Source organism: Alexandromys fortis, unplaced genomic scaffold (assembly GCF_014885135.2).
Source record: "Alexandromys fortis isolate MF-2015 unplaced genomic scaffold, M_Fortis_MF-2015_v1.1 scaffold_156, whole genome shotgun sequence".
NCBI lineage: Eukaryota > Metazoa > Chordata > Mammalia > Rodentia > Cricetidae > Alexandromys > Alexandromys fortis.
The window spans coordinates 2,821,862-2,891,438 of record NW_026068028.1 but is presented as its reverse complement, the minus strand read 5'-3'; the positions used below and the strand labels follow the sequence as shown (position 1 = coordinate 2,891,438).

At 50.7% G+C, this 69,577-nt stretch overlaps 1 protein-coding gene across 4 annotated transcripts; it reads right to left on the bottom strand.

Moving 5' to 3' along the window:
* Positions 1-20,525: 20,525 nt before the first annotated feature.
* Positions 20,526-50,346, bottom strand: Axin2 (axin 2). 4 transcript variants are annotated; one of them, XM_050164289.1, is made up of 11 exons: positions 50,173-50,346; positions 46,637-47,581; positions 39,165-39,305; positions 31,475-31,577; positions 28,941-29,081; positions 28,294-28,793; positions 27,867-28,061; positions 27,371-27,601; positions 26,571-26,666; positions 25,231-25,398; positions 20,526-22,011 (listed from the first exon to the last, which is right to left on the bottom strand). In XM_050164289.1, the coding sequence occupies exons 2-11, from the start codon at positions 47,449-47,451 to the stop codon at positions 21,885-21,887; spliced, it is 2,517 nt and encodes an 838-aa protein (XP_050020246.1). In that variant the 5' UTR covers positions 47,452-47,581; positions 50,173-50,346; the 3' UTR covers positions 20,526-21,884. The 4 variants fall into 4 exon arrangements, with proteins under 4 accessions (XP_050020246.1, XP_050020245.1, XP_050020247.1 ...); XM_050164288.1 differs by lacking the exon at positions 50,173-50,346 and adding an exon at positions 49,531-49,969; XM_050164290.1 differs by lacking the exon at positions 50,173-50,346 and adding an exon at positions 49,182-49,429.
* Between the last annotated feature and the right edge of the window lie 19,231 nt (positions 50,347-69,577).

Genomic DNA, 69,577 nt, shown 5'->3' with positions numbered 1-69,577 from the left:
AGGTTTGATGTGTGAATTCTCTTCGTCGTCTGCCCCCACCCCCCACCCAGCGGCTGCTGCTCTGGAAAGACCTTGGAGCCCCACTCTCCAGAGTTTATCAGTGACTGTAAAGGAAAGAGGAAGGAAGGGAATGAAGGGTCTGGTTTGAGGTCTGGCAGAGGTGGCCATCCCTGGGATGCTTAAACTGCCCTCCTTGAGGGTCGTCGTTTCTTAGGTGGGGAGAGATGGTGATGCTTCCTCTTCTCTCTCTTTCCATGGGAAATGACCAGGAGTGGGGATGTGTGAGTCCCAAGATGGAAGCAGCCTGTGATACCCACCTTCCTCTGTGCTAATGAGCAGACGACCATTCCTTCCTCTTTCTTTTAAAGGTTTTGGTTTAATTTGCCAAGAAACTTGTACCCAACTGTTATTTCAAGACTTTTGTTTTTCGAGACAAGGTTTCTCTATGTAACAGTCCTGGCTGCCAGGAACGTTTATCATGAGCTATCGTGGGCCATGACACCATTACAGCTTATAGCAATGGATAAATCAAATGTCAACCCCGTCAATGGGTACCCCGTTGGCAAGGTGTACAGACCACCGACTCTGAAAACTGTTGCTTTTGTCTATAACTTCACTTGTGCAATAACAGCTATGATATCTGCTCATTACCATACATTTTTGTGTAATATGCATATGTAATCTCATGACTGCATCTCAGTCTTATGGGCACATTTGTCTGTGGGTGGGCAGGAAAATAACTTTTCATTTAGCTATCTAGTTTTGACATATAGGACATATACTGGAGCATGCTTCCTAACTAGATCTATTTGTCCCACAGGGACTGTGGACACTTAAAAGCCGGCTTTGTTCCTTTTTGCCAAGACTAACTGCACACAATGAGCTCACTTTTACCTCAAAGCAAATTTAAACTAGACTAAAGGCTTTTGGTAAATAGATCATAAGTTTAAACCTTACAGCTACGCAGAAGGTCAGAGTCGCAGGTGTCTAACGAGATTGCTACACAAAGGAGAATATGCCAGTTCTTCCCTTGCCAGTCTGCTAACAATAGGCCTATGTCTCAAAGTTTGTCGCTGGGCATTGAGTTCCCCAGTCTGGTCACAGCCTTAATCCTGTAACCTTGGAACCTTGTGTTGCCGTGGCAAAGGCTCGGCTCCTATCACTTACCCTAGAAATGTGCTTTTGACCAATGAGAGGTGACTCTTATAATTTTTTCATTGCTTCGAGACTCCTGTAAGAAGAAGAGTTTGTAGTCTAGGGCAGAGGAAGCTAGGAGAAGAAGCTGGGAGGAATCAGAATAAGGACAGGAGAGTTAGAATAACAGAAGAAAGCAATGACTAAATACATAGTTTTGATTATGAGAAACAATAAAAAATATTGAATAGTTATGAACTCCTAGTAGGATGTATTTCTAAGCACACACACACAGACACACTATAAATTATTCAAATAAATATTTTTAAAGTACAATGTCTCTGTGTTAAGAAAAACCAAGGGACTGGAGAGACAGCTCAGTGGTTAAGAGTACTTGTTGCTCTTGCAGAGGACCTGGGTTCGGTTTCCAGCACCCACATGGTGGCTCACAACCATTTATAATTCCAGTTCCAGGGGACCCTACACCCTCTTCTGACCTCCACGGCACAACACTGGGCTCACATGTGGTGCACAAATATACAGGAAAAACACGCATATACATAAAGAAATTCAATAAATAAATAAATCCTGATAACTAAAAAAGGAAAATATACATAATTATAAAGGCTCAATACTAAAATATTTTAAATATATAACATAAATTAATTTTCATGTTTAAAGACCTGTTATATGCAGACAGAACACTGTATACATAATAAATAAATAAATCTTTTAGAAAAAAAAAGATCTGTTATAAATCAATCAGAAAATGATTAAAAATTCCAGTTTTAAGAAAAATAGTAACTACGAATATATAATTTATGAATGAGACTTGTAAATAAATGTGTGCACCTTAATATTTTTTGAGTAGTAAATTCAAACTAAAGAAACAGTAAAATTCCTTTTTAAAGTCAGGCGGTGGTGGTGCAGGTCTTTAATCCCAGCACTCGGGAGGCAAAGGCAGGTGAATCCCTGTGAGTTCGAGGCCAGTCTGGTCTATAGCAGGAGTTCCAAGACAGGCTCCAAGGCTACACAGAGAAACCCTGCCTTGAAAGACAAAACAAAATCCTTTTTAAAAAAAAATAGCGTATTATCAACTATTAGAAATAAACACTAGTGTCAGTGAGATGGCTCTGTGGGTACCAGTGTTTGTGACACAACCCTCACAACCCAAGATCCACTCCAGAACCCACATCAAAAACCATCTGGAATCCCAGTAATTCCTATTGTGAGATGGGGGGTTGATCATCACTGGGAAACAATACCTGAAAGTGTCTGCTGATCTCCACACTTGTTACACCACACATGAACCTACACACACACTCAGTAATAACAATAATAATAATCATCATCATCATCAATAAATTGTAATTTTAAAAGGGGGCTGGTATATGCTCAGCAGGTAAACGTGAACTGGGTGTCTGGCCCCTGGTATCCTCCTCTCCTTCTTTTCTTGCTCCTCCCCTCTTTACTCTTCTCTTGAACCTAGATTTCTCCTCCTATTTATTCTCTCTGCATGCCGACCCTGCCTATTTCTCCCTCCTGCCTTGCTATTGGCTGTTCAGCTCTTTATTAGACCGATCAAGTGTTTTAGGCAGGCAAAGTAACACAGCTTCACAGAGCTAAACAGACACAACATGAAGGCAAAACATCTCTGCAACGTTAAATATTCCACTGCAAAAAAAAAAGGGAACACATCTTAAACTAATATTCTACAACATACTCTAAATAAATAATTGCAATTAAAAATTTAATTGAAATAACTTTTTTGAGACATTCATTTTTTTTATTTTGTGTGGGGGGGTTATTTTGCTGCAGGGATGTTTGTGTACCATGCATGTACAGTGCCTGCAGAACCAGAAAAGGACATAGAATTCCCCTGGAACCGGAGTTACAGACAGTTGTGAGCATCCATGTAGGGGCTGGGAATCGAACCTGTGTCCTCTGCAAGAGCAGCAGCCAGTGCTCTTAACCTCTATGATATCCCTTTAGCCCCTTAAATATTTCAAAATTTTAAATAATTGAAAAAAATGCTAAATGTTGTTAAGATTTGGAAGAAGCAAATCCTGACTTGAAACGTGTGAAAATATAAAAAATGAGGGAGTAGGGATCTGACTCAGTGGGTGTGAAGGTCCTGTGTAAGGGACATCAGTTAAGAAAATAATTGAAATGATATATAACTATTTGGAGGTAAAGATATTCATCACTGAGTTTTTCATAGTGATTTTTAAATTAAGAACAGCCCAAACATTTGAAAATAGGAAATAAATTTAATATAGCTTGGCATGAATACATTGGATGGAATACTCTATAGCCAATAAAAATGATCATTTCAAAGAATATGTAATAACACAAAGAAATGCTCACCTTGTAATATTAAGTGAGAGAAGCAAAATAAAACGAAACTCTTTGACACATTGGAAATTCACTTTTTTATTATATAAACAAAGCTAAAGAAGCTTGGCAAACTGTGCCGGTTCTGGAGCCAAGTGCATGGGGAGAGCCATACAGTGCTTGAGCTCACTGCTTTGATCACTTGCCCACACTCTGGTGGGAGAGGGAGGGCTCAGGACTACAGCTCACAGGAGTCACCTGGAGTGAGACAGCAAAGCTTCCCAAGGGAGGGGCCAGGAAAGATCAACACCATCAACCACCTGTACAACTGATGGGATTCGTTAGACGATGTAGGTAGGGGTGGTAGCGGGTGTAGGTATTGGTGGTTTTGGGGTAAAGGTGGTAACAGGAACCAGGCAGGATGTACAAAAACTTACGTGACCTACATCAGGGTGTGTGGGCACTCAGATCTGAACCATGGCTTTCTACCTGGGGACTCATTTTGTCTTCAAAACTTTCCCCTGTAGTTAGGGTTATCCTTCACTTCCTTGGGAGCTGGGGCACAGCTGGAGAGATGCCTTAGAGGTTAAGAGCACTGTGTGCTCTTCCAGAGGACCTGGGTTTGATTTTCAGCACCCACATGGCAGCTCACAACTGTCTATAACTGAAGTCCCAGGGTGGGTCCAACACCCTCTTCCAGCCTCTGCAGGCACTGTATGCATGTGGTGCACAGACTTACAAGCATGTGTGTGTGTGTGGTGTGTGTGTAGGATATGTGCATGTGTGTGGTATATGGTGTGTGTGTGGTGTGTGTATGATATGTGTATGTGTGTGGTATATGGTATTTGTGTATAATATGTGTATGTGTGTGGTGTATGGTGTGTGTGTGTGGTGTGTGTACGTGTGTGGTGTGTGTGTGTATGGTGTGTGTACGTATGTGGTGTATGGTGTGTGTGTGTGTTGATGGTGGAAGTCACAAAATAATCCCACACTAGTTCAGAATTATGAATAATAAAGGGTTATTTATTTAGTGACTTACAGATCACGGTCCTAGTTAACAGTCCTCTGCACCAACAGGGAACAGGAACAGAGTCTAGCAGCTGGAAGCAAGAGCCGCAAGCAAGAGAGTGAGCACAGGCTTTACAGCCGTATTTATAGTATAAGAGACCACGCCCAAATGAGCTGGTATCTTAAAGACTATTGGCTGAAGGAGCGGAAGGAGCTCCCACAGCAGTGTGTGGTGTGTGTGTGGTGTGTATATGTGTGGTTTATGGTATTTGCGTGTGTGGTGTGTGTGTGTGTGTGATGTGTGTGTGGTGTATGGTGTGGGTGTGTGGTGTATGGTGTGGGTGTGGTATATGATGTGTGTGTATGGTGTATGGCGTGTGTGCTCATACACATATAAGTGCATATATACACACACAAACAGACAAATAAGTGTAATAGAAAAAATTAACTTGAAAGTTAAATTTTCACCCACATTTTACCTAGGCCAGGAAACCACACCAGCAAGTTCTGTGTAGCACTTAAGGGGATATAGCGTTAGTCTTCCATGATTTCATTCAGAAGAAAACACTCGTTCACAGGACAAAATGGGTGAAATTTTCCATATCAAAATCTTAGCAAATGAACCTCATAATAATTTAAATAGATCAAGACAGGAAGGACTACTAAGGTAATTTATTCTTAATCAATCAGGGGCCAGGAATGATGATGCACACATTTTTGCTTTATTTTGTTTTGTTTTGTTTTTTTTTCCAAAGACAAGGTTCCTTTAAATAATAGTCCTGGCTGTCCTGGAACTCACTCTATAGACCAATCTGGCCTCGAACTCACAGAGATCCACCTGTCTCTGTCTCCCAAGTAGTGGGTTTAAAGGCGTGCTGTTACCACCTTAGCAAGTAAGTGGTACACACCTCTAATAACAGCACTTAGGGGACAGAAGCAGGGGCAAACAGATCTCTGAGCTCAAGGCCATCCTGATTTACCAAGATAGCTCTAGGTCAGCCAGGAACACAAAAGAAACGAAAGAAAAATAAATAAAAAATAATTATAAAAGAATCAATAAATATATACCATCATATTACAAATAAAAAGAGATAAAAACATGTGGTCAACTTGATAGTTACAGAAAAAGGACTTGACAAAGAACAATTTTTCTTTCATGGTAAAACCTCTCAGGAAGCCAGAGATGGCCAGGCGTATCTTTAAACAGATAAAGGATGCCTGCGGTTTCTTACCTGAAGCTACAAACTTTTATGACGGAGGAAGGAACTTTTTTTTTTTTAAACCAAAGATTGGGAATGGGCAATGAAATCTAAGCTTTCATCTTACGGCACGTCCCAGTCAATGAAACACATAAATAATTTAGTCAAAGAAAATTTTCATGGGGGCCAGTGAGACAGCTCACTGTGGGTCAAAGCAGTTGCCAAACTGGTCTAATGATCTGAATTCAAACTGCAGAACCAACTGCAGAATTCAACGGGAAGATGGGATCAACTCCCCAAAAGTTGACCCGTCAGGAAAGGACCAAGTAAATCAATCACGGTATATCCTTACAATGGACTAATACTTGATAATCAAAAGGGAAAATATGTATATGCGAGGAACTAGATGTATGCTGAGCGAAACAAGCCGGGAAGAAAACACACATATCCTATGATTCATGTATTGGAAATTCTACAGTTCTCATCAGCAGATGGTTTGTCCCTCCTTGGGGGTAGTATTTGGAAAAGTCTGGAACTTTTTTTGGTTCACATGGGTGGGGACAGGTTACTCCTTGCGGGAGTAGAGGCCAGAGAGGCTGTTACCCATCCACCATACAAGGAGTCAACCATAGACTAGAAACCCAGTGATAAATGACGCTAGTCACCGGGCCACTTGGTGACCGCTTCTGGCTTCGGATGGGATGGGAAAGTGAGGGTGGATTGCCACGGAGCATGAGTGAAAAGAGAGCATTATGCCTGGATTGTGGTGGAAGGAAACACCATTTTAAAACGTGTTTAATATGTGGAGAGTGCGTGCTTGGGCTCACAGGTGCCCCCGTGCCTCAGTTACAGCGTGTGTGGAGTCTGCAGGGTAACTCTCAGGACTCGGTCAGTTCCTGTGTGTTGAGGCAAGGTCTCTCTGCTTCTACTCCTGAGTGGCTACTACCCCTGGGTACTACAGCTTCCAAGCAATTCCCCTGTTGCCACCTCCCATCTGGGATTACAGACACACCACCAGGGACAGAATCTGGGCTGCCAGGCTTACAGGGGCTGCATGGCTAATGCTTTTACCCCCGAAGCCATTTCCCCACCCCTAAAGGAAGCTTTGTATTTCATGCAAATTATATCTCAATAAAACCAATGCTTAGAAAAAAAAAACAACTCTGGGTGCTGATTTAAAATATATTCTTTGCTACTCCCATCCAGCTGGTAACAAAAAGGCCATGATTATAAATTATCTTAAGGCAAAGTCTATTTTTTAGACAGGGTCCCGGGATCCCAGGTTATGTCATCTGTAGTAACTGAATTTCTGACCCTCTTGCCTCCACTTCTCAAGTGCTAGGACCATGGGAATGCTGGGATCACCTCCATAGCTGGTTCATGCAGTGGTGGGGATCAAACCCAGAGTTTCGTGTATGCAAGGCAAACATCCTACCAACCAAGCCTGTCCCTGAGCCCCTTGAATTCTAAGGAGGAAAACTGTGTCTTTCACTCGGCTGGGAACTTGGTTACAGTGGGAGAAGCCTGCAGGTCACATAGGATTGAATCCATGTTTCCTAATTGGAATCAGAGGAAGATGGAACTAGAAGCAAGAAGCAAATACTCCTGGTCAAGCAATATCAGTACACATGTCCATGTATGAGCGCACAGCGATTTGATGCCATACGTGGAGCCAAGAAAGCGCCAGGGTAAACAACCACTGACCGCCCTCCACATCCTCTGCCTCTGTGTCTTCATTCACTGGTCCTCCAGCAGAGCCCAGAGACTCTTTGCCTTCCCGAAGACACAGCAAAGTTTGTGGACAGAGGTATCGAGAAGACAGGACTGGGAAATGAGAGTTTTATAATCCTGTTCTATCGTGCGCCAGAACAAGTCATTCCCAAGGAAAGGTCTTGGTGAACATCTCATCCAAACTGCCTGAGGTCGGTAGCCTGAAATTGATGATGGTGGGAATGTTTACACTGTGGAGATCAGGAGATGCTCCCAAGACAGGAGAGTTCCTTGGAGACCAGCTTGGTCAAGGTCGCCAGCATCCAGCCACTCTGACTCAGAGGGAAAGGAAACTCATACCCCAAAAAGAGCAGGCATGGGTGTGAACAGAGACAGTGTGGTTTGGAATTTATGAGTTTTCCTCTTAGATCATAAAGACAGTTGCCACTACCCTGAAGATCCATCTTCCTATTGAAAAAAAGAAACAGGGCCAGGCCAAGGGAGAAGGGGAGCAGGGGCGTGATGGTAGCTTGGCGGAACTCCATGGAGCAGCTTAAAAGAAAATAGTAATTGGTAATCCTGGGCCTTCAGTTTAAATAAAAGAAAAATATTTACTTTAGAAACCTGCTCTCAGAGGAAGGCAGATGTGGTTAAGGGAGAGAACCCTGAAAGCTTAAGGGTCTGAGTTTGATCCCCCCGACCCACATACAAAGTTGGAGACGGTCATATGCGCTTGTGATATCAGCACTCCTGGTGTGAGACAGGCGGACACTGGGCAACCACCCAGAAGCCTGGCGGTCAGCTGGCCTGGAGTCCACAGTGTACAGCATCTCAGCAAGGCAGAGGCCAGGAGCAGCTCCCAGAAGTGGTCCTCTGCCCACACACAAGAGGTGGCACCTCTTAATCAATGAATTGATGGCTCGTTTGGTGATGTGACTCAGTGGGTAGAGTGCTTACACACAGACAGTCCTGGGCTAGATCCCCAACGTCAACTGGGACTGGGGGCACAGACCTAGAATCCTAGCATCCAGGAAGTAGAGACAGAGGGCGTTCAAGTTATCCTTAGCTACACGGAAAGTTAGGGGTAGCCTGGACTACATGAGACCCTGTCACAAAAAATGTGAGAGAGAAAAAAAAAAAACCTGTTCTTTGTCCTCGGTAAAACCCAGTGGAAGGAAAGAAGTGGGTTTGATCTTAGCCGTGTTCTCAAAGGAAGGAGGCCAGGCCTGGTGTATAAGCCAGCCTGGCACCACTTCTGTGGGACATGCAGAGACATCTCAGGACCTTACCTAAAGTCCTCCATGGCAGCCTCAGCAAAGCTCCAACTCCCACTCCCCAGCGTGACTTGTTGCAGCATATTCTCTGGCTTTGTTTTTAGGGGACCAAGGCAAGGGCTCGGGGCTCCCCTGTGAGTACTGGCGCTACCCTGGCATCTCCTGTTCTCTGGCAACCAGCTTAGCCTGCACTAAGGGCAAACTGTACTCCGACCATGGAATTAAGACTATACACACCAAGTGTGGCTCCATCAGTACCAGCAAAACCGAGGCTTTAGATGAAGATGAAAGTCATGACCCATTCTAGGGCTTAAGGGCTCTTCTAGAATGATCTAACACATCTTTCAAATGTGATCCCCCCCCCCATCAGGGCAGTGTTGAACTGAGTGTGGTAGTAGTGGTGTAGACCTATAATTCTAGTACCTGGGAACTAGTACTGGTATCTAATGCAAGAGGATTCCAGCCTGGGCTAGACAGTGAGTTCAAGGCTAGCCTTGGATACATAGGAATAACCTGTCTCAAAAAAAAAAAAAAAAAAAAAAAAAAAGCCATGTTGGATCACCACAAAAGTCTGCCCCCATGTCCTTGAACACATTTGGATAGCTGAAGGGACATTCTGAGCCCACACAGGCCTTCTCCATGAACCCCAGGAAACAAGAAAGAACAGCCAGCTACAGAGGCCCACAGCCAGCAGTCCGGCTGGGTCAGCCTGAGCAAGGCCTCGGATCCAGACTCCAGGCTCCGGCCCCAAGAACTCCTGTGGGACCTGGGGGAGGGAGGATGACCATCGGCATAGCCTGGTTACCCCAGAAAAAAAGGGCAGGGGCATCTGTCATCTCTCTCTCTCTCTCTCTCTCTCTCTCTCTCTCTCTCTCTCTCTCTCTCTCTTTCTCCGACTCCCTCTCCCCCCTTCCTCTGCTGTCTCCCTCTGCTAGTGGGATTTCTAAAAACTTGATCCAAAAAGAAAAAGAAAAAAGAAAGAAAGAAGACACAAAAGAACAGGAGGGGCAAACCCCAGGTAGAAATCAATGCTGTCTTTAAACCTTCCCCGCTGAAAGGCTCTGCCTCGCTCTGCCGTCTCTGGGAAGCCACTGAATGGCTGGGAAACTGTTTTTAATAAACAAGAGTTCAAACGCTGAGTCTCCGTAGCCAACAGTCACGCCTTAAACTCTAAACTTTACATGAAAACTCTCGCAGTCCCTTTGAACTCTCCTTCCCTCTCCGGCACGGCATTCCTGTGTTTATGCATTTTTCGAGATTGCTGGCAGGATCGTGGGCTTTGAATACTTCCCGGCTGTTTAGCAGCCTCCTGCCTTCAGAACCCATTAATGCCCCTCTCAGCAACATCAAGGTATTGCTTTGAAGTCCCTTCTGGCTACAGGCCTCTCACACTCTCTGGTTACTGTGCAATCAAATAATTAAATGGATTCTCAGAGAAAAAAAAATCATTCTTTTCCTTGGTAATTAATCACCCCAGGTTGGACGGGAGCGCTGGGTTGCCAGGGGAGCGAGAATCTATAAGGCTCTGAGCCCAGAAGTCTTTGCTTGTGGCCCCCAAGGGAGAAAAATAATAGCAGGAAAGTCAGCTGGTCCCACTCTCCAGTTCTGATGTGCCGCTGCCCTTCCTTCTGGACTTTCGGGTCTCAGGGTCCCCACCTTGGGCTGCAGGGGAGGCCTCTCTGCCATGAGGGTCCTTCTGGAGCTGTGAGGTGAATGAGGTTGTGTGGCTCAGGCACCTCGCCAGAGCGGTGCCCTCTCCCTCGGCACCCACCCTGAGCAAGGCAGAAGGAAATGTGGAGGGAGGGGAGAATGGGGATGAACAGGAGAGAGGAGGGAGGAAAGAGGAGGAAATGGGGGGAAGGGTGGGGAGCATGGGTGAAGGAGAGGTAGGGGGAGTGGGGAGCAGAAGAGAGGAGAAGGAAGTGGAGATAGAGAAATTGAGAGGAAGTGAGGGGAGAGGTGGAGAGGAAGGCAAACAGGAAAGGAGAAGGAAGAAGCCGAGAGGGAGGAGGGAGGACTGAGGGCAAAGGGTAAGATGTGGAGTCAGGTAGAGTGGAAGGCGGTTGAGGGGCAGTTGGCAGCCACTGGTTTCTCCTCTCTCCCTCTGCCAAGCCTTCTCCAGGACTGAGCACCTCCTGAACAAAGCTGAGGGCTCCTTCGGGTGGGGGTGGGGGTGGGGGTCCTAGCCTGGTAGAGCCTAGGAGTCAGAGCCTTGACGACCACTGGTGTTTCCCACTCTCTTGGCTCTGTCCAGGCCAGCTTCTCCTGACCACTTCCAGAATGCTCAAGACTTAAAAGTCCCTTCTCCTGAGGAGCCCAGGCAGAGGCACAGGCCTTGGAATCTTCATCGTGTAGCTTTGCCCACGTGATCAGGATCTCTCTCTGGTTTCCCGCTAGTCAGGGGTTGTGTCTCCACCCTACCCTCCAGGTACACGGTCGCTCTCAGAAGGTGAGGTTGATGCTGGATATTAGTATGGTACCCAGAGAACCATGCATGGGCCTGGCTCCCAAGACTTCTTTTTTTTTTTTTTTTTTTTCCTCTTTTAAAATTAAATGCTCTGGTGTTTGGCCTGCATGTATGTCTATATGACAGTGTGGGGTCCACTGGAACTTGAGTTACAGACAGTTGTGAGCTGCCACGTGGGTGCTGGGAATTGAACCCAGGTTCCTAGGAAGAGCAACCAGTGCTCTTAACCGCTGAGCCATCTCTCCAGCCCAGCTCCCAAGACTCTTTAAATATAGTCTAAGATGCGTCCTAGGCTTTGGTTGTCTACCTCTGAGTAAACATGGCCCCCTCGACTCAAACTTGAGGTGTCTGACCCTTTATCATTCCCATCTTATCTTCCAAAGTGGCTAGTGTTCCCTCTTCCTCTCCACTTTTGGAGCACTCCATAAGCAACCCTGAACCCCCAGGGGCAGGGCTCTGTGACATTCAAAGTAGCTGTGAAAACAGAGCCCACCTGAGGGACTGGAGTCATAGTGTTAGAATTCTTTTTGGTTGGGGCTGGAGAGATGGCTCAGAGGTTAAGAGCATTGCCTGCTCTGCCAAAGGTCCTGAGTTCAATTCTCAGCACCACATGGTGGCTCACAACCATCTGTAATGGGGTCTGGTGCCCTCTTCTGGCCAGCAGGCATACACGCAGACAGAATATTGTATACATAATAAATAAATAAATAAATAAATAAATAAATATTTAAAAAAAAGAATTCTTTTTGGTTGAGCAATGATAAAACAATATGGCAGTTTGAATGAGAATGGCTCCATAGGCTTGTATATTTGAATGCTTGGTCGTCAGGGAGCAGCACTACTTGAGAAGGATTAAGGAGTGTGACCTCATTGGAGGAAGTGTGCCACTGGGGTAGGCTTTGAGGTTTCAAAGTATCAGGCCCAGGGTCTCTCTCTCTTCCTGCTGCCTGTAGATCTGTATGCAGAGCCGGGCGGTGGTGGCGCACGCCTTTAATCCCAGCACTCGGGAGGCAGAGGCAGACGGATCTCTGTGAGTTCGAGACCAGCCTGGTCTACAGGCTCCAAAGCCACAGAGAAACCCTGTCTCAAAAAAATAAAAAAAAAAAAAAAAGGATAGATCTGTATGCAGAACTTTCACCCACTTCTCCAGCACCATGTCTGCCTTTGTTCCACCATGCTCCCTGCCATGATGATAATGGACTAAGCCTCTGAAACCGTAAGCGAGCCCCAATTAAATGCTTTCCTTTATAGGAGTTGCTGTGGTCATGGTGTCTCTTCACAGCAAGAGAACAGTGGCTAAGACACACAACAACAAACCCACACCAAGTTGACTTAGAAGAAGTTAAGATTCATTGGCTCCCAAGACTGGGCTCTCAGAACAGTTGAAACCAAGGATTCAAATGCCTTGGGGAAGGGGTCATTCATCTCCTCTGCCCCATCTACCTTCTTTGTGGGCCTCTGTTCATGTCACCCTCAAGGGGCTGCCCCAGGAACTCCAGACTCTATTCCACACTTTAGGAACCCCAGGAGAAAGGCCACTTCAGGAGCCAGGTGCTGTGGCGCAGCACTGTAGACCAGCATTTTGGAGGCTGAGGCAGGAGGATTGCGTGAGTTTGAATTTGAGTCCAGCCTGGACTATAGAATAAGATTCTGTCTCAAAAATTAAAAAGTGGGGGGGGGGGGCTGACTCACTGGGTAAAGAATTTTTGTGGCCAAACCCGATGGCTTGAGTTTGATCCTTGTGAATCATACAGTGGAATGAGAGAAAAGGAGGTCTATAAGTTGTCCTCTGGTCTCCCGGGGCACACCCATCCACAGGCATGTGCGCGCACGCACACACCACGCACAGCTCCACATGCACAAACAAATAAATATAATAAAAAAAATTACGACTTCATTCTTGGAATTCCTACAAAAATCTCAGGGCTGACTCTCATTGGACCAGCTTAAGTCACACGTCCATCTATGAGCCAATAGCAGGAGACAAAATGACGCTCTGTACTAACTGGTCATGTGTCCATCTTTGCCGTTATCCCACACTGAGAACTGCGTGTTGGAGTCCTGAAACACTGGGTAACAATGGTATCACTTACGACGTCTCTCAGGAGAGAGTGACTGGAAAGACTGCCTCCTAGAGATAACCGAGGGGTCGGAAACGAGACCTTGGCCAGTCTTGTACACAGCTGGGAGGCCATGGCTCAGCAGAGCCAGCTGTGCTAGCCAATGCTAACTGTCCGCTTGGCAGAGCCTAGACTCACCTGAGAAGGGAGTCTTGACGGAGGGATTACCCAGATTGGATTGGCCCGTGGTCATGTCTGAGGGGATTGTCGTGATTGCTGGCTGATTGACATAGGAGGGCCAGGGGTGGGCGTGGGGGGGATTGTCTTGATTGCTGGCTGATTGACATAGGAGGGCCAGGGGTGGGCGTGGGGACACCATCCTGGGATGCACAGCCAGAGAAGCATAAGCCTGGGACTGAGCAGGCGCACATCATTCCTCCACAGATGCTACTCCAAGTCCCTGCCTTGACTTCCCCCAATGGTGGGCGGACCCTTCTCTCCCAAGGCTGCTTTTAGCCATGGTGTTTGTCACAGCAACAGAGAGAAAACTAGAACATCAGGAAGGTAGCAAACAATCCAAAAGGTGACCAGGCGGTGGGGCATCCTAGCCAGAAGGAGCGGGCAAGGCAGGCAGAATTCCCAAGCTGGTTCCTTCTCTGTCCTTCTCCGTCCAGAGGTTTGGTCCATAGCCTCTACAGAACCTGGAGTGCACTGTGGTCTAACCTGCCTTTTGCCTCTGAGTAGGAGGGGCTTTGTTCTGCCTCTTACTTGAAAAGGAGGGAGGGATCCAGGCAGGTCTGGACCATGATAAAGACTGTGCCCAGGAATAGCCACAAGGAGGGTTGGGAACTTAGCTCAGTGGTAAAGCACTTGCCTCGTGTGCACAGGCTCTGTGTTTGGTCCCAGCTCTGGAATGGTGGCGGGGGAATCACAAAAGACCAACGGCAACAATACAAGGCCACAATGCAAAGGCCACAACGCCCACTTACCTTAAGCAGAATCTTTTCCCATGGGACAGAGTGGTCCTGGAAATTTGTGAATATCTTAATAGACTTTTCTGAGCAATCAAGTAAGCCACACACTGGGAGGAAATGAGAACATCATTACCATTTGGTCACAGGTAGAGTCCTTTGACCTAAAAAACAAAACAAAAAAATTTAAAAAAAAAAAACTAATTCTGTGTGCTTTTTCTAAGTCTCTACCATAGCCATGCATTTGGGGGTAGTCAAGGAAAAATAAAAACCACAGAATCAAAATCCCCAAATGCCCTGTGTAGAACACACTTGGGACGAACTTTCTAATGTAATTGGTTTACCATTTATTTTGTTGTCTTACCAATTCTCTGGGTGGGGGTGGGGAGGACCTGGCTGTCCCTCAGTCGGGACAATCGGCCCCTGGCCAGTTGGAAGCAGGTGGCTGTGCAGCCCTGCAGCTACAGACAGCTTGGGCAAGGCAGTGGCTCCAATTTTGTATCCCATTGGGCCTGGCCAGGGCTCAGGTGCTTGACAGCTGTGGCCTTCTCCCAGCCCAGACCCCTCCCCTTCCCTCACCTCCCGGGCATTCCAGGCTGGATGAATAAACAACAAAGGCCTTGTGGCCATCTCAGCCATGCCAAGAAATGGGTGTCATCTGGAGGCTGCACCAGCCCCCTACCCCCCAACCTTTCATGTTGACAAACTAGGTCGAGGGGAAGACTAATTGCTTCTCACTGTCTGCAGTCCACCGAGTGCTCGGGAAGGACTCACAGAACACTTCCACCAGGGACTCCCTCAAAAGGACTTGGCACCGGTGGAAACAATGCCACACGCCCATTGCCTGGCTGGAGGAAGCTGAAAATTGAGACTCCATTGACAGGGAAAGGTCCCGGTCCTGGGAGAAATCCCAGAACTGACTGTGTATCCCATGCCGACCCTGAACTCACAGCAATCCTTCTGCCTCAGCCTTGTGAGTACGAGTACAGAACGACAGGCATGTGGGATCACAGTGGACTTTTTGTAATGTTTTCCCCCCTCTGAGGACAAAACAGCAAGGGGACAAACAACACTGTGGCTACTTGTCACCATGGAAACTGTCTACTGGAAGGATACAGGGAGGTCTAACTCCTTCCCTCTCACAATGTGACCTCATTTGGAAGTCAAGTCTTTATGAACTCAGGTTGAGACGGGTCATCAGGATGGACTGTGGTTCAATGACTTGTCTTCTTCTACGAGGGGAACTGCCAGGCTGCAGAGATGGCTCAGCGGCTAAGTGCACTGGCTGCCCTTGCAGAGGGCCTGGGTTCAGTTCCCAGAGCCTTCACGGAGGCTCACAGACCTCTGGAACTCCGTTTCTAGGTGGATCTGGGACTCCCTCCTCTGACTTCAGAGGGCTCCTGCACAGAGGGAAGATGGGAAGAAACATGGGGCAGTCACACAAGGGTGAGCTGCTTCGCCACAAATCAAGGTGCTGGGAGAAGCTAGACGAAACAAAGAGGGTCATTCCAGAAGGTCCTTCCTCCGAACTTTTCTGGGAACAAAATCCTGTTTACACTTTGACCTTGGTTGTTGTTGTTGTTGTTGTTGTTGTTGTTGTTGTTGTTGTTGTTCTTCTTCTTCTTCTTCTTCTTCTTCTTCTTCTTCTTCTTCTTCTTCTTCTTCTTCTTCTTCTTCTTCTTCTTCTTCTTCTTCTTCTTCTTCTTCTTCTTCTTCTTTTTCTGACATGTCTTGCCATACAGCCCAGGCTTGTCTTAAGCTTGCTGATTCACTTTAGCAGGCTATGGATGTGGTCCACACTCAGTAAAATACTTCATATTTCTGACTTGTATTTTCGGGGGCTGGTGAGATGAACTCAGAATTCTCAACTGGGAGCCACGCAAGCACAAAGGGACCGGACCCCTGCAGAGCACCTGGTCAGCCAATGGGGTCCCTTAACCATATTCTTGACTGAAACATCTTAAGGGGATGAGAGGGTCCTCAGAATAGAAATCCACTGTCAGTCTATGTCCCAGAGAGGAGCTTGGCCCAGACTACAGAGCCTGGACTATCAGGCTGGACACTCTAACTGATGGGAGAGACTAGATCAAGGGTCACCCATGCGTAAGGCACCGGCGATTCAGAGTTACCACCTCAGCCTGGCAGGATGCAGCCAAAGTCCTCAAAAAGACCTTTGATTTGACAATGCTCTGTGGCAAACCTTCATGCCAGCAGTTAGAGACTACTTAGCATGAATATGCCAGGAGCTATGGTGACATTTATGAAGATCTAGCCTTGGCAATTTAGTTATACTCATAGGAAAAAAACAACTAGAAACTATGCGAATGTCAAGTTAGAAATGATTAAATTAATACATTTAATGTTTCATGTGAAGAATCCAGAAAAATCCCTCTTGCTATGGGAATGTGCCCAACGACTTTATTGAATGAAAATGCCACACTACAAGATAATACAAACATACGGTATATGTTTACCCCAAAAGGGAGGTGCCAAGGTACTAGCACTATAGACAATTTGTTTGGTTTCTGTTTCCTCAGTATTAACTGAAGGAGTGCCTATGATGAGGTGGCAGGTGTCATGTTGAGAATTCTATGTACAATCGTGAACAAGACATTTATTTCAGGCTATGTAGATGCATTAACGAGCAACTAAGGAATTACAATAAATCACACATTAAAATATGCAGGGTGGAAATGAGGAAAGCTGCTCCCCTCCTCCTCCCGCTTACTTCACGGCATCCGTGTCCTACCACCTGTCTCTCCACGGCCCTGTCTCTCTGCCACTATGGTCCCTTTCTGATTTCCTAGCTTTTGCTGTTCCTCCAGGTCCTATAATTATATATAATGGTTCAGAATTGGGACCCACAAATGAGAGGACATGCGGCATTTGTCTTTCTGGGTCTGGGTCAGCTCACTCAGCATAATACTTTCTAGTTGTTCCCATTTATCTGCAAACTTTTCTACATTCTATTTCTGTATTCTATGATGTATGTGTCCCACGTTTGCCCTGGGTTGCTTGTTCCGTCTCCTAGCTACTGTGACTGGAGCAGCAATGGACATGGCTAAGCAAGCATTTATGGAGTAGGATGTCCAGTCCTTTGGGTGTGTGCCAGGTAATGGTATAGCTGGGTGATGGAGTAGGTCTCCTTTAACTTTGGGAGCGTTCTCCAAATTGATACCCAAAGTGATTGCATGGGTTTGCAATCCTACCAACAGCAAAGGAGGCCTCCCCTAATCCCTCACCAGCTTTTGATTTTGTTGATCTTTGCCATTTTGACTAGGGTAAGATAAAAACTCAGTTGTTTGGGTTTTAGTTCCCTAATTGTTAAGGATTTAGGCACTTTTAACTTTTATTTTTTGTGGTCATTTTTGCTGTTTCTTTGGAGGACTCTCTATTCAGATCTGTAGCCCGTTTTGCAAATCTAGTCCTTCCCAAACCCCCCCCCCTTGATTTTTTTAAATTTATTTTAGTTATTTGTATATTCTAGGCATTGATCTCCACCGGATACATGCCTGGAAAAAATTCTTCCCCATTCTGTGGGTTTCCACTTCATTTCTGCTTCCTTCGCTGCACAGAAGCGGTTCAGTTTTGTGTGGCCCATCTGTCAAATGTTGGCGCCCTATTCAGAAAGTTTCCTTCCACGCCTGCATCACATTCTGAAGGGGCTCGTCCATGCCTGCGTCACGTTCAGAAGGGGCTCATCCACGTCTGCGTCACGTTCAGAAGGGGATCGTCCACGCCTGCTCCCTGTGCTTTCTTGTAAGTTTCGTCATTTCCAGCTTGAGAATGAGGTTGAAAGACCTCATGAGCGGGGAGACTCTCACTCAAGTCTCAGGATAACACGACCCCCCAGGAACTCACGAGAGACCTTCCTTGCTGCAATCACACGAGGTTTATTGACAGGACAGGAACCAGAGCACTGGGGCCGAAACTCATTTCCCACTCAGGGGTAGAGAGTTCGACACCGAGGAGCTGGGAGAAAGGTGGTTAAGGGAAGAAACTACAACCCAGTAATACAAAAGGGGTAGGGAGGGCATCATTGGAAATTTCCGAAAATACCTGTGATCATTGAAAAATTCCAAAAATACCAGTGATAATCACAAGGGGGGTAACTTCCTGTTTCTCAAGATTATAATCCAACTTTATGGTCAGCTAGTTCCTGAAACAGAGTCACTGAACTGGCTAACCTAGATTTTTTGGCTCTTCTCTTCCTGCTAGATTTTTGGCTCTATTTTCCCTGCTAGAGGGGTCTGGATTTAGCCTGGTCTTTCAAGGTCTTTGGCCCATTTGGAGTTAAACTTTATTTGTTTGTTTGCTTTGTTTTGTTTTTTGAGACAGGGTTTATCTCTAGCTTGTCCTGGAACTCATTCTCGTAGACCAGATAGGCCTCAGAGATCCGCCTACCTCTGCCTCCCGAGTGCTGGAATTAAAGGCCTGCACCGCCATGGCCAGGCTGGAGTTAGTTTTCATGAAAGGTGATAGATAAGGATCTAATTTCATTTTTCTACACATTTACACCCAGTTTTCCCAGCAGCGTTTGCTGTCTGTCCTCCATGTTGAAGTTTTGGTGTCTTTGTCAAATGTCTATTGGCTATAATTTCCTGCATTCATGTTTGAGTCTGCTGTGTCTCATTGATCTATGTATCTGCTTTTGTGCCAATACCATGCTGTTTTTGTTACCATAGCTCAGTAATATAGCTTGAAATCTGGTGTGGTAATTCCTCTAGGATTGTTCTTTTTGCTCAGAATATTGGCTGTCTGTGGGGTCTTCTGTGCTTCCAATATGAACTTTAGGGTGGCCTTTTTCTATTTCTTTGGAGAATGTATTAAGGATTTTCATTGGGATTGCCTTCCTTAGCTCTATAAACTGCTTTTATAGAACAGTCATTTCTTTTTAAAGTTTTGCCTCTTGCAACTTTGCTGGAAGTGTGATAATTTCTAGAAGTTTCCTGACGGAATTTTTGGGAGAGGTGACATTATGGATGTTGAAGAAAGCTGCAGAGAAACATCCTTTTATAAGCTTGCCCTTAAAAATATATGTGTGTGTAAACCGGTGTGAAGAGTTACACCACAGAGTGGTAAAAACTCCCCACAAGAGCCACAGACTCACAAAACCACCAGTGACAGGCACAGAACGCCTCCCTTTGAGTTTGTTGGTCATGGTGGAGAGGTTCAAGGGGGCCCCAGAACCATACAGGCTGTTGTCACTGCCCTTGGCTGCCTCCCATGACTTGAAGGTAAAACCACATTGCTGAAGACACCACACACTCTGAACACAGGATTTGGAGGAATCCAGCTGGAACTGACCCGAAAGCCTCCACCCTGAAGCTCCCATAATACATGGTGACTCACACTGTCTGTAACTCCAGCGCCAGGGGATCCAATGCCTCTTCTGCAGGCAAAGGCACACACGTGGTGCCCATACATATGTGCAGGCAAAACACCCATACATATAAAAATAATAGAAAAAATTAAAAATAAAACTGTACTAAAGACAAAGAAAGTTCTCCAAAGACATTTAAAAAAAAAAAGCAATTTCAACTCTGGAGATTTATTAAGTACTAAAATTGAGATCTCAAAGAATGCTAGTGCTGGACTCAAACCTGGGCCTTTTTGTTTGCTCCCCCCCCCCCCTCCCCCCCCCCCCCCCCCCCCCGAGATGGGATTTCTCTGTGTAACAGCCCTGGTTGTCCTGGAACTCACTTTATAGACCAGGCTGGCTTCGAACTCAAGAGATCCGCTTGCCTCTGCCTCCCAAGTGCTGGGTTTAAAGGCGTACGCCACCACTGCCTGGCTTCAGACCTGGGCGGTAAGCCCTCCTTGCCTCTGAATCAGAAGGCTTTAAGATGAAAAGAAACAACCACCCATAAACCTCACCCATCACCAGACTTCTACAAAGTTCCCCTCATAGGACTTAAAGTGGACGCTCTATCCACGCCTCAGCCTAGCTTCCTGAGCTGTACACGTGAGGCCCACATGACAGAGTGAGCAACTGCTAGATGATGTCTAAGGTCAGGTCACACACACCATCAAAGGGCAAGCTGCCCTTCATGACTCCTACCGAGGACCCATGGTTTGTTCCCGACACTTGACCCACCTGGAGCGTGGATGATGGCTGTAGATGATCTAAAGCCAGATCCCAGGAGAGAAAGGGTGGATGGCATTAGCCTCAAAGCCCACTGGCCTCGACTGGCTATCCCTTGCTACAAACCCACTTACAGAAGCTTTTCACCCAAGACTAAGAAAACCACTCAGTCATTGCAGGCAGAACACGGCTTAAGCGAAGGGGAAGCCACATCCAGACATTCCTGTGCAATATGGTCCCTGGTCCCACTCCCACCCCGGGGGATCCAATGATGAGGCTGACGTTTTGAAAAATATAAAATTTTAATATAGGCTACATCTCTTAATTACAATAATTATTGTACCAAGTAATTTTCTTTAAATGAACTCTTTATAATGCATAATTTACAGTCTAAGTAGAACAAAATGCCATGACAAAAGTCACTGAGTAACAAGACTTGTAATAAAAAGGCATAAAATATATTTATACATAAACCCCTTTCAAAAACCAAGGGAGAGCTTGAGCCCTGAATATAGGGCGGTGCACGGGGAGGGTCCCCGTGTCTGTACAGGTACTGTACCGATTCCCAAGTCAAACACTAGCCAGTGGGTTAACACTCTGCCCTATACTATACACAGGCCTATAGTACAGTAAGGACGGCGAACAGGACGTGCAGGTTAACTGAACACAAACCCGAGCGCCGAGGGGAAGGTAACGGAGGAGAGGTGCTGCTAGGTGCCCATGTCCTCGCACGGTCGGGTGGACAAGGGTGAGGTCCTGATGGCCGCGGTCCACAGACTAACCAAAGGGAAAAGCGACTCTCGCTTCCTTAAAAAAAAAAAAAGCCAGCCTGAACCACAAGGCCGTGAAGTCAGCAGCCTCAGCCACAGGGATTCCAGGACTCAGAGGGGAAGGTACACAGATGGTCTAACCTCTGGTCCCCGGGGGTAAGGCTCCCTGCTCTTTCCACTCTGGATGGCCTCTACCCAACACGATATTTCCAAAGCAGTGAGGAATCTGTCACAACCCACCCTCAAGACCTCTGTGACAAGCACAGCAGCATGGCGGGGGTAGGACTGATTTCTGCACGTGGGCACCATTTTTATTTTTTAAGAAGCCTGTCTTCACCTGGAGAAATGCCATGCAGAGCAGAGTCTGCTCATGAAGAACGGTTAGTGCACTCCCAGCTCGGCTCCTAAGTGTAGACAGCAATCCAAATTTCTCTCTTCCACTTCCATGTTTAAAGCAGCATAAACGGGGGGAGAGGGGAGGAGGGGGATCGACTGTTTAATAAATATCAATAAGGACTCCTGTTTGGGCAAGCTATACACAGTTTTCTCTTAGTCTATGAATTTCAGATCCCTAGGAAGTCATATATTATGTATGGCAGTCTCTAAAACACGGTCAGCCTCTTCAATAGCCCAGAGTGGTCATGTTTTGAATAAATAGTTCGGGTTTTTTTCTGATCTCAGTCCCCAGCTTGTGGACACTGAAAAGCAGCCACTGCCCCACCCCTCCTGAAGTCTCAGGGGCCAGTTCTTCCCTCAACTTCGTCTTCTTTAATTGGTTTCATTTTCCTTCAAAGTACTCCGTGGCTGTTGCGCAGGGCTGAGACAGGTCTCTGAGCTTCGGGTCCACGGGGCTCACACACCGAGGCTGAGGCTCAATCGATCCTCTCCACTTTACCCAGGATCCTGCCTTCGTACATGGGGAGCACCGTCTCGTCGTCCCAGATCTCCTCAAAGACTGCTCCACAGGCAAACTCATCACTGGCTTTTTTGAAGTAATACCTTAAGAGAAGATGGGAAGGCTTGGTGAGACGGCGTGGTCTTGCCAACAGAGAACCCGGCTGGGCATCTGTGCTGACCGGCAAGTATGCTGCAAACCACGGTCCGTACCAGATGAATGAGGGCAGCCCACCTTGCCAGATGGGCCAGGCAGAGGGACTGTACAGGTGGGAAGGCCAGGCTCTTCCTGCCTTCAGCCTCTAGCCAGAACTGCCGTCACCTGCCCACCCAACATGGACACTCTCGTTCCCCCCACCTCTTTCTGAGGGAGGAGAAGGGGAAGCGTAAGCTCCGGGGCTTCATTTGTAATGGTAGGGCAGGGAGATCCTTCAGGGACCCAGGACTCAGCTCAGCTTCAAAAAGCAAAAGGCTAGCTTGCTGTCAGCGTCAGTCAGCGGCCATTCACCCAAGTCTTTGGCCCAGCATAAGAGGCGAGTCAACCCTAGGACTCACCTGTTCCAAGCTGGGCATGGAACCCTTTTTGTCCCCAGATCCCTCCCCTCTGCTTTCCCCACCTGGCTAGGGTCCAACACTAAAGCCTTCCCTCCTCCTGCCTTTATTTAAAGGCTCCTCTTCTTCCTCTCCAACATCCCCCTCCTCAGACCATCTAACTGTACAGACACAAATGACAGCCTCTCTCGGGTCCTCCTACTCTGTACAACCAACCATCCTGGGTCAGGCCTGCCCAAGCCTTGAAGAGGACCCTCAACAATGCCTCTTCCTTGTCCCCAGCAACAGAGAACCCCCTTCAAGGGGATTACGCTTTCCCTGTGAATTGGCCCTTGCAGATCAGAAAGGCCACTCAGGCAAAAGGTCACCACCCCCTGGAACCATGGAGCCACTAAAACATAAAATTCTGCCTCATGTTTAGGGCTGAGGTACCTTCTCTTGAAAATAAATAAATAAAAGTGACCCCTCCTCAGTTAATTGTGGCATTCCCTTGTTAGAGCAGGTGAACTGAATTAAAGGGGCAGGCTAAGCTCAAAGAAGCCGGGTCCAGCCAGGGCATTTGTGGCTGAGCTGGCTGTCTTGGGCCACAGCTATTTAAGGGGTGCAACACTGCACAGGAGTCAAAATGCTTAGTGAAGCCTTAGGGGAAAGAAAATAGGGAGGGGAGTCGAGACAGCAAGGGGGAGTCCTTTTCCCAAACAAGAGGGCCTGGACCGCCAATACCTTCGGGCCTCCAGCTCTGACCCTCTAGCGGTTACCACGCTGGGCTTTCATGGCACCTCTGGGCAAACATGCCCTGACCTTTTCCGTAATTACAACCTCTTCCAGCAGGGAGAGAGGCAACATTCCCGAGTCCCCATCCCCTCCCCCCCCACCACCACCACCAGGACTTCAAACACACTGCCTCACCCTCCTTTTTCTCCAAGAACCGGGTTTTCCACAGCACCAGGCTTCATGTGGCAAACTCTGCCTTCTCCCGACATCTGGCACCAATGGCGCCTGGCATGTCTGGAGAGCTGTTTGCTTTCTGATCTCCTGCCATGGTGAGATTACTCAACACGGCCCAGGTCCCAGCTCTACAACCCCAGCCTCACTGGGCTCTCTTTCATCAGGGTGGGGGTTAGGGGTACAAACTGCAATGTAGGGGGTCAAGGCCCTGGTTTGGGGAGGGAGGCGCGGAACTCTCTTGCCCAACCCCCACCTCCAGGAGGACACACCAAACCCAACAGTGGAGATAAGGAGGGTGGGAGGGCCTTGCCGCAGCCTGATCCAATCAGGAAAGAATTTGAGAGGGGACCATTTGTGCAAGTCCCTGTGCATTAAAGGGGAGGCCAGAGCTTCAAAGCCAGGCTTATTAAATGTGCCTTAGGGAGAAAAAAATCAGAGCCAGATGTGGCCGGAGTGGTTGAGCAAGGCCCTTCCCTGTGGGCCCCTTACACGATGTGCTGTGACACTTTCGCCCCTTGAAGGTCACCTGAGGTTCCCCCCTCAAGTCCAGCAGAGTCAAAGCCAAGATCAAAATGAATCCCTGGAGGGGCACACTGGTGTGATTAGCTTCACCTGTGTCTCGAGATTAAAGGCGGCAGCCAGGCCTGCTCCCCAGACCCTTTGATAACATTGAGAACTGTTCCTTCCTTAGGTAGGTCGGGGAATAGCCTAGGCTCAACTACACACCTGCCAACCCCAGTACGCTGTCACCTGCAGGGTCTTGGTTCTTCACCCGGCTAAAGGTCACTACCAAAAGAACTCCATGACAGAATGGCTGGTGCAGCCACACAGGATAGGATCCAGCAGGGAAGGTGGGGGCAACTCAGCATCCTGCCACAGGCTTGCTCATCCGGAGGCCAGGGCCCATCCCGGAAGCTGAGCATCCTTCAGCCCCCCCCCCACACACATCTGGGTTCTGGAAGTCCCCATGGGCTGAGCCTCTACACTCAACTGGGACACTCAAGAGCAGGGGGAAGAAGGGGGACCTACCTGAGTGCCTTGTCTGCCTCATTTTGTCCAGGCTTGGTGTTCTCCACCTGGGACACAACACTGCATTCCCTCCAGGGGGAGACCCGGCAGGTCTAGCGCTAAATGGCCACCTCCTGCCTTTCAGAAGGCTAAGAAATGTTTCTGAGCTGGCCTTCATCATGCTTAGCTCCTGGGTTCCTCAAGGACGTGTCAAGGTCAGCGTGGGCCTTAAGGGTTCCTCCACTCTGCCAGGGAGGCAAAGAGGCCAGGCGGCAGGGAGGGGACAGAGAAGCCCAGGGCCAAGCAGGAGACTGGCTAGCCTATTGGCCCTCTCGACTGCCCACAGGCCCAGCTCTTAGTCAAACACGGCTGCTACAGGTGGCCGATCAAACCCAGGGAGCGTGTTCACCAGGCAGAGCAAGGAAGGGGTTGGTGGCTTCCAAAATCCTGGTGTCTGCTTTTCTGAACCTCCAACATGGCATGGCGGCCCCTGAGTGGCGCTGGGCTCTCCCTAATCACTCCCCACCCCAACAGACAAGGGGGCCTCCATAAAGCAGAGCCTTTACCACAGAGCAGAGCCCTGCTTCCTGGTCAAACAAACTGGAACTCCTTATCCTCCAGAGAACCAGCCCCTCTGCATGGCTCCCCTATGGCTGCTCTTGCTAGAGTTGAGGGGGAGAGTCAACACAAGGACCCTAGATGTCCAGAGGCCCACTCAGTGCTGTTCCCACGGCACTCCCAAAATCTACCCGAGGCCTACAAAGACTCAGGTGCTCAGGGCAAACTCCAGAGCAGGAAAGGCGGTGGGATCCTTACCTATAATTTCCCTTTTTGCTGAGCTGCTCCTTGAAGTAGCCCAGGGTCAAGGTCTGGGCCTTCAGCACCCTCCTGTACGGGATTTCTTCTCCACAGAAAAAGTAAGTGACAACCAACTCACTGGCCTGGAGCGCATGGACACTTGCCAGTTTCTTTGGCTCTTTGTGACTGAAAAGAAGATAGGATGCCACAAATTCAGCATTTCAAAACAGATGCACACGCTTAACCATATAGATGGGGTCTACAAAGGATGGGGGGGGCCTCATATGACAGAGGTAGCAACCTCTAAGGAGACGGGCAGAGCATGAGGGAAGGGGTGCTTGTCCTGACTGGAAATTGATATCATATCCCTCAAATGCCTTCAAATTGGGGTTCTCCCAGAGGCTAGCACAATGAAGACCAGAGAAGAGACAGTACTGAGGAACTGCCTGCACAAGGCTCACCATGGAGGCAATTACCAGCCAGGGCTCCTCCATGGCCAGAGGGAGCTCAAATGCCTAAGAGGCCTGCCCATCATGGCCACAGAACCATATTCACAGGGGGATAATAGCCCACTGTTTCATATATGCCAGGTTGGCCCCAAGCTTGCTGGGCAGCCAAAGCTGACCTTGAACTTCCGACTTCCTTCCCGCAGCTCCAGAGAGTGGCTAGCTGGTGTTTACTCACCCGGCCTATGCCTCGCGGTTTATATGGTGCTGAGGAGGAGCTAGCCCAGGGCTTCCTGCTTGCTAGGCAAGCACCTACCAGTGAGTTACACCCCCAGTCCCACCGTCATTTTAACTGTCCCATTCATTCTATTTGGAGAGTGGCTATCACAGTCACCAGGGTAGCAGCTGGTAGACTTGAGGCTAGCCAGTTAAAACAAGGAAAAAGGTTCAGGAAGGCGGCTTATTCGGGACCTCAGACGTTAGTCACTGCTCAGGATGAAGATGCTAAGAAAATGTTACCTAGAGCATCCTAGAAACTGACACATTTGGAATTCTGTCTAGGGTTCAAAGCCAGTCTCCCAAGAATCATGGGCCAAGTTTGGGACAAGGTTTTTATCTTCTCAGAGCAGAGCATGCTCGGGGCGACAGACACAAAGACTCGTCCAGGCCCGCGAGCTTCCGAGTCCTACAACTTGGGCATCTGGAGTTGACCCTCCCACCCTTCTGACAATGGCTTCAGCACTAGCTTTTGATTAGGCAGATTTCCCATGATCCTCACTGATGGCAACATCTGCTTCTACCAAGGCCACTTCCAACATGGAGTTCCACATACACGTCACTCCAGACAATGATGTGCCCTGAAGTGTAAGCCATTCCAAGCATCCCCCGCCATGCCTGAGAGGGGACACTCACTCTGCGGGAGCCAGGCTCGGGTTAGAGAAGGGCGTGGCTCCTGCCTGACCAGTGGTCGAGTGGTTCCTGTCCCTCTGTTGACTGGCCACACAGCACCTGAGGACAAAGCAGAGTCAAGGATTTAGAGCAGCGGCTCTCAACCTTCCTAACACTGCAGGGCTTAAACACAGTTCCTCATGTTGTGGTGACACCCCCCGCCCCCCCCCACACACACACCGTGAAATTCTCTTCGCTGGTACTTCATAACTGTAATTTTGTTACTGTGTTTTCCAATGGTCTAAGGCGACCCCTGTGAAAGGGTTGTTTGACCCTCCAGTGGGGTCATGATCTGCAGGTTGAGGACCACTGGCTTAGAGGTTAGAGGTAAGCTCACATCCCCATGGCATTGGGGAAGCAGAGAAAACCATGCTGGCCTCCTAAAGAGATGTAGACCCAACCTCCATTCCTGTAAAAACCTGACCAAGGCCTTGTGTTCATGAACATTCTGGAAGAGCCCACAGGGCCATCTCAGTGCCGGCAAAGGGCTCAAGGCTCTTGATTCTCCCCTGGTCATGGCTTCTCGTATGCTCATTTAACCTGCCTCACATGAAGTGAGGACACTCATAAGGATTTACACGGAACCATCCCACTTGAAGGAGGAATAAGTTGCCTCCAAGACCCTACCCTGCTTGAACTCTGACAAATGAACCGAACCACAGAGAATGACTTCCAGAGGCTGGAAAGGAGACTTATTCAGCCAGAGACAAGAGGAGTCTCTCCACCCCACCCCCCTGCTGAGCACCTTCCACACCGCCACTCACCGCTGCTTCTGGGGCTTTGACACCTCTGCCAGCCTGCGGCAGGCTTCCTCCAGCTGCGCCAAAGTGTTGGGTGGGGTTAGGGGAGGCATTGCAGGGTCCTGGGTAAACGGGTGAGCCCGGGCCACTGAGCGGGGGTGTCCGCTGGCCCCCAACAGATGGTGTCGGCTGACTCGCTCGCCTGGGGATGTGCGGGCAGACTCCAATGGGTAGCTCTTTCTTAGGCTTTGGGCACTGAACGGGACATGAAGAGGAGAGAAACTGGGTTAGAAAAACTGGAAAATGTGACTTCAGTAGAAACTTGTCTATTCTGAGAGAGGGAGAAGAAAATAACTCTACCATAACATGAGCAGGGGTCAATGCCAAAACATGACATTTTTGCGGTCTCCTCAACCCAGTGTCTAATACTAAGATGGCAGTCACATTGATGTTCCACAGACTGCAGAAATAGCCATCCCCACACAGCCTCCGTGTCGAAGCCCCAGGGCGTGGTATTTACCTATGGGGCTTGGACTTGCTCTGCCTCTCGCTCTCCAGCATCCACTGCCAGACATCCTGCGATCGGTCTCCTTCCTCCCCAGGGAGCTGAGGGGCCCCAGGTCCGCTGGACATCCCTCCTTCCCTGGCCGGCAGGGCCAGACCCGGTTCTGTGCCTTTCGGATTTCGTTTCGGTAAGGTACTGCCTCTGCTGCTACTGTAGGGAACCAAGAACACAGATCCAGACTTCTCATTAGAACTCCAAGACTCCTGGAGTGTGGCCATCCCGCAAGGGTACAGGGAGGGCAGGATGTCACTTCCCATACTTAAACCCATGCCCAGGCCCCTCCAGGAAGCTTAACTGTGACCCTGGCCCCACTTCACACCTGTTCAGGACTCAGGCAGGGAGAAAAGCCCTACCCTGGGGGACAGGGGTGCTAGCCACTTACCAAAACTGCTCGCCAGGCAGGGGCTCTGGGGCCTTGGGATGACTCTTGCATTTGGAGTAACAGTAATACTCTGTACCCCCAGGACAAAGGCAGCGTACTCTCTGCGTGGCTTCTGCCTCTATCTCCTCCTTGGTCTTGGGGACAGCGTGGTGATGGATGTAGTGGTGGTGAACATGCTTCGTCGTCTGCTTGGTCAGGAAGCTCTTGCCTCCGAGGAGTGAGCAAGCAGCCACAGGGGGCAGCTTACCCCCAGTCGGGAGGGGGGAGTGGTACGGCTGACGGTGATGGTGGTGGTGGTCCGGGGAGCGGGAACGGGGGCTATAGCGGCCCACGCCAGGTGACTGGCAGCCAGGGGTCTTGAGGACCCTGGACAGGTGGTCATCCAGGATGGTCTGTGGGTCCTCTTCATAGCTGCCAGAGGGTAGGAGGGCCAAAGGGTGCTGCGCTGGGGCTCCATCCCGTGAGCTCAGTGCTTGTTCAGACCCCTCCTTTTCTTCATCCTGGAAAGAGAGGCCCCCAAGGGGGAAGTGAACAAGGAAGCAACCCTTCCACACCCCGAGTTCATGCACCCACGGGTCGGCACACGCATGCACACATGCACGTTCGTTCATACACAGGGGTCGGGAAGATGTTGCGGCCGGCCCTACCTCCCGGATCTGCTGCAGCCGCTCCTCTAAGCTGTGGCGGCTCTCCAGCTCCAGTTTCAGCTTCTCCAGCCTGGAGATGAGCTCGGCGGCGAAGGCAGCAGGTTCCACAGGCGCCATCTCCTTGGGCAGACGGTGGGTTCTCTGAAGGTATGGGAAGGAAGGAAGGAGGCACCATTAGCAGGCCAGGCAGGCGCTGGCCACAGCAGCATGGATGGAGCTTGTGGGGCCCATCGGTGTGCGCTCTCAAGTCCCCGTGTTTGGGTGGAGAGTGGATGGCGAAACGGGCTGCACGGCTCAGGACTTTTATGTGCGGGCTCTGTGGCCTCATGGAGAGCCATGGTCCCCACCAGCATTTGCCTTGGGCAGGAGCAGTTGGTCGCACTCCGAGAGGCCCTGCTTGTTCTCTCTGTAGTACAACCAGCCCATCAGTAGCTACTCTGAAGTAGAAAATCTTCAAAGACTGTTGTCAAACATCAAAAAAAGGCAGCCCTCTGAGATGGGGAGGGGAGAGAAACCAACTCAAGGAATAAAAAGTAGAGTCTAAACAGAAAGGGAGTTGGAAATTAAAAAAAATAAGATTGGAAAAGAGGCAGGGGGGAGGGAGGGGGAGGGAAGTCACCGGCCCCAGATCAGAGAAGAAGTGGTAATTTATTTCCTGGCCGCACACTGCGCACCTTTGAGGTAGTGTTGTCTCAACACCGTCCTCCATCTCCCCCGTTTTCCTCCTCCCCTCCTCCTGCTCTCTTTGTACAGAAAATGAAGAAAGCTGCTGCGGGCTAGTAGCAGAACACTGCTGAGCTTGGCTGCCTGAAGCCGATCTATCAAGGGAAAACGGAACATCTCCAAACCAAGTACGGAATATAAAGAGAGGAGTCGAGAAAGCCTGCCAAGAGCAGCAAATGGGGAGAACCCCCACCGCCCGGCTTTCTGTCCTTGCCCTGTCATCTCTCCCCCACCCCCCTCCTCTCCACTTGTTCCTCCTCCTTCCTCCTCCTCCTCCTCTCTCTCTTGCTTTGCCTTTTTTCTTTTGGGGTAGGGAGAGCAGAAAGCCAACTTGCTCTCCCTAGCTGAAGAGCCAGCCAGCCTCACCAGGGCAACCACTTAGCTACAGGAACGTGAGCAGGGGAAGGGAGGGCCCTTGTGGAAGGCTGGATCCATGAACCTGCGCCCCAAAATCGATTTGCACACCCCAGAACAAAAATCAGCTGATTTATAGGCTTGGGGAAAAGAATTCTGGTTAACATTCCCACCCCCATTCAAATATCTTTGTCATCTATAGTGTGTGTGTGTGGGGGGGGGGGGGATCACAGAAGTCACTACTCCCTAAAGCAATCTTAATATGCTCATTTTAAGACAAGATGACTGTCGTCTGTGCCAGGAGTTTCTGAGGAGAGCAACAATCTGCAACCCTATTCAGGTGACCTGGAATTCGCAGTCCCATGTGTTAGTTTTCTGGATAGCCTACAACCAAAGGGATCAGCCGGACTCTAGGAAGCTGCCAGGAAGAAGGGCGGATCAGACACCTGCTCTACACTGGATGTCCCTGCTCTCTCCCTGTCCCCCGGACAGCAGGCTACTGTAGAAAGACCACGGCCTGGGAACCGGCTGATGGGTGCTTGAGCCTAGTGAACCCTGTGCTCGCTGCCTTCAAGGAAGTGTATGAGGGTCCCAGAGCAACCTGTTACCCTTCTTCGTCCTTGAGGGAGGATGCTTCCCCCAGGAAGCCTCACTTCCACACACACACCCCCCCCCCCCCGCCCCCATCAGCACTCGTGAGAGCCCAGCTCTGGAACACGAGAAAGGTTAGGACTGTATAGCTGCCCTCTGGGGACACGAGGTTAGTAAAACAGTCCTTTAAACAGACAGACAGACAGACAGTGACTGAGCTGTGCAGGAGGAGCGGAGTCCTAGGGAGGTGACTTTCCTTCTGTGGTGGGCAGGGCAGGAGGACACAACACTGAGCTTCTCCTAGCCTCATCCACTTCAGGTTTGATGAACTATCTGTATGATGGGAACGGTGCCAAATCCATACACAAAAGCTAACAGATAAAACTGAAGCTGCAGAGAGGGGTCAGAGGTTGAGAGCCCTTGTTGCTTTTTTAGAGGACCCAGGCTTAATTCCCAGCATCCGCATGACAGCTCACAACCATCTATAACTCCCGTTTCAGAGGATCTAATGCCCCCTTCTGGCCTCTGTGAGTACTGCATTCAAATGGTACATGGACAAGCAGAAAAATGCCCGTGTACACACACACACACACACACACACACACACACACGATTCCATTGAGGCTCCCTGACTTGAGGGGATATGTGGCTTCTTTTTCAGAGAACTTTCCATTCTTCTATTCAGGAACTATCAAGTGTCCCTCTGTTAATACCACGCCCCCCAGGATCACGTAGGTTCTCCACTCCAGTAATCCCTTTCTCTCCCTTTACCCCAGCCCATCTCGGGCATGCTGGTCTCCACCTCCCAGCTCTCTTCATGAGTCAGGACCTGAGGAAACAGCACTCCCCGTGCCGTCTAGACTCACCGGAAAATGAGGTAGAGACACTTGGCCATTGGCCTTCACACTGCGGTGCATCTCTCTCTGGAGCTGCTTCTTGCTCCCCATGCGATACGGAGGGATTCCATCTCTAAGAGGAAAGACGAAATACACAGACATCACTCACACATGCCTCTGAAGATTCTGCCAACAGGAACAGCCACACATCTTCAGTGCAATTGTGCCCCCACGGGGAAGGGCCCGTCAAGACCAAACATCAAATCCTGCCCATTGTCATCAATGGCAACTTGGCTTTCTCTCGGCCACAGGGACATCAGCTTGGGAGGAGCTTGTGTCCCCAAGTAGCCTTGGACTTCTTTGGTCCTCTGGCAGCCTGGTATCTAAGTTGGGAGAACGGTGCCAAGGCAAAAGACTGTCAGGTCATGTTAAGAACCAACCTAAGGGCTCGCCCCCCCCCCCTTGCATAAAGATGCCTGCGAGTTCTAACAGCCAATCATGCCCAACTGTCTTTGGAGGTGCTTTTATAAAGCGCCTTGTGGTGCTCTTCCCTAGTCATCAGAGACTCAAAGACACAGAAGAGACATGGACATTAAGAGTAAAGTCCCTCCTAGACACGCTATGAACTCATCAAAACATTCAAGCATCCATACCACGCCAGACCGTACCTAGATACCTTCCCTCTGTAAGAGGTCAGTGGAGAGACGGGACAAAAGGCTCCACTCCTCTTAGGAAGCTGATATCCTAAGAGAGTCTCGGGGTCATATGCAAAAATAAGGCAAAAAAACCAATGTTCACAAGTGGTAAGCCCCGAAAGGTGGTGGTGTAGGCCTTTAATCCCAGCACCCGGGAGGCAGAGGCAAGTGGATCTCCTGGTCTACAAAGGGAGTTCCAGGACAGCCAGGGCCGTTACACAGAGAAACTTTGTCTCAAAAAAATAAAACAACAAAAAAAGGAACAAGCATCTGACAAAGTACAAATAAGAAAAGGGAGGAGGTTCACTGGGGAGGAAGAGGCTGAAATTTAAAATTGGTGTGTGGCCAACTGGGTCTGGGTGAGTTTTCCAGGCCCGTATCTTTCAAGCTATTTAAAAAAGAAAACATGGGCCAGGTATGGGGGCCCAAGGCTTTAATCCCAGGCTGATCACTGAGTTCCAGGCCTATTCTTCAGTGAGACCCTGCCTCAAAAACCTGAACAAACCCAAATTAGCAACTGGAAGGAAGAATAAGGGGCCGAGGCCATTTAAAAAACAAAGCCAAAAGTGAATTTCAGTCTTAGGAACACAATGGCCAAGGTAAGACTTTTCTCCCTGTGGATGCCCCTTCCAGAGACCACGGGGTAACATGCTTCCCTGATGAGCCTCAGTGCCACTGACATGCGCTGTCTGTTCCCCTTTCCCTGGTGTTTAGTTACCCCAGGAAGAAAAGACCCTTCATCTCATCAGAACTGTCCGTCTGCGTCTAAAGAATGGCCAGGAGTGATGGCTGACCATTACTGTTTGCTCCAGAATCTTAACTGTCTGTGGAAGGAGGCTGACCTAGGTCATAGAACAGGGTCCCTGAGGGGATGATGAAGAGTCGGCCGGGACAACAGTCTGACTAACTCCCACTTTGACTAAAGAGCATAGGAGGTCTAACTACACCGAGGGGCGCTGGGAGGTGGGAGAGGGGAGGTCAGAAGCAGCAGGCAGAAGGTTAAGTATCTAACTCACCAAGGGCTTCTCTTGATGGTGAAGCGTATACAGGTTTTACGTCCAGCAAATTAATAAGAAGGTGCCATTGCTCTCACCCTGGAACTGCTGTCTAGACACCAGCAGCGTGAGGACCCTACCCGAGGCCAGCAACTGCAGTCCGAGGCCGCTGGCTCCCACAAAGCAAGTTCGGGTGCTACTTTAGACTCCCGACCCATCGGCTTTTGTTCAGAGGAAACACATTTTATAGATGGCCAGACATGGTCCCTCAGACTCCCAACCTCAGTCACTGATGAGCTGCAGAACAGTTCGACTCAGAAGCCTGCCTTCAAGCTCCCAAGTACCCTGATGATTTAAACCTGGGGGCCCATCCCCGAAGCTCCGAAAGGTCATGTGATAAGGACAACCGGGAAATGTGAAGTCATCTTCTGCCACTGGAACTCGGTGGCTATGGAAGCGTCAGGTGGAGTGGGGCTCACCTTGGGTTAGCGCCCCTGGTCTGTGTAAAAAAACGACACTCCTCTCCTGACCAACTCTCCTCTTCCTCTGGGGCTGTAATAGTGGGAGGTGGCTACCCACACGGAGCTACCTTGGAGTAACTTATATCAGGCTTCAAGAGTCCTGGGCAGGGCCAGTGAGAGGCACAGTGGGTAAGAGAGCTGGGGAGCTGAGTCTGGTCCTCAGAGCTCACATAAAGATAGCAGAGGCTGCACCGCTGACCGCTACAGGTATGCTGTAGCACACAGAACTGGAGCCCTAGGAGAGTACCCCAGACACCCCTTTCCAGACTCCACCCTTCTGTCTCCACCAGCAGACCTTACCTATCCTTTCCTCTGGGGCAGAAATCAATGGCAGGCGAGACTTTCCTATCTTGTATGCTTTCTCCATATAAGGTAGGAAAGAGGGGGGGGGGGGTAAGGCAGGTGACAGCCAGAGCAATGGGCAAGGGAATAGACGACTTCCTAAGTACCTTTCACAACATCCAGGGCAGGTGAAAGACACAACCGTAGGAGAGGCAACTTGTGCTCAGCGCCAAAAGGCGGAATTTTAGCTTGGAGAAGTCAGAGAGGCTTAGAGGTGCCTTTCTGGAAATATGGCTTTAATTCCCCCTAGCCAGGAATCTTCTTCCAAAACAGTCCCTCATTCCAAACGGGGGCCTCTCCTTTCTTTCTTCTATTCGGGCTCCAGAAGTTTATGACCAGCATCCTGGCCGCTCATAACCGGAGTCTGGTCCCTCTACGGTCTCCTTTAATTATAAACATTTTAGCTAACGAGCCTGCTGCCGGGCCCAGCTGTTTCTGGGGCGCACGGATTTTGAAGTGTAGACTGCACTTAGCTGCCATTTAAGCCGAGCCAATTAGCTTAGCCCTTTGACTCCACTGGGCCTGACCTAACCTGAATGTCACTTTTTCCGGTGGCTTTGAAATAGCAGGCGTGAGCGTACGCGTGCCCACACTTGGCAGCCACTCTGAAGCAGCCACCGATCACAGCCAACATCAAAAGCCTGGTTTGTAAGATAAGGTAATATTTGAAGTTCACTCAGAGGCACTCCCCAGTGTCCAGACCAACCTCCCCCCCCACCATATGTAAGATATGAAGAAATAAAAATAATTAAGTAAGATGATTCCTGCCACCCACTCTGTGGAATGGAGAAAGGTCATCTTGTGTGGATGCAGGGGGACACAGAGAGCAAAAGCAAGCTACCGTCATGGTACCCTCACCTGACGGTCCTTGAACTTGGGTAGCGGAGCACCAGCTGCTCCCACGCTCAGCCTTCCTGAGCCTGGTTCTCTGCATCACTTTTGTTCGGGCCTAGCCCCATGCCCCTCTCATTCCTAACCCTCCCAGGATTGGAGTTTAGGATTTTGCTGGAAAGTTAACTTTCAAAAGAGGGGGAAAAAAATTAGAGCCACTTCTCCCGAGAATGGAGGTTTCGGAGTAACAAGCTCATAAAACAGCCTTCTCGGGGGCCTAAGACGGAGACTCAAATACCTCTGCCATCTTTAGGAGTGATTTTTTTTTTCCTTAATGGCAAAAGAGAAGTCAGTGCTGGGCTCTGGGAGGTGGCCTATGTGACTTGCCTGCCTCCCTACACACACACAGGCACACACACACACACACACACCTAGGCCCCTGCGTGCGGGTCCCAGGAAGAAGAACCAAGGCCTGGCCCAGTCCTGCCCACCTTCTCCTCAAGCCTCTTGCAAAGGCCCAGGGGACTTAATTGGTTCTGTGGCAAATGAGATGATTGCTTCCCTGCACTTGTGTCTAATGGACTCCAACCTTCCAGAGTCAATTGAAAGCTGCCTCTGCCCCCCCTCCCCCCTCATCCCTGTCCCCTCCCCAACTCCCAGCAGGGCAGCCAGCCCTGTTCCCCAGCCCCTCAGCCCCTCAGCCTCCAGCAGCCCAGGCAGGCTATTGTGAAGAGGAGAAGCAGCCAGGGTTCTTTTCATGCTTTATGGGGCGCTCCTATTCACTTGTTCAAGCACATTTCAAAGGGGCCTGCTACCCTCTTATCCCCCCTAAGCTCCCCGAGACGAACAATGAGCTGAAAGCGGTTCAGCTTTGCTTTTCATCCCCTCTCCCCAACACACACACACACACATACACACACACACACACACACACACACACACACACACACACACACACAATTTCTCACATGGTGCTCTCATCTGCACGAGGCCCACAGTTGGCAGAGCTCTGGAGAGGGGGTCTAATCCCAGCCCTGGGAATCCCCGGGTGACTGCCCAACACAGGGTAGATGCACACACCCATGGCTGGCTGGCCAGAAAGTGCTTCACACTGCCCGGAGCTTTTAGCTCAAGCCAAGTCTGTCCAAGCAGAAGACTGGGGATCACTCCACTCCGGGGGGGGGGGCACCCTATGCTTGGCAGCGGATGGTAGCCGGACACCCACAGGAGCCTCTAAGTATGAGCAAGTCCCATAAGTAGGCTCTTGTTCCCGGACACCCCTCCATCCCCCACCAAGATAATTCCCAGGAGCCCTTGGGGGAAGTCAATGCCAGCTGCCCCTTTAGTCTGTCCAACCATGCATGTGGGCACATCTGTAATGAGGCGCCCAGTGGAATGACCACTTGGCCGGGAGGCTCTGAACCCCCAAACTCTAAGTCTCGCAGGGACCATTTCTTGGCTTCCTCATTATCTAGCCACCACAAGACACCGTTACATGGCCCACAAACTATGCCGCCAGGAACCTGAAGGAAAACCGCCAAGGGATGAGTTGCTGGCCCTTAAGTGGCCCTTATTGGCCCCTGTGCTTCCTACAGTCTGTGCCTGGCAACTCAAGAATGGTGGCACCTAAGTTTGGTGCCAGCACTCGGGAGACGGAGGCAGATGGACCAGATATCCATAAGCATCTCTGGCTACAGAATGAATGCAAGACTAGCCTAGGCTATGTGAGGACCAGCCTGGGCTATGTGAGACCCTTTCATATAATAAATGAGGATTCAGGAGAGTTATGAGCAGTAGTAAACAAAAAGAAAAACTCAAAAGAAGCTCAAAAGCAACTGGTCCCAATAACATCTCATCTCACGGTGAACAAAGAAGATGCATATGGTGGGGCAGCCGCCATGTCTGCCTGGGTCTGAGTTCTGCGTCTGTCATGAATGGCTAGGGACATGTGAGGCTACTTCCTTCTTATTATGGCCGTCACCAGTCACTGCCTACCTTGCTGATTGGGTCCTGTGAGGACAAATAGAAACACATGCATGGGGCCACACCCAAGTTATCTCATCCTGAACCTAGAATAACACCTCCGTGATGGGGACTGAAACTCAGCCAAGTGCCAGGACGCAAGCCAAAAATAGTCTCTAAGAAACCTAAACAGAAGCCTCACAGAAGTCTTCCGAAAAGGGCACCGGACTTCAGAGATTCACTCAATGCCTCCATTCAGAAGCGGCTTGCTCTTATTTCACACGTAGCAATGAGGCTCCTACACAATCCGTGATTACTGTGCTCTGAAGGAGTAAAGCTTCCGAGATACCAAGCCCAGGCTTGAGACCCAAACAAGACAGCAGGGACAACCAGAGAGAAACAAACAGCTATATGATGGGGCAGGAGACAGGAGGACAGAAGTTCCTCACAACCTCACATCCCGTAGCCTACAACACACCTTGGTTATTAATATTCTGGACTATCAAGAAACAAACTAGGGTCAGATATATATGCCTCTAATCTCAGTACTTGGGAGGCAGAGTGCTGTGAGTTTGGGGCCAGCCTGGTCTACATAGTTGAGATTCATTCACAACAAAACAAAACACAAAACCAAAACAAAACAAAACAAAAAAAAACCAACTAGGTCTATTAAGGAATAATGTGAGTTTTGGGGGGATTCTTTGAGGGTGGCACTGGGCACACATGTAGTATGCATATAGACATTCAGGTAAAAGACTCAACTACATAAAATAAGTAAGAATGATTTCCACCCCCCTACCCTGTTAAAGAGCAGTTAAAGAGCTCAGCCAATCATGAAAATGGAACCAGTTCTCTGAAACCTTTCATTCCTGGTGGATAAAGGATGTGCACCCTTACCCTCACTAATGCCAAAATGATATTCTCGGTTTTTGTGGGGTTTTCACCCCCCAAGACAGGGTTTCTCTGTGTAACTTTGGAGCCTGTCCTGGAAGTCACTCTGTAGACTAGGCTAACCTCGAACTCACAGTGATCTGTCTGCATCTGTGTCTACCTCTGCTGGGATTAAAGGCGTGTGCCACCAATGCCTGGATATGATGGGTCTTTCCTTAAACTTTTACTTTTTCCCTAAAGAATATCTGCCACTTTGGGGCAATATAATAAAAACTTCCAGGAGGAGTTTTTTAAAAAAAACAAAAAAATAGGCAGCAGAGTCCCAAACTAACCTCTGCCATTCTCTTTCCAAATAGTCCTGCACAGCCTGCCAGGCTACAGGACAGCGGCCAACAGAAGCCAGACCGTTTCAAACATGAGAAGAATAGACGGTTGGTTTTAAGAGGCTAACAGGAATAAAGTCTAAGAGAGCATCCTAGAACCTAACACTGCTAGCTTAACGGGCTGTCTTTCAAGACCATTCCCTCAGCAGGAGAAACCCTAACTCTAAAAACACTTGCCGGAAGAAAGCCTCGAAAGGCCTTCCTGAAATGCTGATTCTCAACTGGGTGCTGGTTGAGAAAAGTCTTGGGTGGTTCTGACCCATACCTGACTTCTATCAAACCCCAAAGGATGGCAAAAAACTGGGACTCTAGGCCTCAACTACATCCACACCCTACTATGAGACTCACGGAGAGTTGACGCTGGCCATCCAGAGAGCCCCGACTTCACTTCAAATGACCCAACACTCAAAGCACGACCTTACCTGACAGTCGACTGACCTTATCGACTACTTCAATGACTTGGATTGCTTTAGAAAATATCTGTCAAAGTCATCTGTTGGCCAAAGATCTGAGACCAGACAGGACTATGGAGAATCCTACCTAGGGTCCCCGGCATCTGGCATAGACTCAGGACTCCACCAAACATGAAGGCTTGAGTGATGCCCACTGAACCATATGCATGTCGGCAGATAGCACATGCTGGCCTTTCAGAAAGGCCTGGCTTTCTGTTCCTTGTTCTTTTTCTCAAAGAGCAAGGGTGAAAGGAAAACCATTCTAGAAAGGTTCCACGTTCCACCTGCTGGTTCCATAGCAGGTGGACTTGGTTTCGGGACCAGTCAAGTGATTCTCCCATAAGCACAACCCGGAGATGGTTTTTAAACTTAAGAAGTCCACAGACACTCGTCTTACCCTCCCACCGTACACTCTGGCTTCTTTCTATGACGACACCACCCCAGCTTCCCTTTCTAGGCCCTCACTGAACCCTACCTAGACCACGATGCCACTCTCCCTCACCAGCCATATGCCCGACATAGTCCCATCCCAGAAGACCAATGTCCACTCATGGCTCCCGCAAAGCTGGGTGAGCGTGAGAGGCAGGACCCCCATCCCTCAGGGTACCACACCAAGTCCCACGTGGAGAAGGGAGACAGGATACTTACACGCTACTGTCCGTCATGGACATGGAATCATCGGTCAAGGCGTCGCTGGAGATCTCGCTGTCGTTGGCGCTGGTGGCTGGTGCGAAGACATAGCCGGAACCTACGTGATAAGGATTAACGGGGTCGTTTCTCTTGAAGGACCTACGGGGGAAAGTACAAGAGCATGGTCACTATTGCCCACCAGAAACCCAGGTCGCATCAGGTGACCCCAGAATGATACAGTGCACAGTTCCACATCTGGTCCATGTCACCTTGTCGCTCAGGTCCAGCTGCAAGCCTGGGCAGATGGCCACAAAGAGAAGACTGGTCGTCACTGACTCCCCTTGGGGGGAAGGAAGCTGGGTTCCCCAAACCTTAGAAGATGAGGGGCCACCACAGCAGCGCTGCAGCGACTGCCAGGGAATGGATGTTATCGACTCCTAGGACTGGATTCTAGGACTGAGACAGGGTAAGAGCTAACTAAAAGCAGCTGCTAGATAGGTGTCTTTTTTTTCTCCTGGTCTCTACATCCAAGCCTGAGGGAAGAAGCCAATTCCCAGACCAAGAACTTGTGAGGTCCTAACTCCGGTGTCTGAGGTCTGCCGGCCTACTCCAGAGAGACTAACATCTAGGAGTCACGGGTGGCCTTCCCACTTTGACCTAGGCCTACATTAGCCAGGCAGATGGGACAGATAATGTCTAGGTGGCCCGCACAGTGCCTGTAGCGCCCTTCCCCCCACCAGGGCTGTCCTTCCCTTAGGGCTGGCTAAGGCGCCAGGACTGAAATGAGCAGCTGTGTCAAAGGCAGGCCCAGGCCCCTCCTCCAAGGGTCTCCAGCCCCTTTGTCTAAGTGGCCTATAGGTCCCCCATTTTTCGGCTCCAGAACAACCAGTGAGCCTGTCTCCTGCTGGGCTGCATTCCACTTGGGTCATCAGCCAAGGACTTCTGTGAGGGGGAGGGGACACAGGTCAGCAGGCTGCAGGAAGGATCCCTTCCAGGGGTCAGTCTGCCTGAAGTTGCAGAAGGCTTCATTTACCAAGCCCCTGGCATAGTCCTCCTGGGGCTCAGCTGGCAAGAGACAGGAGTGGAGGGGAAAGGCTCCGAGAGGAGCCCCACTCCACCAGCCCACAGCAGCTGCTCTGTAAAGATAGCCGTGAGGCTGGCAGCGGACAGGGACCGAGGAAAGGTCATGACCAGCCATCTGCTCTTGTTCGCCGAGTTCCTGTCCTTGCACTATGCTGCCGGGCTCTAGTCTTCTGGTACCCAGGTTCTGGTCAGGACACATCACCATAACGTAAGGAGTTGTCATCAGGGAGGTATGTGGGTGCTACTGAACACCTACCAAATCACAAGCATTATCTTGGGCAGAAGGCATGGGGTGCTGTGCCCATTCTCTGGAGAAGGCCATTAGTGGTCCCCAGCACACAGTCACCATGCTGTAGAGCTGAACCTGGTGGGCGCGGCAAGGGTGCGCCTCGCTATCAGTCTCTTTCTGCCTCCTATCACAAGCCACTTTAGAAAGTTCTAGATTTGGAGGCAGGATATGATGGAGAGGTTTCTAGCAAGGCTGGCTGGGAAGGACTCCCTAAGACGGAGGGAACCAGGTGTATCCCGTCACACGAGCAGGGATCTGAGAAGTCTCAAGACGCTTAGGAGAATACAGTGGGCAGGAGAGACTGCAGAAAGCCTTCTTCTGACTAAGAAGAGAGTGGACTCTAGCGAGCTAGACTACTGAGACTGGTAAGATGTAAGGCCAGGGTCTATCCTAACAGGGCAGAGAGCGGGCAGGAGCCAGGGGCAGCACTATGGACGGTAGTTACTAGCAGCTCAGACCTAAGAGGACTGCGAGGAGGGGCGAGCGCAGACACGGGCCCAGGAGGGATGGACCTGTTGTCCACTCTGGTGACAGCGGAGCTGGAAAAGAATGTGGGAGGAAGCCCCACTGTTAAGAGTTCATCCCCGAGGGGGTGAGAGAGCTAAGCATCAGGACTGGAAAGTCAGTGAGAACCGATGGGCATGAGCTGGGCCCGTGCTTCTGCGCCTCTGCGCCAGCCTGGATGCGTCCCTCAGAAACAGAAACGCCAAGAAGTGCACACCGGGAGTGCTGCGTGCAAACCGGCCATAGGCTTTTGACAAGTGACTGCAAACGGGCCCTTGGCCACTGGCCCTGCCCTGTCGCTGAGGGCAGGAGATCTATTGCCTCTCAGTGCTTTTTAATGAGAACTTTTGACCGTTAAACCATCCTTGCCTGTTCTTCATCTATATGTGCTCAATTTGGGGTTCCCAGGCAACCAAGGTGGCAGGGACTGAGACCATAGGGAGGCAGAGAAGACTGAGGGGTGACCAGTTGTTCTAGCATCCTGGCCAATGGGGGTCTGACTAGAAAAGAAAGGCTCTCTGCTCACCAGCGCCTCTAGAGGCCGAACCAGAGGCACTAGGACACACAAATCAGAATGAAGATGAGGCCAATAGAGATCACTGGGTGGGAGGGGACAGAGATAGACCGAAACTTTGAAACAGACTAGGAGTACCCTACTGTGATGGGCCAGCTGCCTCAGAGAAGAGTGTCAAGGTAACCACTCCTGTCCCCTCCTGTTCTTGGGAGGTCTGGACAGTCTGTACACTCACGATAGGAGGAGAAGGCAGAGACCTGGAGTTGGCTTGGCTTTGCTGATGAACTACTGGACCAACACACAGCCCCCCTAGGTGTGGGGCACGCCATGAAAAATGAGCAATTCAAACATGGCCACCTGCACCACAGCCTCTAAAGGCCTGGGCAAGGGCAATGAAATTGGGGGGGGGGGTGACCCCAGAAACATTCCCAGGACCCAACTGCCAGCAAAAGCAGAGAGACCTGTGCTCCCAAAACCTCTTCTACTTTCTCCTGTAGTCTTTAGCATGGATTCACAGCTAAAACCTATCCTGAGCCCCAGACTGTGTGGCCTGTGGGGGCACAACCCATCTGCACATGTGTATCCCCAACACCAAAAGTGGGGGGTGGGGGTGGGGGCTGGGCAGGAGCTCCAAACTTGGCTGAGCCTCCTTCAAAGACCTACATCCATTAAATGGGTTGCTGAAAAGGTTCTGAAGAGGCATGGCGCAGGATCAAAACAGCCAAGGCGGCCTGAAATAGCATTCAAACACCTTCCCTCCCCTCGGTCTTGCTATCTTGGTGGTATTAACACATCAGCTATGTTTTAGATCTAAGACTTATACTTTAGCCTCCACGGGGAGAAAATGACTCAATAGAAATTCCTTCCTCACCACTGCAACAAAAAAAGGATACCTAAGTCAAACGGGTGCGTGCGCACGTGTGTGCGTGCACATGCTCCTTTTGCACATGGCTCCCAAAATAAACTTAATCTCCCTCCAGTTCCAAAATAGAGGGCTGCTGTGTGATCAGCAATTAAAACTGGAATCCGCTGCTCTTAAAATCAACTGACTGCAATCGAGCGCTCGGATTTTCCTACAATCATAACCCGGCGGCAGCAGGGTGGCGGGGAGACACAGAAACTCAGGTTTTAAGTGCTCAGAACTTTCTCCAAAGTGCCACGTAATTTTAAGAAAATAGATCAGAGCTGTCTTCTTGTGATTGCTTAAAAAGGGGGGGGAGGAGGGGGACTGGAGCGTGCTACCTTAATTGCACCCAGATGAGGACTGTACTCCCAACTGGGCAGGAACTTTGCACTCCTGGGGAGTGTGCAGGCTTGGGGTACGTTCTGTGTGAGGGGTGCACCCATGGGCCACTCTGCCATTGAGCAGGCATGGGGCTTTCCGCTAACAAGTAACACAGCCCCCTGGGTCCTTGAGGGAAGGAATGTCTACCTCTTATCTCTAGATGTTGGGGCCACCTCTGTTCCTCAAGAGAATCCTATCCAAGGACCTCTTTCTGGGGCCCCTCTCCCAACAGGACAACAAAAGGAACCGAATTTGAAGCTGAGCTTGGGACTTTGCATGAGCCTCTGACATTTTACCGTAAGGTCAACACCCTCCCTTCAACTAGCATTTTGGAAGGTGAGATCAAGGGATGGCTGGCCAGTAACGGGTCAGCGTCTTCTGTAAGCAGGCGAAGTTTGACAAGTGTTATCTTCGCCAGCTGCGGTCACTAGTGTTCTGTCCTCTAATTTCTGACCAATGCTCCCGGCATATCTTTCCTATGGCATCACTTTCTTTGATAATTGAAGCCAAACTTGATTCCAATGGCTTCTCACAAAAATGGGCCTCATCAGCGAGTTCTTGCAGAGAACAGGAAGCGTTTGCAGCCAGCACAGGGCCATCTGCCGGGCCCCTAGGATTTTAAGCCAGGCCAGAGAAGAGGGCCCAAGGGGAGGCAGATGAACCCCTGCCCAGAGTCAGGGCAGAAAAGGATCTTTCTGTATGCCCAACACTGTATCCTCCCTCTTAAAATAAGTGTGGGCCTAGCGCCTGAGATCACAGCCCCTGGCTCCACACACCTCCGCACTGGGCGGGGGAAGGGGAGTGTTGTTTGTGTGAGGGGTTAGGACACACGCTCCCACCACCAGGTCACTTATGCCCTTGGTTATTTATAGAGACCATCAAAAGTCCAAGCATCCCACTCAACCAACCACGCACAAACCAGAGCCCTTCCCTGCGAGGCTAATTTCTGCTCTTCCGTCTCCTATTTATATTAAACCCGACACCACATCGGTAAAGGCTACAAACCAGTCCTTAGGAACCAGGCTCCTCCGAGTGCCCACATAAACACAGGGCTTGGAAGACTAGCCGGTGCCTTGGGCACCCAGCGGCCCGAAGGACTCCCAGTAGTGGAGGCAGACGGGCCCTCTGCAGGTACCAGCTGCTTCAGCCCCTTTACTGGGTCACTTCCTCAGCCCTTGCCCTAAGCCAGGCAGGATGGGGGAGCTGATGAGGAAGGGAGGCTCAACTCTGACAGTGAGGCCCGGATGGTCTCTGGGTTCCAAGAACAGGCTGAGAGGCAGACTTGAAAAGGTTCAAAGAGCAGAGGATGTTGAGGCACGGGGAGAGGGGCGCCTCTAAAATATTACAGCGAAAAACGGGCTGAAGTTCCAGAGTTGCTATTTAAAAAGACTATGTGTTGACTCTGCTGCCCTTTCCAGAGAGCCACTCCTTACGGCTAATTATCCTAATTACAACACTTAACATCTTTTCAAAATGCTTCCCTTCACAAAAGGCTTTCAAGTTTATTATTTTGATCCTAAGAACAACTTTAGAACATAGACAGGAGAGACAGTGCCCACCTATCTTACAGATGGGAACATGAGGTTTACAAAGTTTCAAACCAAGTAAGGCCATTGGCCCGGGCTGGAACTCGTCTTTCAGAGACACTGTACACAGAGTAGGAAACCTTGCCTGTTAAAAAGGAGTGAGGCCATCTGGGTGTGTCTTAGATTATCTTTTAGGATGCCCTTTTTAAGACGTGTGGCCTTTGGCTGGGCGGTGGCGCACGCCTTTAATCCCAGCACTCGGGAGGCAGAGACAGGTGGATCTCTGTGAGTTCGAGGCCAGCCTGGTCCACAGAGCGAGTTCCAGGACAGGCTCCGAAGCTACAGACAAATCCTGTCTCGGAACACCCCCCCCCCAAAAGACATACGGGCTTTGTGGGAATGCTGTTAAAACGTTTCATTCCAGCTTAGCATTGGAAGTCCCCGAAGAGCTGTGCTGTATATATCAATGACATCCACAAGTCCCCAGCCTGGAAGACAGGGCTCCCGAATCTCAAGTGCTTTGCAAACTTAACACTGGCTATATCCTAAATGAAGCCTCTGAGAAGAGGCAAGCCAACGCTTCGCCTAGGCCGCCCACCCACAAGGAGAAGCCAAAGCAGAGAGTCTTGCCTGGAGAGCGTTTTCTTACTGCCAGCCTCCCAAACCACACTGTGCTGTTTACAAAGGTGACACTCTGGGGCTGACACAGAAGACCCACTGTCAAAAAGCTGCTGGAGAGGCAGCCTTACCACAGGCCTTAAGGAGTCTCATCGCTGCCTGCCAAAGCTGGAGGGTAAGGAGGCCAAGAGCAAAGTTTACCTACATGTCCTTGCAATGGAGCAGGGCAACAGATGCAGGTGCCTGAGTGCAACCAGCTACAGCGGCCCCAACAGCTTCATGCCAACAGCCTAGCTTGCTACAAGCTCAGGGCCACTGCAACAACCCCCTCCTGAGAGCCTACACTTGCCTGCAAAAGCCAAGCCAGTTCCCTTTAGGTGTAGACCAGATAGTCTGAAGTGTTAAATTCACTCCCAAAGCTGCAAGAGCGCCCTCTGGTGGCTGGAGAGCAGGCCCTCCTTACAAGCAGTCAAAACCCAAGAGCGCAACTACCTACAACAAGCAGGACTAACTATGGGAACCCAAGTGCTCCAGGGCTGCAATTAGGGGCATACCCCCTCCAGCTGGGGGGGGGGGACAATGGAGACCACGCCCTACAAAGATAGCAAGAAAACAGGCGTAGACCCCGTCCTGAGTCCCTGACCCAGAGGCAGAATAAAGCCGGGCCTGCGCGGAGAGCTATCCAGGATCAGCCCACCTCTCGCCCTGCACATCATAAGCACAAGCCTAGAATTAAAAGGTGCATTCTCTTTTGGGCTCTCTGGAGAGGCGAAGGGACAGAAAAAATCATTCCAACAGGAGGTCTGAAGTTGCCAACAAAGGCCAAGAATCTTGAGACTTGGCCAATCTATAATGGTCTGTTTGTCTTTGAAGTATTGAAAAAGAGAAAGTGCTCCGGAGGGGCCGGTCCTCCCACACTTCCCTATCAGCACTAAACAACAAGCCATCTACAGAGGTCTGACCCTGGGGCTCCAAAACATTTTAAAGCTGGATGAATGGCCCAGCAGACTCTAAAGCAAAGGCTCCTTCGCGTGAGGAAGTCACAGGGATTTCCCAAAGTTAGTTAGAAGTCTTCCTTGCTGGGAAATACCTAATTCTACAAAGGGAACCACCAACTAGGTGGCTAGGCCAATCGCTAGCTCTTATCTTAACAGAAAAGTTCAAAAGATCCCACCTACCCCTTTGCGGGTGCACACGTTATTTCCCGTGTTTCCACAACCCTGCTGCCCCGCCCCCAGCCAGTGATTCTACTTTGATGACCAGCGGTCAGATGACCCCTCCCCAAACTGGCACTCGGTGGGTGTAGTGACTCACGGGCATCAAAAGCTACTATATTCGTATTTTCTTTCTCTTTTCCTCTCTTTCCCTCCCAGTAGCCCGGGATAATAAGTAACCACCTTAATAAATACTGCTTTCCACTGTTTGAAGTTAGCACTGGAAGGCTACAGGTACTCAGCTGTGCGTACATTGCCCCCCCACACACACACACAAAACACGAGATCAAAGGGTTTCTACTAGCCAGAAGTCCTAGCTCTCAACCAACCTTTACCAGCTTCCAAAGCCTATCCACCCGCCCACCTACCTTAACTGAAAACATTTGCAAAGCTAACTCATCCTCCAAGCCCTGGCCCCACCGCCCTGCCCCGCCCCGCCCCCAGCCAAAAGCCTTACCTGAATGCATTCTCAACCGTTTCCGTGGACCGCACACTTGCTGTGGCCCGCAGAGTTTTGCTGGACAAGCCAACCACGGTGGGCGAAAGTTTGCATTTCAAGTCGGCACAAGTCCACTCCTCTTCTTCGTTCAAGGTGGGGAGGTAGCCGCACAGGACCTTAAGGCTCCCCAGTCCCCCATTGCTCATGTAAGCTGTGTTCTCTCCCCCACTCCTCACGTATTCGAGGTATATGTCCGAAGTCAAAAACATCTGGTAGGCATTTTCCTCCATCACAGCCTGGACCTCAGTCTGTGCCTGGTCAAACATGACGGAGTCGATCTGTTGCTTCTTGATGCCATCCCGGATGTAGGTCTTGGTGGCAGGTTTCAGCTGCTTGGAGACAATGCTGTTGTTTTCAATGTACCTCTTATAGATTGCTTTGGCTACTCGCAGAGTTTTGGTATCCTTCAAGTTCATCTGCCTGAATCCATTGCAGGCAAACCAGAAGTCCAGGGTATCCACACATTTCTCCCTCTCCAGGAAAGTCCGGAAGAGGTAAGCACCATCCTGGTCGCCCAACAAGGAGTGCAAGGACTTGGTCCACCTGGTCAGAGGGGAATCGGGGGAGGCCCGCCCCTCGGGCTCCCCCAGCCCATCTTCATTCCGCCTAGCATTAGAGGAGACAGGCATGGGTTTGGTGGACTGGCCCTTGCCCACACTGGGCTGGCACGGTGGGGTCTCCCCTTCTTCTCCCGGAACCGGGGGCCTCGGAGCATCCTCACGGAAGCTGCTGCTGGGATCTGGAAGGAGAGTCACTAACACAGCACTACTCATGGTGAGGGAAAGCCTCTCACTGAGTTTAGGTTTTGTTTTGCTTTTTCCTCCTCCTCTTTCTTCTTCCAGTTCCTCTCAGCAATCGGCTTGGTCTCTCTCAAGTCAGCAGGGGCTCATCTGAGCCTCCTCTCTGGAAAGAAAAGGAAGGGAGGGGGAGGTGGGAGAGAGAAAAGGGTATTGATCTAATCAAAACCAGATCTACCCAACATCAAAGCAAGAAAGTAAACAGGCTTTTCAACTCCTCAAATTCAAATCAAGCAACCCAGCTATCCGCGAAGGGCTCATCTCAAGTATCCGACGCAGCTTTTTCAAAGGCGAAATCTGAGCTCCCCACACACTTTTTTTCCGGGGAGGGGTGAAGAATGAGAGGGGGGGGAAGGTGAGGCAGAAGCAGAGGGACGCGGGAGGTGTAAAACACAACCTTCCCCACAACCGCGGGTCCCGGAGCCACTCAGGGTAGCCCAGCTGGACCCCCTCCCACAAGCCGGCTGAGTGCAGGTGAAACCAATTTCTGTAAAACTTCCCCACTCTGCTCTGCAAAGATAACTCAAGCTCTCAGTGCCCTTCCCCGGCATCTGGTTCCCATTCCCCCCCCACCTCCTCCCTCTGCGCTCCCTCGTCCCACTTCTTACAGAAGATCCTCGCCCGAAAAAAAAAAAAGGAAAAAAAAGCCCGCCCAGCATCGGCGGAAAGGGGCTCAGGGACTCCTGAATTCAGCACGCACCCCCAGATTCCTGATGAAAATGTTGCCTGTACTCAAGACTCTCCACCAAGAACGTGGTTCAGTCTACACCCCTTGTCTTCTACGCTTCCCCAAAGCAGAAACCAGTTCACTATGTAAGAGGCTTTGATCTTCAAACTTTGAAAGAGAAAAGAGAAACCTCGAGACCCGCCGCCCCCGGCTCCCCCAATCCACCTCCTGGAGCCGCGAACCCAACAAAACCGGATCAGAAGGCGTCTCACGCTACTACAGCCAGTGCCAAGAATCCCAAACTCCACTGATCCCAAGCCTTTCTTTCTCCAAAAGAAAAGAAGTCTTATCTAACCAATAAACAAGCTGCTCTCTCTAGCCAGGGAAGGATCAAACTAGGAAGGGCAGGGGCGGGCTGGGGAACCGGGTGGAACGCCGGGCCAGCTGCTCGAGACCCCGGGCCTGGGTGGATGCACCCCGCCCCAGTTCTGGACCTCCGGCCGCCAGGCTGAGCACAAACCCGCGAAGTGGCGGGGCCGCGGGTAGCGCCGGGCACCCGGGCGCAGAGGAGGTGGTGAGACGCCGTTACCTGGAAGATGAAGGCCGCCAAGGCCGGGCTCTCATCTCCTCTGAGTCCCTCCGGTCCCGTCCCTCCCCGGCCCAACTGCAAACGAACGCCTCCAGTGTCCCGGTGCGCAGTTCACCAGGAGCGAGGCCGGGGATCAGAGAGCCCGGATAGGGGGTCACTCCCAGGCGTCAAGCCTCGCAGAGGTTCCCGTAGAAAAGGCACGGAAAACAGCCGCCTAGTCCAGAAATGGCGACGCGCGGAGTCTCGGCCTCTCCGCAAAAGGGGCGGCGAGGAGGAACGCGGGGGGCGCGAGCGCCCCGGACTCCGGCCGGTCCAGCGCTCAGACTGAGCCTCCACCAGCGCTCTGGGCACCTAAGCGCGGACCCGCGGTTGGGAGGGGGAGACGAGAGGGGAAAGAAGTGGGAGGGGGCGGGGAGGGCAAGAGGGGGCGCCGCTACCCTTTCATCCCACCTTCCAAAGGCACTCGCGTGCATACGCACACCCCGACTCATCCACAGCCACGGCGACTCGACCCCCGAGGGCGAGCTGCCCGTCTCCGCCTCAGACCCCGACGCCACTTGGAGAAGTCTCCCTGACCGGCCCCCCGATACCCCGGGCCCCGCGTTGGGGAGGGGGACTCCGACGCATAGTGCGCTGGGCCGCCCGGCCAAACACCCCGGAGCGCTGGGCGCCGAGCCCGCAGCTTCCCCTCCGAGCCGGCCCGGAGCGCGCCCCGAAATAGCCGGCCTGCCAACTTCAAAGCGCCGCCCCGCACATCAAAGCGCGCGGGCCGCCCGACCGCCGCGGCCTCCGCACTCACCATTGATCCGCTGGCGCACTCCTCGTCGAGACCTCGCAGGCGCCGCGGGCAGGGCACCGGCCCGGGTCCCCCGCTGGACTCGCAGAGGCAGCCCCGGGCCCCCCCAGGACCCGCCCGGGCAAGGGGAACATGGGGAATCTCGCGGAGGCGGAGGAGGGGGTGCGCAGAAAACAACGATCCCGAGGCGAGAGCAAGCTCCTCACCGGGGAGGGGAGCGTGCGCCCCGCTGCCCCTTTTATGCAAAAGATCCAAGTGGGCCTCCGCCCCCGCCGCGGCCGCCCCTCGGCCCCTCCGGCCCCCGCCCGGCCGGCTTTCAACCCAGGTCCTGTTTCCAGCAGTCACTAGGCGCACCAAATGTCCTCCGGGCGCTTCCAACAAAAACTGCGCTGTGGATTTAACTGTGCACTTCAAAGGCGCGAGCCGAGCGCACGGTCCTGGAAGGGAGGTACGCGAGCCGCACCCGGGCCAGCCCAGCACGCTCCTGCGCCCCTCTGGGGGCCAAGCAGCCCGCACACCCCTCTGCTCCCCACGACTTGCACCCTCCTGCCCCCTTCCGTGGCCCCGTACCCCGCTGCCAGCCGCCCCCAGCCGCCCCGAGCTTTCTTGCAAGCAGCTGCTCCGGGACAGAACCTCCGACCCCACCTTTTACAGCTGAGCTCTCCGTTGGGGAGGCGGGCGCCTTGGCCTCCGGGTGGCCCCGGAATCCATCGCGATCGGGGGCTTATTTTTAATTTCCCCGTTCTTGGGCCGTTACTGAGTTGCCAGGACCTTATCAAAGCACAGCCGGCTCCAGCCGACTCCCCCGGGCCGGGCTCAGGGAGCCAGTGATCCCGCCGCGCCAATCACAGCGGCGCTCGGCCGGCCCGCGCCGCCCGCCTTAAAGGGACAGCGCGAGCCCGCTCTGCCCCGCCCCGCCCCGGCCCCCGTCGCACACTCCGCTCCCGCGTTAACCCTTCCACAGTCCTTGTCCGCCCCCCGCCGGCTCCCGGCGGCCCCGGGGCTCTCCCGGCCAGAGTTCTGATTTCATCTTTCAAGTTCTCCGGCCTCTTTGCTCATGCCTCCTCCCCCTGCCTGCCCTGGAGCTCTCAAACTATGGAATGCCAGTTCCTTGTAGCTCTCTGGCCATCGCAAGAACTGCAAGCAAGCAGAGCGTGCCCACCCCCATCATCAAATACTTTCCTACCTTTATTCAAGGTTTCCCTGGAAATTTGGATTGGGAGGGCTTTCTGGAAGGAACTGTAGCCTTAGGATCCGCTGGCCAAGTGTCTTAGGGCATACTCTGGCTGGGACCCATAAGGCATGGCACATGTGTGCTTGCGTGCGTGCGTTTGTGTGTATGTGTGTGTGTGTGCGCGCGCGCGCGTGCCCTCTTGTGTTCCAGTATCTGAGTTAATATAGGAACAGTTTGTGGACGATTTGCGGTCGTGTTTATGTGAAGGTGGGGAGACCTGCTTTGTAGTCAGGGAACACCCATCGGTTCCCCAGTTTGCAACCTTGCATGGCAGTCAGAGCCTTCCTTGTACACACATTGACTTCTCAACAAATTCGTGCCCAATAGGCTCTTCCAAAAAGGCTGCCACCATCCCATATGTTACATATTAAACGGCCGTGGAATGCCTCCCCCACACACATGCAGTGTTAAAGTATAAAAATTCACCCCATTGTCACCTTTGGATTCCTTCCCATCTTCTCCCCCAAAATGTTTATAAGGCAGAGAGCCCTTAAAAATGTGTCATAAGCCCAGAGCATTTATTTACGTATCTATTGTAGAATGTTTCCTCATGGGTGAGCTAATGATCTTTGCATCCAATGAGGGGGAAAGAGAGGTGAGGATGTAGCCTGGTATAGCTATTACCTTGAATGCACACGACTCTGGAAGCCCTGGGTTCCACCCCTGCCCCCTCCCACCCCACACCAAGTAAACCAGAGTTGATGACAGCTGGCTGTCACCCCAAAGATAGAACCAACAGAATGAGAATCCCAAGACCAACATAGTAAATTTGAAGCCAGCCTGGGCTATTTAAGACTCTATCTCAAAACAACAGCGCTAACAAAGTAACAACAACAAAACCCACGGAAAAGTAATCCAAAAGGAGGAAAGAGGCGAAAGCCAGGGCCCTGGCCCTACCCTGCTGTGCAGGGGTTTTGCTTGCAAACCACTCATTTTGTCTGTCCTGTTAACTTAAAAATGAATGAAGGATAATCACTCAGCTTTGGGAACTTTGAAACAGGTGAGAAACATGACTGTCCAAAGGGAAAGAGTAAGTGCCACCCAGGTTCTACTGGAGAAGAACTGGGGCTGTGGCAAGGGACAAGAGAACCCCCAGGGCTCAAGCCTCCAAAGTCAACAGCCTAGAAATGAGGGGGGGGGGCTCCTCTGTGTCCATGGTCAATACACCCAGCTTGCCCTGCCACCAGGAACCCACCTGTAGAGAACCAACAGTCCAGGCTGTGAAATGCGGTCCTTCCTTCCCAGAAAGACCAGAGAAAGCATGTTCCCATGATGCATCTGGGCACTGAGATAACTACCAGGTATGGGGAAACTGGGTGGCTTGAAAGTCTGTCTGCCTTCCAGAATCCTGCAGGGTCCATCGCTCCTGACTGCCCTCGGCCGCTGGCCCTGAAATGGTATATGGAACCCTAGACCCACCTCTAGGAACACACACCTCCTTAATCAACCCCAGCAAAACTGTGCCTTCTGGGGGTTCTGAGCCACAGAGGTGTTGTTCCTGAAGCAGCAAGGTAGAGAGACGCCCTGACTACCATAGACGCAGCTACAGTGCAAACAGCCAGGGGTATTCATGTATGTCTCTCTCTCTCTCTCTCTCTCTCTCTCTCTCTCTCTCTCTCTCTCTCTCTCTCTCTCACACACACACACACACACACACACACACACACACACAAATCTGTGGGGGTGGGAGAGGGGACATAAGAAAAGTCAAGCCATCCCAAATCAAAATAAACAAGGTTCAGAAAAGAGGAGACTTTCAGGAAGGAAGTGGAAACTGGGCCTTCCTGGGTGGTTTTCCTTTCCCTTCTGGTTGTCTCCACTGACCCCTCACTGCCCCTCAGCCATTCACAGCCATCGCAGGCCGCCTTTAAAACCAGAGAGTGCTCCTGCTCCTTCTTTAGCCCAGTGCAGCCTGGGGAGTCCCTTGGGGCTTGGATCGTCTCAGGAACAACCCCTGTGGGAGCTGGGCTTCCACAGCAGGTGTGGGGTCACCTCAGGCCAACCGCTCCCCCATCTCTGCTGGCTCACCCCTGCCCGGTCCCCTTCCTCCCCCAACTTCATGTTTAGGGGAACACTTTACATCTAGCAGGAGGCTGGGGGATTGCTGAGAAGCCGGAAGCCCTCTCTAGCATTGGGTCTCCGACTACTTGTTGATATAACTGGAGGAGCATCCGAAAGCCTTCGTTTATTCCCAACCTTTCTCAAGATAGCAGTTTGCCATTTTCCTCCTCTCCCTGGCAGCAGCATTATCATGTGACTTGTTGTAATCCTGCATGGTTGCCTGGAAACTGGAAAGCAAGGTGATGGGTGTCTGCACATGCTCACTCGCCCTCAGGCCTTTAAAGTGCAGCTGTATGGAGGATAGACAGTACCCTCTGCCAAGGGGAGACAAGTTTAATAAAGCAGAGAGGGGTCCTTTTCTGGAATTCAGTCATGGGCTGACATCCTAGAATACCAGAACACAAGGCTAAAGGCTCCATGGGAGGCATCCGGCCAGATCTTAGAGCCAGGCAGCTTCCACAAAAAACACTGTGGAGGGGAAGTCACGCCAGCTGGGACTTCAGAGTTGCTGAGACCCAGGATATTTCTCTAAGATTCAGGAATTCTGGCTTTTCCTTCTTGGGGGAAAAATACCACCCTAAGCAATGTTCCTTTGTTGAGAGGGAGATGTGGCTAACTATTGCTGAGACTGAAGGTCACCTGACCGCTGTGGGTGTCATTTATTGTTCATCTAGACACCATGTCTGCCTGCTTACTGCCATGCTTCCTGCCATGGCCTAAACCTCTGAAACTGCAAGCGAGCCCAGAGAAAGGTTTCCCTTGGTAAGAGTGGCCGTGGTCATGGTGTCTCTTCACAGCAGTAGAAACCCTAAAACAAGATGTTTTCCCAAAAGACAGTCTGAAATCCCTCCAAAGCACAGTTCATTCAGGTCCTTGACCCTGGGAGCTCAGCTCTTTCAGCCTCCCCTGGATAACTCCCAGTCTTTCATGGAAGCAGTCATGTCCATGGGCATCTCAGTACTTGGACTCAACTTCCTGTCACTCTTTCTAAGTAAGTACCTCTTCATGCAGAAGAGAAAATACGGATGCCGAGGGCTTTGAAGTCACACGGGAAGGTGAGGTTGCTCTGAGGAAGCTGGAGAAGTTTGTCATTGGTACTTTAGGTTGAAAACCATGGAACATGATACTTTAAAACTCCCCAGTTCTAACCGAACTGATTAGGAAACGCCTCCGCAGTATACTGTCAGCTACAAACTACTGGGTGTTCTCAGCAGCTTCTTGATCATGGCTTTAGAGCCTGGCTTTTTTCAGTTGACCTGAACTCATAAGCAGGCGAGGTCAGCAGTATCAAAAACCAAGCAGGAAAAGGGCTGGAGAGATGGCTCGGCATTTGAGAGCCCATGTTGCTCTTGCAGAAGGCGCAAGTTCAATTCCCACCGCCCATGTAAGATGAATTGCAACTGCCTGCAGCTCCAACTCTAGGTGACCTGAGCCCCTCCTTTAGCCTTTGCTTCCACTGACCCCGAGACAGAGTTTCTCTGTGTAGCCCTGGCTGTCCTGAAACTCTTTGTAGACTAGGCTGGTCTTGAACTCAGATCTGCCCACCTCTGCCTCCTAAGTACTGGGGGCTAAAGGTATGTGTCACCACAGCTAGCCCTATTTGCTAAGTAAAAAACAAAAACAAACAAACAACAACAACAACAAAACGACTCCTGGAAAGTGGAAAAATAAGCTGAGCTTGAAATCATTTCCTCTCTTTCTTCCTTGTTTCTTGATTCTCTGTGAGCATTGTGGCATGCTGGGGTGCTGGAGGATTTGTCGTCGTGGAAGTATTGACTGCTCTACAGAATTCCAGCCTGCCCTAGAACCTTCTAGATGTTGTTCCATGTTTCAGAGACTTCTCTACATCAGACCCCCAAATGTTCTGCCTTATTTACATAGCCTGCCAGAGCTGCAGCTGTGCCCTCGCCCCTAGTCTGACTGACTTTCAGGGACCCATTACAGTCTCTCTCACAAGCAAACCATTTCCAAGCTAGTTAAAAAAAAAATCTGGCTGAGTATGGTGGTGCAGGTGTCAGCAGGAAGCAGAGACAGGGGCATCTCTGTGAGTTCAAGGCCAGCCCGGTGTACCCAGCAGTCCCAGCTAGTGAGGCTGTCTTTTTAAAAAAGAAAAAAGAAAAACCCTACTTGTGAAGCCATGGAGCCTACAGGACAGCAGCTCTGTCCTTGATTCCTCCTCCCTTAGCTGAGAACCCCTCATCTTCCTTTCATGGGTGGGGGATGCTCTGTCCTCCGGCTTCTTCTCCAGGGAATTTCTTGAACTGTATGGAGCCCAGGGTCTCCTAAGGTTGTAACTCCAGCCTCTTTTGCAGTCTTAGTTCATCATGGTCACATTTCGCTAAGCCAGCCACAGGTCCCTCCCATTTAAGCATGCTTAAAACATGCTAGGCTCTGTGTGTAGTTTAGCTAGCGGAGACCTGGGTTCAGGACTTCACACTGCGTATCCCCTCTGTGGCAGCACAACAAAGAACACCAAACCCAAAGCCACTGTACCACGGTGTCCCTCGCGGGGCTGGGGGTGGGGGACAGGCATCTTTCTGGACGGCAATGGCTTCACCATCCTCCTGCTGACTACCTTACGAACGTGGTCCAAGTCTTGGCCTGTCTTTCTCCTTGGAACGCTCCGTTCATTCTCCCAATGCTGTTGACCCTACATCCTGAGAACTCTGGCGTCGTCCTTCTTCCCAAACTTACAGCCGCTCCACAGCTCTCAACCTTCCAGCGTGGGCAGCAACAGCCTTTAACGGCTCTCCACGCCTGAGGTCCGGCTCCCCCTCCACACCGCCATCCTAGTGCACATCCACAACCCAAAGCCGCCCTGGTCAGTTCTTGATTTCCAATCCTCCCCTGACCCTCCACAGACTTTCCATAAGGGCTAGACCCGAGCATGGCCCATCAGATGGCCTTTCTGCACCATCTCCAGCTCCCTTCTGTTGTTTACCCATCCTCACCCCATACAACCCCACATGGTGGTTCATATCCCCCTCCGCCCCTTTGCGGGATCCCCTGGGTGCCCGCTACTCCCTACTCTCCAGCTTCTCCGCTCATGTCCTGGGCTGGCTCCCGTGGGCGTGGAGTGGCTCCTGCCCTCTAAACTCCTGCAACACTTGGGCCCTGTACTTTTCTGTATTTATCTACTCAGTCGGGGCCCCTCTCAAGGCAGGAACCAACTGTGCTTTATGAACGTGGAGTCTTAGTTCGGTGCCTGGCATATGGTTCAGGGAATGGCAGAGGTAGATTGTGGGCAAGAGTATTATGGGAAATACAGCTGGTGATGAGAACTGACACTGGCCTATGTGCTAGAATAGTCGTGTGTGTGTGTGTGTGTGTGTGTGTGTGTGCCCGCCAAAGCCAAGCCTTTAGTGGGTCTCCTTAGGATCCACCCTGGGTTGTTTCTAAGATCCAATTTAGCATCCAAGCCCTGTGCAGGTCCCACCCCTTGACCACAGGTGGAACTGATTGGCAGCCTTCTGATGAGGTGATGGGGTGTCCCATCTGAGATTAGCTTTTAAAAGGTTTGTGATGACAATCTCACTGTATAGACTTGACTAGCCTAGAACTCTGTGTAGATCAGACCTGGCATAAAACTCACCCAATGCTGCCTCCTGAATGCTGGGATTAAAAGTAGCAGCAGCCCGCGAGCGCACGCGCGCGCGCGCGCGCGCGCGCGCGCGCGCACACACACACACACACACACACACACACACACACCCCGACTGTGTCTTGCTCAAAACTAACTTCTGTCTGCAATGTTTTCACTGGGATTATGAAACAGCCCTCACACCAACCAGGTGAGAGATCTGGAAGCCAGTCCCCAGCTAAATCTTGCAAAGGCCCAGAGGGCCCAGGGCCTAGTTTACCTTAGAAGTCACAGGAAACCCTGAGCGTGCTGGCCAAACCCAGATTCTGAAGCCACAGATTAAGACCCATCCCTCAGGGAGGGGAGCAGCAAACTCAGATCCCTCAGATAACACTTTTGCCCTGTCAGCTCCTCTTGCAAAAGCTAAGAACCAGGTTGCAAGGCACACTGGGGGCGTGAACCCTTCTTGTCCTTCATTAGATAAGAGCACACTGGGGGTGGGAAGGGGGGCCCCCCCGCAGCGTGAACCGGCCACAATTAGAGCACGTTTGAAGCTCTTCAAAGGCTTCTGGACCTTTATAAAAATATATCAAAACTCTCCAAAGAGATTATGAGAAGAAAACCGAGTCATTATGAGATTGTACTGATTACAGAGCGGGCGGGATCACACTCAAATGCCACCTTTGCCCACGTTGCTTCCCCAGCCGCACTAAATGAAGAGGTAGGATTTACTGTTTCAGAAGGTGGATAATATTGGCCAGCTACTCTTGACAGATTACAAGGAAGGAAACCGATCTCACTGGAGGGGTGCTAGACCCGAACAAAAGATGCCGAGGAGAGTAGCTCTGATTTAAATGATTTAAATGCAGTGTTAAAACCAGGGCTGGAGGGTGGGGGCGGCTAGCGCCTGGAATGATGATCTTGGGGATGGCGCTTCCGAATGCCAGTCAAATACCCGGTGGGGCAGGGAGCGGCTCCGCGGAAGTCTTGATGATTTTTTTTTAGAGGAGAAAGTTCCCTGAGACTGTGTCCTCTGAATGTAGAAAAGGTCCCAACCCAATTTCATTGGGGTTGAAGATACTGGTTTTCTCAGAAGAAACATAGCTTCACAAACAAAATCAAAGGTATGCACTGAGCCCATCTTTCTGGACTTCCTCGGAAAAATACTTTCACAGATAACTTTAGGGCATTGAAAATAAAGATAGACTAATTATTGAAGCTGTAAAACCCTGCTCAACGAGTCGTCCCAGCATTAAAGAGACGTGGAGGGGGGTGGATTAAGTGGCATAAACAAGTGTGCCCAGCTTTTCAGGAAAGGAGTTCTGGAATCTGACCTCGGAGGAAGGTGAGGTAGGAACGAAGCTTAGCTGGGACTACCGTCCTGTCCCCAGGGCAAACTCTTGCTGCACACCCCAAAATTGACTGCCCAGTGCGCTTCCTCTACCTAGCTTGGTAAAACCCGGAATCCTCCGATTAGTTCACAGCTCAGAAGATGATCAGTGTCTCGTGAGTCAGAAAACACAGTCACAGGGGGGCCCGGGGGTGTGGCGAGAAAGTTTCCTCCCTGTGGGCGTGTCTGGTCCAGGGTGGGATCAGAGTTGGCAAGGCCTTTCCTGAGGCCGAGAGGTGAGAGGCCCAAGTGTCAGACGGCTGCCTGCCCAGGAGGTGGGGGAGGGGTGGGCCGGTGTCCAGGTGGTGGATACTTGGAGGGCACCCTGGGGACACCCCCACCTGCTGAATCGCTTCTAGAGGTCAAGACCGAGGAAGACGCTAGCCAGTAAAGCCCCACCACCCGGTGGGGGGGGGAGAGTGACTGGGTGGGATGTCGGAGGTCTTTAGTCCATTTCCGCTTTCGCTGGAGGCCACCCACTTGGTGTAGGTCGTGCACCTGCTTCACCCAAACTGGCCTCATCTTTCACTGACTTGACCCTCCCTACCCCTCGACTCTTGCTCTTTTCTATCCTAACAAAAACAGGCTTCCTGCCTACTCCCTTCCCCCCACCCATGCCTAGGGGATCCCCTCCTCTGAACATGCAGGTGTGAAGAAGAAGTCGGCCTTAAACCCCTGAGATGGTAGCTCTACCAGAGGCCTGGTCATTTCCCAGGGAACCTGTGGGGCTGGGAGCAAAGAGGATGCAGTCTGATGTCATGGGTGCCAGGCCTGCCCGTGGTAGAAGGGGAGAGCCCTGCCCTCTGCAGCCTGCCACGTACGTGGGTGAGGGTCAGAGTGGGGAGGAGGGTACCAATAACCCGGCGATCAAATTTGGGGTGTAGGGGTGTGTGTGTGTGTGTGTGTGTGTGTGTGTGTGCGCGCGCGCGCGCGCGTGGGTGTGAACTAGGAGGGCACCAATATGGTCTTGAGACGTTAAGGAGAGGCCATAGGGCCCAGGTCAGAGGAAGTGCTGCCCTTTCCAGAATCCCATAGAAACTGAGAGAGGCAAGCTGGGCCACACTGGCCCAGGAAGGTTTAGGGAATGTGAACCCAGGAGGTGGTCTTCCCCGCCCCTCCCTCCTTTCCTTCTTCTTTTCCTTGTTATTAGGGGATCCGATCCTCTTGCCTCAGCCAGCACATTGCAGCGCCACACTTGGCAGGAGGTACTTCCTTTAACTGAAAGTTTAAAGCTATGACCAAGAGAGGGGCTTAAGGGTTAAGCTTGGATGCTCTGGAGAGAGAGGGGGAGGAAGAGCTCTCTCTCCCCTACCCCGCAGAGCTGTCATTCCTTCCTTCCTTCCTCTATTTCCTCTATGCCTTGGTCGTCCCCCCCCCAGCTCCCCACCCCCCGCAGAGCCATCATTCCTTCCTTCCTCTGTGCCTTGGTTTCCCCGGATGTAAAATACTTGGGTACATAGCTGTCCGGATTAGATTGGGTGCTGCGCTGAAAGGCCTAGGACGCAGCTGGGGCCCTGGAAACACTAGGGTAGGGTTAGCCATCTTAGAAAACAAAACAAAAAAACCCCAAACTAAGGGAGTCATCCTGGCAAGGTCCCATTTCCCACTAAGGGTCTTCCTTGCATGTTTCCCCCCCTCAGGGTGGGGGGCAGGGCTGCTTATTTTATCCCCTCCTTTCCTTGAAGTGGGGATAAAAATAGGTAGCCCAAGGTGATGAAAGTGGTGTCCAAATGGATACCAATGCCCCCAGGAAATGTGTGTGTTTTGAAACAGGGTTTCTCTATAGTCCTGGTTGTCCTGGAACTGGCTCTTGTAGGCCAGGCTGGCCTCGAACTCACAGAGATCCGTCTGCCTCTGCCTCCCGAGTGCTGGGACTAAAGGCAGGCATCACCACTGCCTGGCAGTAAATTCTCAGCTTCCTGGTAACAAGCGTCTTCCTAAGGCAAGGCAGGGAAGAGCTTGGCTTTCACTTTATCTTTCTGTGGTTCACGGCCAGTCTTCCGAGAGCGAAGGTGCTGTGGCCACCGGCCGCTTCATCAGGGTCCCTCAGGTTGGACATTTTAGTCCTCAGTGTGCCTAAGTTCTGGACTCCGGATGGAGCCAGTCTCGGGTGGAAAATATTCCAGGGTGGAAACAAGTTTGTGTCTGTGTTAAATATAAAGATCTTTTTCTTGTACTCATTCCCCACACGCCCCCCCCAAAGCCCCACAGAATGGTAGCCATGGCAATGCTCTTTGCATTGAATTAAGTGGCATGTCCACTTGTTTTTATTATTATTATTATTGTTATTATTATTATAGATTAGAGACAGGGTCTTCATGTACCCTAGGATGGCCTTGATTTAGGAGTAGTTGCTCAGGAATAATGAACTTGAACTTCTGACTCTCCTGCTTCCACTTAGGGGTTGAGACTCCACAGAGATTCTAATCACAAATGGTTTATCTGGTGCCAGAGGGTGGAGTTCAGGGCTTTGTTCAAACTAAGCAATCACCACCACACCAACTGAGTTAAACCCAAGCCTAGTTGTATGGCCTCTTAAACATGCATTCCTCAATCCATAAAATACCAGTAAGGACCAATAACTCTTTTGTAAAAAGGGTTGCCTATATGAAATGACCCTTAACCTTCTTACGTTTCCTGCATGCACACCCGGCTCGCCTCCAAGCTGACCAGGGAATGGAGATACTACAGTAGGAATAGTGCCCACCCAGTTGCTGGCACTGAAAACAGTCATTTAGACATGCATCCTATGAGGGTAGACCTAGGAAGCTACCTGGAGCCCTGGGCACAGTGATCAAATGCAGCCCAGTAAGTGTGGTATTGGGTAGAGCCGGTATAGCCAGAGTCTTCTAGGCTGACCTGTCTGCAGCCACAGGCAACCCCAGATCTGGTTCTCAGCGGGAAGTGAGTCTGAGGCTCCTAACCCACGTCCACCAGCACAGACCCTCTGTCCTTGATGCCATCTTTGCTCTGTCCTTGGCGCCATCTTCCCTCACAAACGGCGGCCCTGTCTGAACCTGCAGGACCAAGGGAGCAGTAAAAGAGGCCATAAAGGAGTGGGAAGAGCTGCCATAAACCGGAGACAGAGTCATTAACAGTTCGTCTCTGATAAGAGCTTCAAGGGCTTCCAGCAGACAGCCTGGTCCCTACCCCCCCCCCCAAGATATTTGAATCCTTGCTTCAGAGCTCACCGGGGAGGAGGATCAAGGGAGAGGAGTGGGGGAGGGGAGGGGTGGAAGAAAGAACAGAGGTGCGCTGATCAAGGGCAGAGACAGGCTTCCAAAGGTTCCAGATAATAGTCCAATAGGGACAGCTCCAGTGAGGAGGCGCTTCCTGTGGGCTGGCCGCACCCCGTCACCTCATTCTCTTGCCCACTCAGCCACTCCCCGAGGTAGACACTATTACTGTCTAGTAACATTTCAGAGCTATAGCCTAGGCTATACTGCCTAGCTGCAGTCTGCCTGGTATGGTCCAATATGCAATGCCGATTGTACAGCGTGGACTGCCTGGCTCAGCCTTAGGAATGTCAAGATGGTGGCTGTGGTGTACTAAACCCAGCCCTGCGCCCTCTGAATGGGTTGGTGGCGGGGAGCTGAAGTGATTGCTCACACCCTGTGCCATGCGGAGGCCCCATCTGGCAAAGCTGAGGTACTGGAAGAGAGTGGGCCAGATGTGAGGGGAAAGCGAAGAACCCTGTGTAGGTTGCTCAGCTACTCTCAGTACTTGTACAAGTTTGACAACAGCCACTGACCAAAGCTGAAAGATTAGGAGAGGACATGAGCAGTTCAAGGTTCCCCAACTGCCTCCCATAAGTCAGGGAATTTAAGGTGAACTGATGTCATCTTGGGCAGGGCAAGCATTCAGGACTGGAAGAACTACTGCATAAATGTCCTTTCCTGGATGGGTGGATGGATGGATGGACGGACGGACGGATGGATGGATGGACGGATGAGTTCTGCCACCCAGAGCTCATCTGCCTTGAAGTCTAGGGCTCAGCGCTGCCCATCTTAGGTCGTCTTTCATAGACCCTGCTGTAGCCTTAAGGTTCTACTCTGAGTAATAGACGCAAACCTACGAAGCTGGTAATATACCCCAGGTTGACCTCAAATTCACTCACAAGCCTAGGACGACGATGACCGAGAACTTCTTGAGCTTCCTGCCTTCACAGGTTGTAGTGCAGTGTTTTACTCTTTTGGCTTTTTGAGGGTCCCACCACCTAGCTCCCCAATAGATCACACACAGAGTCTTATTCTTAGTTATGGATACCCGGCCTTAGCTTGGCTTGTGTAGCTGGCTAGCTGGCTGGCTGGGTGGCTGGCTGGCTGGCCCTTCACGTCCTCCTCTCCTTGTTCTCTCATTGCTCCTTGGGTCTCCCTCTATTTATTCTCTCTGCCTGCCAGCCCTGCCTATCCTTGTTTCTGCCTCACTATTGGCCGTTCAGCTCTTTATTAGACCATCAGGTGTTTTAGACAGGCAACGAATCACAGCTTCACAGAGTTAAACAAATGCAGCGTAAACAAAAGCAACACAGCTTGAAATAATGTCCTACAACACACGGTTGATGCCATCTAGGGCTGGGACCCAGGGCTTTGGGCATGCTAGACAAGCATTCTCCCAAAAATGAGTTACAACCCTAGCCCCGGTGCTGCTCTATTTAAGGACCAGGGCCAAAAAAGTAAGGAGGTGTTTTATTACTTTTTCCAGTTCCTACCGTCTGAGTGTATAATCAGGAGAACCTCAGTGACTATTCAGCTTGGGCTCAGAGGCCTGTATTCCAGCTCTGGCTCCAGCTTCCTCGGTGAGTCAGGCCCCTTAGGCCGCCCGGGTCCTCCTGCGGCCAAGGAAGGGATTGACTGTCTCCTCATGCTCCTCCTTTGTGGAGCGGAGCTTGGCTTTGAGACGGCCACATTCACTGGATGGGAGAAGAAAGGTCATGAGGCGGCAGACCTGCCCATGTCTACATGAGTTGTGTAGCCTGAGCTGCCCCTGGTGTCCCCTGAGACTGGCCAGGAAGGGCGCAGTGATAGGCTGTAGCCTTAGGACTAGCTTTCGGTGTAACTAGGAATAACAGTGTAAGTGTGGAGGTTTGTGCCCCTAATGCAAACACTTGTCATGCAGAGATAAGACTGCCACGAGTTCCAGGGCAACCTGGGCTACAAAAAGTAAGACCTTGTCTCCAAATAATCTGATCAGTCAACCACCCAACCAAACAATGGTAGTGTAAATTTAGTCAGGGACCAATCACTCCGTGACCTCTCCCAAGGAACCACCATAATTGCCCTATGAAAAGGACCCGGCTTCCAGAACACAGTTAAAAGTGAGTCCAGGATCATCTTGCCTATTCCTGAACAACTTCTAAGTATTCAGGTCATATAGACGCACAGGGATTGTCTGAATAAATCACATATAGACTTCCTAGGTTGCGGGGCGGAATGTTCTATGGTGACAGGTCAGGTGATAGAGTAGGGATGCAGGAAACACCCTGAGATTTACTCCAAACTGCAGGATGCAGATTAGAGCTGCTATATACCGAAGCAAGTAAGACGTACAGAAATGAGGGGCTGGCGAAGACAGATGAGGAGAGAATAGCACCCTGCCCGAGAGATGATGGTTACATTGTTCACTGTGGCCCACCACCCCATCCACCCCCGCTCAAACTCAACCGATCGGACTACATTTGGTTATGTCACCCACAAGCAGTCCACCCCAAACTGGCCGGGAACGTAGCATTCAGAAGCTGAGCCTATGATCTGGGTCGATGGCCTTTTTCTCTGGAATTCAGAACTTTGAATATTTGGAAGCAAATAAAGAAATGCTACTCCAAGGGGCCTGTGTAAAGGTGGGAGAATCAGGGGTTTGGAGAGGTTAGGAGAGAACAGGAACTAAGAGAAACAGATTGGGGGGAAGAGAGAGAGAGAGAGAGAGAGAGAGAGAGAGAGAGAGAGAGAGAGAGGGGCGAGGGGGGAGCCATGCACCCATGGACAGAGAAACCAAGGGTGACTGCCTCGCTCAGTCTTTCTGGGTTCCCCCTTTCCCCTGAGGGTCTGATTCCTACAATGCACTCCATTCTCCCTTGCTGAACAGTTAGTAAGTGCTGGGCATTCTTGCGGGTGAGAAATATGGCCTTACATTTCCCAAGATGTCTATGTCGTTTTTAATAAGAAATGATGAAAGAGAGGACTCCACCGCACCTCCAGGGGGCCCTACCGTTGGTGATGTTCTTTTGAATTAAAAAACCTTTAAAAATATTCATTTCTATTATTTAAAAAATATTTATTTATTTTTATCTTATGTGCATTGGTGCCCGTGTGTGGTATGAGGGTGCCAGATCCTCTGGAACTGGAGCTACAGACAGTTGTGAACTCCATGTGGGCGCTGGCTCTGGAGGCGTAGTCAGTGCTCTTAACTGCGGAGCCATCTCTCCGGTCTAAAATATTTCCGTTGTTTTTAATTCTATGTATGCATGTGGAGGTGTTGCACATGTGAGTGAAGGGACCTACGGAGGCCAGAGGCCAGATCTTCGGGAACTGGAGTTCTAGGCAGCTGTGAGCCTCCTCATGTGGATTCAGGGAACCGAACTTGGATCCTCTCCAAGAGCGGTGTGAACCCTTGCCTACCAAGCCGTCTCTCCAATCTCAGGGATGTTTTCACATACGCTCATATGACTGCTCCTTAACTTTCAATGGAATTCTAGCACAATGAGCTTATCCTAAACTGAAAATATTCTAAGTCAAAAGTGCATCAAATGCCTGTAACATTACACAGCCCAGGCAGGGGTTGAACCTGCTATCCCTCCTTTCAGTGGTAGTAGAATTATGGGCATGTGTCGCCATGTCAGGTCGGATCTGACCTACTAATATGGTAGCTTTGGCTAACTTTTTTATGGGTGCTCGCAACTTCCATCAGCCCGGTGTGGGTCAGAATCATGGAACACAAAGCCTGTCTGTAGTGCGTCCCGTGGTCCACGGGACACTGTGCTCACCGTGAAAAGCGGTGGTTATATGAGTTTACTTTCACACCACGGTAAAGCTGAAAAGCCACTCTTGTGAGTCTGGCGTGGTCTGTGTTTAAAATCAGCTCTGCTTTATTTGTTTATTGACTTTTAGCCAGGCTTTCAGAGGAGCTACAGTTCAAGGGCGGTGTCTCAGAGGCGCACAGCCCACTGCCTCTCTTTAGGGTGTTGGCATCAAGCCTCCCAGTCAGTGCGCACCTGACAACGGGGCCCTGTCTGTCTTGGAATTGTTATTGTGTTTGTTTTTCAAGACAGGGTTGCTCTGTGTTGCTCTGGCTGTCCAGGAACTTGCTCTGTAGACCAGGCTGCTCTTGAACTCAGAGATCCACCTGCTTCTGCTTCTTGAGTGCTGGGATTAAAGGCGTGAGTCACTCTCTCCCCACTTGAAATTGTTGTCTTTGAAGAAGCAGCTTGGCGTCCCTTGCCTTGCACTGACTGCATTCATAGGCTGCCATTGGAGAGCCTGTATTTACACGTGGGTCTCATATACTCTCTAGTACACACACCCACACACGTACACACATGCACTCAAACCAGAACAGACGCAGCCTGGACAGAGAAGTGTGAAGCTCTCTATACCTCAGAATTGCCATCTCCTGGGCCAGCTTCCCTGTGTTTGAAGCCTGTGTTCTCCCCACGTGTGCTATCTCAGATTCTTGGCCTCATTGAGGGATTTAAAAGAGGCAGAGTGTGGCCTTGAACATTCTTCCTCCAGACTGAGCACACGTAGCCAGGCTATTTTGGGAATTTCATTCATTCATTTCGAGTGTGTGCATTCCTGTATGTGGGTGGGCACGATGACGTCTGTGTGGAGAATGTGGGCGGAGGTCAAAGGACAACAGGCAGGAGTCATATTTCTCCTTTTCAGCATAGGAGTGTTAGGGATGGGGTCAGAGGGTCAGGCTTGGTGGCAAACACCGTTACCTGCTGGACCATCTTGCCAGCCCTTGCCCATTAGACCATGAGAGCTTTATTCCTAACTGCCCACACTCTGAGCGTAAGAGGCTGAGCATGAACCAAATGAGGCGAGGAACTGACGAGGGGGAAGGGAGTGTGTACTAGGTGCAGGTAAACCAGGTGCGTGCACCTTGTCCCTCTTCCCAGGTCTCCACCCCGACTTCTGGGAAGAGGATTTGCTTTCTTCTGTAGCCGGAGAAACCTGGCATTGGAGACCGCAAGCTTGGATTTATTTTAGGTCCAACGTCACCACCAAAATGTTGCATGAACTTTGCCAAACTTTCTCAGCCTTCCTAAACCTCAGTTTTTCTAACTATTAAATGGAAATAAATTACTCTGTTTTTAATAAAGACGAAATAAGGAAACTGGTACAGTAAGTGTCTTGTAAATGTGTGTTCCTTTTTGTCTTGTAAAACAAGACTGGGCTCTTCTTCTGCACTGACTTCGGTCTCTTTATGGGTAAACGGCCCATGGGCCTGGGGGACAGGTGGCTATGGTATTTTGCAGACAGTGTCAACTGTTAGTGCTGTTCTGGTCCAGGGAAGTAGTGACGGCCATAGTGTCATCAGCAGGCTTTCCATACATGGTCTGGGCCAGGACAACATGGCCTACACCCTCTCCATAGCAGCCAGGTTGGCATGTTGCCCAGGGCACTTAGACTCACCTAAAAAGCTCATCTCTCTATTCCAGAGGCTCCAGTCAGAAGGGCCAGCCACAAGTGAAGGATCTGGCACCACTGGGCATGCGCAGGATAGGTGTGGGCTCAGTGGACCATCTAGTGGTTAGACCAGGCATCCTTTCTCCACTAGGAGGGGGAAGGAACTGGACAGAGCAGAGGGTGGGGAGACACTCCCAGCCACCCTTACTTGGTGTGAACTATCAGCCTCAGGGAAGAGACTTGTGTCCTAGTGGTAGACAGGCCTGGGGCAGTTAGTCAGGGAGCCAGTGGCTTCTCTCGCCTGGGTTGAAAATGGTGGCCACAAAAGTATGCATCTCCACTACCAGCCTCACTAGAGACCATAGCATGCCAGCGGAGAGTCACAGAAGGAGATGCAAATGTTTTGAGTTTAGCTATTAAGCATAGTTTCCAGTGAGTGTTCTCATGTCTTGAGATGAAACAGATGAAAGCAACATGTGTCAATGGTTGTAGGAAAGCAATAATGTCATGGACAGGAAACACAGCGATTGAATGCCGAAGCCTCAGCCCAGAATTTAACCCTTCTGTTTATCTCCCAGTTCTTCTGCACGGAAGACTGAGGAGCTTCCTGCATGAAGAGGTCTCTGCCTATCTAGTCCTTCCCCGGGCGGCTTCTGGGAGTTCCCTGTGAGGATCACGAGCTGAGCCTGTGTCTTTTAGGGAACAATGGTCTTGGGGAGAAGGGGAGCCCTCTGGGTCTCTCTGCAGAGGAAACTGTAGAGCCCCGCCTCCCTTCTCTGCAAAGAGGCTACAAAGCCTTGGCTGGGGGACCACAGTTAAGAGTTCCTGGCAAAGACAGTGCCAGCTGCTGGCAGGGGCAGCAAAAGCAAGGCCAGCGTGCTGCTGCTAAAGAGGGCGGGTGGCGCCAACAGGGAGTCTGTGGGCCCCAGGAGATGCTGGCTACGGGGTTGCAGATGGAGCAGGCTAGGGGCCAAGACATCCCACTTTATCTGATCTCTTTACCCAGGACAGAAAAGATGTGTGTAGTAAAGCTAGTGTCCCCAGCCTGCAAAGTCTCACTGCCTTCGTCTCTGCTGAGCACACCATACTGCTTGTGGGATGCCTGCCTGCCTTCCCTGCAGACTTTACACGCCACATGTAAACGATGCATAAAACAGGCATAAGGCAGGATGGTGAAGTTTCTGCAGCCTGGTTCTGTGGTGCAAGCCTGAGCCTCGGGCAGCACTTACTTACCACCTGTCCTGGAAGCCTTGGGGCCTCAGTAAGTCAGGGTCTTGAAGCCCAGCAGGTCAGTTTTAGAGGTTGGCAACTCAGCCCAATGGGTTTTAGACTAGCCTGGATTTGTGTATCTTAGGACAGTTGGATGGTGGGATTGTCAAAACAGATAGATAAAATTAAGGGACAGGAACATCTCAGTTCCTCCTCTGTAACACACAACACAACAACAAAAACAGAAATGCCTCGGGCACATCCCAAGGAAGAATTTTAGCAGAGGTGTGTTGGTGTAGATATATCAGGGCTGTTTGTGCCCATATGTGTTAGTCAGCCTGTGGTGCCGTAACAAAGTGTCATAGACTAGCTGGGTTAAACAAGAATTTATTTCTCATAGTTTGGAAGCTGAGAGTCTAAAATGAAGGTGTTGGCCAATTCGGCTCTGTGTGAGCGCTTTCTCCCTGGTGTGGAGACAGCCATCTTCTGGCCAAGTCTTCACATGGTAGACAAAGAGAGCTACTTCCAATGCGGCTCCTTGTAGGGGCACAGACCCCCCCATGTTGGCCTCACCCTCCTGTTCTCACTTAAAGGTAATTACCCCTCAAAGGTCTCGTCTGCAAATGTGGAGGACTGGGGTTCCACCGTTTGAATTTAGGAGACACAATTCAATCCACAGCCCCGTGTTTCTCCCGACTCACATCTGTAGGTGTCTACCTCGTGTGTGCACTGGCCTTGGCTCATGGGTGGTGACAGCGGTGGTCAGATGTGGGCTGTGACCTACAGGAGGCCTCCTCGTGCAGGGGATGAGCCCAGGAAAACAGGCGGATAGCAGGAGAGGAAGGGCTAACGTAGAGATGGGTTCTAGGCACCGGGGAGTAAGACGTGCCTCAGTCTACCCTGGATAAGGTGACAAAGGGACAAGGCCAGCCCAGGGGCACCTCTGGATGGTGTTAGACCTGGGCAAAGCTTCAACATCTAGAAACAGTCTTGGGACAAGAGGGGAGCAACTGCCAGATAGCCAAACTTCAGGGGCTAACACATTGCAGAGGTGGTGGCGCGCACCTATAATCCCAGCACTCAGGAGGCAGAGGCAGGTGAATCTCTGTGAGTTTGAGGCCAGCCTGGTCTACAAGAGCTAGTTCAAGGACAGGCTTGAAAGCTACAGAGAAACCCTGTCTCAAAAAACTAAAAAAAAAAAAAAAAAAAAAAAAAAAAAGCAAGGCATGATCAGAGCTGGCTGAGTGTGGGCATGCATGGCCTTGACTTTGCACTTGGCGGTGGGATGCTGTGTGCTAAGAGGTGTGTTTTAGAAAGCTATCTATTGTGAACTTAAATGACAGCAGGATTTAGGGAGCAGGGACCCCATGGGAGTCTATTACCATAATCTAAGCAGCATTTCTCAATCTGTGGGTGGTGACCCCTTTGGGTAGCATATTAGATATTTATTTATATTGCACTCGTAACAGTAGCAACATTAGAGCTTATAAAGTAGCAATGAAATAATTTTATGGTGAGGGTTGTCACAACACGAGGAACTGTATTAAAGGGCTGCAGCATTAGGAAGGTTGAGAACCACTGCTCTAAGGGATGCCATTCAGATATTTACATTTGACTGCAGCAACTTGGGTTCCCTAGAAACTCACTGTGGGGTTTGATATCATGTGAATTCGCAGAAAATATTTTTTGGGTTGGGGGTGGGGGAGGACCTGTAGAGGAATAAAGAAAAAGAAGGAAACCCAGAAGGAGACCAAGAGGACATGGCATCTCACAAGGGCACCTCGGGTCCACCCATCGGCAGATCCAGGACAACAATGCCTACCATCATATTCCCTCAGGGGATGAGGGAGCTAGAGGCTTCAGGCACTAGCATCTATCAGCTGCTGGTTGCCGCCCTGAGGAGATGATAGAGCATAGATACTCCGTGTTCTCTAAGTTGTGGGCTAAGT

Coding starts and splice junctions, on each gene's coding strand:
- Axin2 (XM_050164289.1), bottom strand. CDS start 47,451: ATGAGTAGTGCTGTGTTAGTGACTCTCCTTCCAGATCCCAGCAGCAGC. Junction 31,578..39,164: donor TCCATGACGGACAGTAGCGT/GTAAGTATCCTG, acceptor CTTTCCTCTTAG/AGATGGAATCCCTCCGTATC. Junction 26,667..27,370: donor TCAAAGCCCCAGAAGCAGCG/GTGAGTGGCGGT, acceptor CTTTGTCCTCAG/GTGCTGTGTGGCCAGTCAAC.